This window comes from Neoarius graeffei, chromosome 10 (assembly GCF_027579695.1).
Source record: "Neoarius graeffei isolate fNeoGra1 chromosome 10, fNeoGra1.pri, whole genome shotgun sequence".
NCBI classification, from domain to species: Eukaryota; Metazoa; Chordata; class Actinopteri; order Siluriformes; family Ariidae; genus Neoarius; species Neoarius graeffei.
Window position 1 is genome coordinate 87,605,654 of NC_083578.1, and position 57,198 is coordinate 87,662,851.

General features: G+C 41.9%; 1 protein-coding gene across 1 annotated transcript; it reads left to right on the forward strand.

Annotated features, from left to right (window-relative positions):
* Nucleotides 1-13,369: 13,369 nt before the first annotated feature.
* On the forward strand, nucleotides 13,370-45,955 carry lpxn (leupaxin). Its single transcript, XM_060930932.1, has 9 exons — nucleotides 13,370-13,422; nucleotides 26,118-26,197; nucleotides 26,356-26,408; nucleotides 39,893-39,992; nucleotides 40,160-40,405; nucleotides 42,937-43,110; nucleotides 43,323-43,404; nucleotides 43,509-43,657; nucleotides 45,032-45,955. The coding sequence occupies exons 1-9, from the start codon at nucleotides 13,371-13,373 to the stop codon at nucleotides 45,296-45,298; spliced, it is 1,203 nt and encodes a 400-aa protein (XP_060786915.1). The 5' UTR covers nucleotide 13,370; the 3' UTR covers nucleotides 45,299-45,955.
* Nucleotides 45,956-57,198: the final 11,243 nt, after the last annotated feature.

Sequence of the window (57,198 nt, forward strand, 5' to 3'; positions counted from 1 at the left end):
GCACTATAGCATGAACTTAAAAAGTAGATATGTGACCTCAGCATAGCCTCGGTCAGAATCAACCTTACTAACCATTCCCCACAACTGAATGAATAAAGCAAGAAGATGTGGACAAAAGTGAACACTTTAATGGAAGCTGCAACAAGCTGTTCAACACAGCAATATGGCCAAACTGTCAGAATGGTACAGTATGTTAAACAGAAACAAAAAAGAGACAAGTGATTTGAGAATATATACTACGGAAGCCGAGAGAGGCCCTTCATATAATCCTTTTTTTTATTCACCTTGTTATCCCGAGATAACGACATAATTAATTCAGGATCTCAAGAAAACAACACAAGTAATTCGAGATCTCGAGAAAACAAAACCGTTATTCCGAGATCTCGAGAAAACAAAACAATTATTTCATGATCTCGAGTAAACAGCTGAGAAATGGTTCATTCAGGTACGCCAAGAGACTTGTGATATGCTGACTTTGGGGCTGTTTCTCATTCTGTATAGACGCAACTTTGGTCATTAGAATGTCTGGAATAATCAATCACCTAATAAGGCAATATTTTGATCAGGGGTTGACACAGGGAGAGATTGCATTAAGCCTTTTAATAAGGGATAATTTCAAAATTAGTCCGCAGCACCTCCGCAGAAGACTGGCCCGGCTTCGTCTCTACCGACAGAGATACAGTGATCCAGCTGAGATCACGGAATAATTGTTTTGTTTTCTCGAGATCTCGGAATAACGGTTTTGTTTTCTCGAGATCTCGAATTAGTTGTATTGTTTTCTCGAGATCCTGAATTAATTATGTCATTATCTCGGGATAACAAGGTGAATAAAAAAAGATTATATGAAGGGCCTCTCGCGGCTTCCGTAAATATACACTCAAACAAAACAGCAGTAAAGGAGGAGAGGGGCGACAGCCCGAGGAAAGCCCCCACAGGAGCGCACATCATTTGCAACATAGGCTACCCAACTCAGTACAAGAACAAAGCACTTACAGTGTGCGCAGTCAGCTTCGTGCGCATTGTTCTGCACAGGGCCGGCGACAGGGGGGGACAACCGGGTATTTTGTCCCGGGCCCAGGCATGAGGGGGGGCCCAGAACTGGTCCCTCATGAAGATGCCATTAATCATTCTGTTTCATTTCAAAATGTGTTGATTTGGGGGAGAAAAATGTGCTATATTTGCATTCAATGAATGATTTATGGTTCTTTTGCCTTTATTGTCTTCGAAAATAGATTCAAGAACCCACCTACCACCCCTAATGCAGAAATGGTTTGGTCTTTGATTAAGGCGCCAAATAACACGGCACTATTCCATCATAACGCTTCGACAATAAGCGTGCGAGCCCGTTTGCCAACATGCACAAGTCAGGAGCAAAGAAAAGAAAAGAGAAAAAGAGATGAAGAAGCCAAGAGCCTCAGGGGCTCACTGCATAGATATTTTAGAAAAGATTCAGATGATGCAGCAGGTGGTGAAGGCAGTGGGGCAGCTGAGCCAGGTAAGACACAGATAACTTTTTTCCAGCCCCGTAATGTAACCCCAGCACGCGCGACGCGCCATTCATAATTATAAAGTAGGGGATAGCAGGGTACACTGAGTGAACACTGAAATGCACAGGGCATTGAATTATTTCATAAACATATCGGTTTAATAACACTGTGTTGCATATATCTCAATGAAGCAAAGAATAGCACATTGGCCCGCAATCATATCCAAATGTTTTAGGCACGCTTGCTGAGCTGCGCTGAGCTGGACTCCGGTTAGCTGAAAGCCCGTGGAATGCTGCCTCTTGTTAATTAAACCTTACTTTGTTGGAAATCATCCCGTGTAGATACGATGGCATGTGAAATTGCCAGCTAGATAGAGTTTAATGTAACGAATGGGCTATAAATGGGGTGTTTTGAGGCTAGTCTGTTGCAAAACATTAAACTTTCGCTTAGACTGGATACTCTTCAAACAATTCCCTTGCTCAAGTGAAAAATGATAGGCCTGTATGAAAAATGCAATTAATGAAAGTAGCCTAATAAGCCCTAAATGAATAAAACAACCTCTGTTTTATTGTTGTTGCTTACACGTTAAGATTTTGAAATCTTCTCGGTCCAGTTCTATATCCAGGGAACGTTGTAATCCTTTTGCTTTATCCGTAATAAACGTGTCAGCCCCCAGGTCAGATAGGCTAATGTTACGTGGTTGGGAGGGTGTCAATTTTTTTTGTAACATTCTAAATCGAGTACGGAAAGGACGTTTATGAAAAACAAGACAAAAAAATACACTGAAAAACTCACTGTACACATCACTAGTGGTGATGCTTCTATGTTCAGATTTTGGGAAAGCCATAACTCCGTTCTCATTGAGGCCCAGTTCCATCCCGTAAACAATCATTTTGGTTTATCAACTACCTGCGCTCAAACATGTCACAGGAGAGGCTCAATGGGCTGGCTATGCTCTCTATAGAGCGCGAACTTGCAAAGAAGCTGGACTTCAATGACCTTATTGACGACTTTGCCACAGCAAAAGTCCGGCGCATTGCATTTCGCACCTGAATAGTTGCAGACTAAGGAAATGTTCAAACTGTAAATATGTTGAAATGTTGAAATAAAATGGTTGACTGTTATAATGGGCTTGGACCTGTTATTTAAGGGTTGGAGTGAATGGAGACTGTGAAAAGAGGGGTTGGGTGTGGGTGGTTGCTGTGTGACGATGTGCGTGCGCGTGTGTGTGTGTGTAGGGGGGGGGGCACTCAGATTATTTTGTCCCGGGCCCAGCCAAAGCTGTCAACAGCCCTGGTTCTGCACCTCTCGGAGGAAGGGGTAGGTGCCCTGTAAATCTTTAGAAAAGGTACATTTTCTTTTCGGCATAATTTGCGGCATTACTGCTGCTAGCTGCTAGACAAAGAACATTCGCGCCAGTTAATGTTTATTTTATTGTTGCATGGCAACACGTTCTGTTGTCTAGAATAATGTGGCTAAATAAACACCCATGCCACAGGGCCAGGGGGCAGTAACCAGGAAAGTTTGTGATTCCTGTCAATTCATCAAAATAATAAATGCAGACATTTCTCCGCTAATGATTCCCACGCTGCTCAGTCGCAAGCATCTCGAGTGGCGAAAACCGGGACATATCCATGTCCCGACAGACTTTTGTCAGGACTCGGGATACACAACCCCAAATCGGGACTGTCCCGGTAAAACCGGGACGTCTGGTCACCCTACCACATTAGCAATGTATAGAGTGTATTTCTGATTAGTTTAAAGTGATCTTCATTGAAAAGAACAGTGCTTTTCTTTCAAAAATAAGGACATTTCAAAGTGACCCCAAACTTTTGAACGGTAGTGTATTCAAATACCCAGATTACTCTCTCTCTCACACACAGAAACCTAAGTTCGTTATTGTACCTTTAGAGGTAGAAGAAGAAGAAACCTTTATTTGTCACATGCACACTTCAAGCACAGTGAAATTCATCCTCTGCATTTAACCCATCTGAAGCAGTGAACACACACACACACACACACACCCAGAGCAGTGGGCAGCCACACCAGAGCGCCCAGGGAGCAGTCAGGGGTTCGGTACCTCGCTCAAGGGCACTTCAGCCCAAGGCCGCCCCACGTTAACCTAACTGCATGTCTTTGGACTGTGGGGGAAACCGGAGCACCCGGAGGAAACCCATGCAGACACGGAGAGAACATGCAAACTCCGCACAGAAAGGCCCTCTGTTAGGGTTTTGCTGGGATTCGAACCTGGTTCGTTGGTGTGATGATCCAGCAAACCCCCACTAGGCCACCAGGGGAATGACTCAAATGCAGAGGCGTGAGGCGGAAGTAGAAAAAGTAACGAAAGGTTTATTTATACTATGTACACTATATACAATCCAGGGCAAAACAAAAAAAAACAAAAACAGAGTATAATTCAAAAAGAAAAAGGCAAAAATGCAAAAGCTCAGAAGATCCACAAAACACAGTACAAAGGAAACTGGAGATAAACATAACAGCACAAAGACTCTGTGACAAGAGGACTGAACTAAGGGGGTATAAATACACAAACTAATTAAGGACACAGGTGAAGATAATTAGGACTAACAGGCAATTAACAAAAAAAAAAACACAAAACACAGGAACAGTGGCGGCCTCTAGAGGCCAAAATAAATATGACACGAAAAGGAAATAACAGCGGCCTCTAGAGGCCAAAACAGTCCAAGTCCTAACACCCTCGCCGGCTACTGGGCTTGAACCTGGAACCTTCTTGCTGTGAGGCGACCGTGCTAACCACTACACCACCGTGCCGCCCAGTACAATGGCATGTTACTGGGTCAGTACCCTCTGTGAGGGAATTTTAATGGATGAACATTATTATTCTCTGTGTTTCTGTATGTTGCACTAAAGTGGCTTAGTTACTGAGAAGAGATGTTTTTCCACATGCTGTAATCACTTTTCTGTGGCCTTGGTGGTAATGAGCAGGGTGCTTGAGTTCGTCCTAACTACGCATCTTCTCATGATGTAACCACCTTTCCTGACCTCAGTGGTGATAAGCAGGGAGCTTGAGCTCTCCCTAACTTGCATCTGCCTGCACATACCAGAGCACGCCAGGTGCACGCTTTAACAAAGCTTCATAGAAAATCTTGAGCCAATCACGTGAAGACACAAGCAGTGAGCGAATGCTTTCAGAGTATAATGGATAACAGCCACTAAAAACACAACTCAGAGTGCGCGTACTCTCGGCATCATCAGAAGTGGTGTCTTCTTCTATTCTTCTCTTTCCTTTCCTATTTTATATATCTTTTATATGATCTACTATAATAAATGACTGAAAAGACAACTGTTAGCGTTCTGAAGTGTTTATTAGAAATTTCCATTACACCTCTAAGGTACTTAACACTATGTTCACACTGCAAGGCTTAATGCTCAATTCCAATTTTTTTGTGAAATCCGATTTTTTTGTGAGGTCGTTCACATTAACAAATATATGCGACTTGTATGTGATCCTCAGTATGAACGAAAAGCGACCTTGAAAAGTGTTCCGCATGCGCATTGCAGGATACGACGATGCCACACGCAGTGAGCATGGCCAGTGTTTACGGAAGTAACCTAAAGTTTCCTGTGTATGACAGTAGCCAGCATGGAGTACCTGGCGATGATGCAGTTGTTGTTGCGACGGAGCCAGAACATGCACAATAGCCTGATATTAAGGAGGAGGTTGAGAAGGAAGAGGGCAAGGGTTTTGGCTCAGGCGTTCTGCGGGGTACTGACTGCAACCTCTGTTCAAAGGAACATCAAAGCCATGTTGTTGTAACTTTTTTTGAGAGACCCGCCGCCTACTTCAGCGCAGAATAGTGACGTTTGTGGCTTGTTGATGACGTGTAAGTCGGATGAATGCGACCTGGCGGTTCAGACTGAAGTCGCATATGAAAAGATCGGATAGGAATCGGAATTAGGACCACATATCCAAACGGCCTGGGTCGGATTTGAAAAAAATCGGATCTGTGTCGTTCATATTGTCAATAAAAGATCGAATACAGGTCACATATGGGCGAAAAAATCGGATTTGAGTCACTTCAGCCTGCAGTGTGAACGTAGTGTTAGTACCATTTATATACTGCTTGGGAGCACATGTGTAACTTTTTGACCCTAAAAAGGTACACATATTTACCTTAAAGTCCAATCATGAGCCCCAGTGTAGAGTGTGCCATGAAACACAGAAATGAACTCCTTCTCTACCCCTATTTCTGCCAGCGCACACACCGGCTGAACATGCACAGATCACATTTGTTAATTGTGAACACATCAGTACAACATCGTTTAGGTTTACTGTTAATGCCTTGATAGGTTTCAATCTGTCTGTACCGAAGGAGGTTGAATTGACAAAGTATGATCTAGGAATGTAGACCTCTTCTGCCTAAGAGATTCTGTCTCACGGAGCGATCCAGGAGCAAAGAGTCACTGACACAGACGCAGCTGCTCAGAGATGTTTCTTATTTTATTGCAGGACAAACATGAGTATATATTCACATTCCAGAGTGTGTTGTAGCTCTGTGATTGGATGATGATGATGATGATGATGATGATGTGATTGATGAAGCTAAGTTATCTATGTATAACGTAAATGGGTGATGAAGCATTACATCACTGGTTTAGACTACTACTGTATGAAAGAAGAGAGACATTATGTACCATTACATCACCCATCAGGATCATGGTGTTATGAAAAGAAAAAAAACATTACTGGTCAACATAACCTTCATTAAGCAGAGAGCAGAATGTGCAAGCGAAGATAAATCTCAAGGATTTAACTAACCAAAACAAGTAGCAATCAGACCAGCCTGGACCAGTTCAAGCATGCCAAACATATATTTCTATCACGCATCAGTGGTCGAAATACTTTTTTCCAGTGTTCTGCAATATTGCAGAATGTCAAAATTTTGTTCTGCAATTTGGAAATATTTTCTGCAAATACACAAGCCTCCATACTACACCCTTCTCAACCTAATAATGCCTATATTTACATCATATCTAGCTTTACAACTCATAGCATTACTGTAATTCTTTATTCTCTCACTCTATTTTTAATTTCAGTCTTCACAGATCCTTCTCTGCAGCAAAGTTATCATTCCATGATACCTCCACAGGTCTTTCATCCCCCTCGCCCTGACACTGCGGGCTACTACAACTTGAAGTATACCAACTAATTCATAAATGTACTAGTTATCACACCCACACATTATCCTTCCACACAACATACTAATAAAGGTATCACCACAATAAAAAATAGAACACAACTGTTCTTCAAGAAACAAAACATTCATTTTCATGTTACACGTCATGTTACATTTTGTCAAGATTAAGTTTCTAGCTTGAACAATAGATTGTTACCCAAAATGTACTTCATTCACAGTGTTTGCATCTGCAACCTGTAGTTTTAAATTGAAAGCAAGGTTTCAATTCTACACTCTGTTACATCTTACGATGATGCAAAGAATTGATGCCATTGAGGAATAAAACCCAACTGGCAAATGGAAAGATGTTTGGGTTCGTTGTGTTTGCCTGGCTTCTAAAGTGCAAGGTCATGAATTGAACTCATCTCATCTCATTATCTCTAGCCGCTTTATCCTTCTACAGGGTCACAGGCGAGCTGGAGCCTATCCCAGCTGACTACGGGTGAAAGGCGGGGTACACCCTGGACAAGTCGCCAGGTCATCACAGGGCTGACACATAGACACAGACAACCATTCAGACTCACATTCACACCTACGGTCAATTTAGAGTCACCAGTTAACCTAACCTGCATGTCTTTGGACTGTGGGGGAAACCGGAGCACCTGGAGGAAACCCACGCGGACACGGGGAGGACATGCAAACTCCACACAGAAAGGCCCTCGCCGGCCACGGGGCTCGAACCCGGACCTTCTTGCTGTGAGGCGACAGCACTAACCACTACACCACCGTGCCGCATGAACTGAACTGAGAACTACAAACTGATCATGGCAGAACTGAGAGCTACAGAACTACTGAGAGCTACAGAACTGAACCTATGAGCTTTGTCTTACAGGGCAACTGTTTTACTTTGTGCTACACTGCAAAAAATAGCCTTTCAAAAATAAGAAATAGAAGATTAAAACAAAGCATATTTGCTTGAAATCAGGTGAAAAAAATCTGCCAATGGAACTAGTCAAATTTGACTTGGTAAGATTTCTTAAAGTAAGATGAAAAATCTAACCTGTTTTTAGATGAAATAATTCCAAAATAAGATTGGGGAACTTATTATGCGAGATCTTCCTCCAGGCGCAGAGCGCGGAAGCGCTGTCGTTGTTGCTCCGGGGTGCGCCCCACACGCTGGAGGACGGCCTGGCGGAGGTCAGTAGGCCAGCCGGCTGTCGGCGGGGAGCTGTAGCGCGGCCAGCTGTGCCTCGCCCTTTAGCAGGGGGAGGAGATGCGCCGCGCGCTGTTCCACTGGCCAGCCCCAGGCCTCTGCTGCCTGCTCAAAGAGCGCGAGGAAGGCCTCAGGGTCGTCGTGTGGGCCCATCTTCTTTAGGGTGAGGTGGGGAGGCCCCGCGGCGGTGGAGGTGGTGGATCCCGCCGATGCGAGTAGGTGCCGGAACGCTTGGCGATCTTCCTGCTGTGCCAGCACCAGGGCCTCAAACCTTTGCTCCTGCTCCTTCCGGAGGGCGACCAGCGCCTGGTGCTGGCTCTGTTGGGCCGTGGTGAGGGCATGGATCAAGTCCTGGAAGGGGGAGGACTCCATGGGGCTATTCTCCTCCGTGCTCCGAGTCCCGGGTTTCAGCACCACTGTAGAGTTCAGAGCGGGTGGGTGGAGCACAGAAGTAAGGCAGGCCAGAACTGAGTTCCAAAAACTCTTTTTATTTTCAGCTTTTCAGCTTCAAACACTCTCCCAGCCATACACGCACACACACACACAAGTCTTCTGGTTGGGGAGAGAGCGCCCTTCCTCTGCTCTCTCTCTCCTTTTATAGGGCGCGGTCACTGGGGAAGACACACAAACACAGGTTAACTAACATCAGGTGCGGTGATTCTGCCACTTACCTTCCCTGACTCCACCCTCCATTCACAGACCGACGCTTGACCATGCCCCTGCTGCCACAGCCACCTAGCGCTATATTTGTTTGAATTGTCCTATATCGCCACGGTAAGTGGATTTATTATTTGAGTTTCATACTGTGTTTTGGTGTGCACCTGCTATTGTGTTGTGCCTTTTTTGTTGTTGTTGTTCACTGGGGTAGCCTGCTAGGTGCGTTTGCATGCTGTGCAGGCCTCGGCAGTGTTCCCGTGCCACACCCTATACCCCTGTCTGCAGCTGGTGGGGCTAGTGTGCGCCCACTAAGTACATTCATGCGCTGGTGCAGGCCATCATAATACTGTGTGCTGTGTTTTTCCTGTTTCCATCAGGTGCATCCAGGTGCAGGCCGTGACAGTGCTCCCCAGCGACGCCCTTCTCTGCCATGCCCTATACCCCTGTTCGCAGCTGGTGGGGCTAGTGTGCGCCCACTAAGTACATTCATGCGCTGGTGCAGGCCATCATAATACTATGGGCTGTGCTTTTCCTATTTTCATCAGGTGCATTCAGGTGCAGGCTGCAACAGTGCTCCTCTGCAATGCCCTCCTCTGCCACACCCTATACCCCTGTTCGCAGCTGGTGGGGCTAGTGTGCGCCTGCTAAGTGCATTCGTGCGCTGGTGCGGGCCACCATCGTGATCCTGTGGCATACCCTATACCACTGTTCACAGCCGGTGGGGCTAGTGTGCGCCTGCTAAGTGCGTTCGCGCGCTAGTGCGGGCTACCATAATACCTTGGTGGACTACTCGAGGAGGACTCCAGACTTCAGACTGCCTAGGCCTCTGTGTGGCTACAATGGCTTCCCACTACTGCAGGATTTGCAGGGCCTCAATGAGTTCCAGAGATGGGCACAGGGAGTGTCCAATGTGCCTTGGAGCTGGCCACGTGCTGAAGGATGTGGACAACCCCTGCAGCGCGGCCTGTGACCTCTCCAGGGGGGAAAGACAGCGCCGGGCCAGCCAGGTGGGCGGCCATGTGCGCGAGAGCCAGAGAGAGAGGCTACACTCCCCCGACCAGCTGTCCCTCTCCAGTAAGCACAAATGCAAGCATTCAAGTGACCGGCAGCGGGAGTCCCCCCACAGGCCTGCCCGAGGAGAGGCGCCCAGACCTGCTAAGCGCCCTGCCTCAGCTACGGTGACGGAGAGTGGTAATGCGGAGTCGCTCCAGATCCTCTTGGTTCTCCAGGCTCTGTCACAGAGGATGGACAGGCTGGAAGGTCACCAGGGCTTGTCATCTACTCCCCTGACCCCGGGCCAGGGGGTACCCTCTCATCCAGGCCTGAGAGCTATGGTGAGGAGGATGGGTGGGGCGATGTGGATGTGCTAGCCCTCTACGCTCCCCACACAGCGATGGACAACACAACAGGTAGGGATGGCCTCGGGGGAGACCTGCATTCTGGCTCTGCAGAGCCGGCTGACGGCTCCACAGGGATGGAAGAGGCTCCTGTCAGCTCCCTGGTTTCACGGGTGCTGAGCGCTGCCAAGGTCCTGGGCCTTCAGGCGCCTGCACCTGCCCCGGCTCCTTTGGGAGGAGTTTGGGAGGGCGTCTCTTGCGCTACCCCACCACCTCCTATACCTGTGGCGGATGATTACGCAGCAATGCTCAAGTCAACATGGGGTAAGTCGTCGCAACACCCCCGGTTTCATGAAGACTGCCGCCAGCTGGCAACAGCTGGTTACCCGGTTGAGACTGGACTGGGGGACATGCCACCAGTTGAGCCATCAGTGGCCACATTAACATCCCTGGGCCTTGCCCGTGTATCCCCCAATTCACTTTGCCCTCGTAAGGAGTGCGCCAAGACGGACCGCCTGGCCACTCGGTCTTTTAATGCATCGGCACGAGTGGCCTGAATGGGTAACACTCTAGCCATCACCCTGGCAGCTCTACGGAAGACACTGAACCCAGATGATCAGGATGCCAGGGCTCTGGTGGACGCAGCTCTTTCTTCTCACTCCCAGCTGACACAAGATGTGGGGGGCGCTATGGCCTCTGCGGTGCTGTGCCGCAGACAGGTTTGGCTGGCGCAAACCTCCCTGCCGGAAGCCATCAAGCAGGAGCTGCTGAGCCTCCCCGTGGCACCTGGGCATCCCACGATCCCAGGAGGTGCTTGATCGCGCTGAGTGCACTGCGGTATCTAGGGAAGCTGTCCAGCGTGTGTGCTGTTAGTCGGCTTCAACTGCCAGACGGGCGCCTATGGATAGGTATAGGCTGCGGCAGCCCACCCGACCTCCGCCGACAGGCAACGACCTGGTGGCCCCATGGGACTGGCGATTTCGTGCACCCAACTGAAGTACGGCCCCAAATCCCCGATCCAGGGGAAGAAGAGGACTGCAGCGGGGCACAGGCAGGGGTGCAGGCCGTGGCGGCGGTCCTGCATAGGAGTCTTGGGTCGCTCGTCGATTGTCCTTCCCAGCTGTCACGGACCTCCTGGAAGGGGATTGCACCAGACCATTGGGTCATGACTACGGTGGCTCGAGGCTACCGATTGCAATTTCAATGGTGACCCCCCCCCTACATTTTCAGGGGGCAGGGCAACATCATGGCTTTGATGTCTGTACTCATTAAGGAGGTTCAAGAGTTACTTCTAAAAGGGGCCATCTCAGAAGTACCGCCGAGCGTACAGCTCACTGGGTTCTACTCCAAGTAGTTTATTGTTCCCAAAAAAGACGGCGGTCATCGGCCTGTTCTTGACCTCAGGCCCTTGAACCGATATCTCAAGGTGCTGCCTTTCAAGATGGTCCACACAAGAGTGGTGATGCAGTCCATCCGGCAGGGGGAGTGGTTCACATCTCTGGACCTAAAGGATGCATATTTCCATGTCACAATCTGCCCAGAACACAGGCCCTTCCTGCGCTTTGCCTTCCAGGGTAGGGTGTTCCAGTTCCTTCCTTTTGGCCTTTCCCTGGCCCCAAGGGTTTTTTACTCCCATGGTGTCAGCCACGCTGTTCCCCCTCCAGGCTCGAGGTCTGAAAATCTTACCCTACCTGGACGATTGGCTCATCTGCGCCCCCTCCCGAGAGCAGGTAGTGCGCGACACAGACACAGTTCTGGCCCACATCCAATCCTTGGGCTTCACTGTCAACCACAAGAAGAGCAACCTGCAACCCCGCCAACAGGTGGAATTCCTTGGCATCTTCCTCGACTCAGTCGGCATGATGGTGTCTCTCACTCCACGGAGAGTGGACAGCTTGACCGAAATGCTGAAGTATTTCCGCTTGGGCTCTTGGCCTGCTGAGGGCATGCCTCCTGCAGTGCTGGTTCAACACTTTCCATCTCCATCCGAAGGACGGCAGGCAGGTGAGGCTGCATGTGTCTCGGGCTTGCATCCAAGCTCTACGTCCTTGGAGGGACCAGGAGTTCCTGCTCCGAGGTGTCCCACTGGGGGGCCTTCCCCACAGGAGACAGGAGTCCCTTAGGACTGCTTTTCTCTTGGTACTCTGTTCAGCAAAGTGAGTCGGAGAGCTCTGTGCTCTCTCCATTAGCAACGACTGTCTAAGGTGGCAGGCAAGAGGCACTGGCGTGTCGCTTTGGCCAAATCCAGCTTTTCTGCCAAAGGTTCTTAATCAGCAGTCCATCAACCAGGTTCTGGAGGTGTCCCAATTCCAGCCTTCCTCTGCTTCGCAGGCAGAGCAGGACAAGTTGCTCACTTTGTGCCCAGTCAGGGCCTTGAGGGCTTATCTGGCCCATACACAGTCCTTGAGGAGAACGCGCTCTCAACTTTTTGTCTGTTATGGGGCGGCGAAGCGTGGGCTGCTGCTTTCCAAACAGAGGCTGTCTCATTGGCTGGTGGAGGTTATTTCCCATGCTCACAGGGCTCAGGGGATACCGGTCTCTTCGGGTACGAGGGCTCACTCTACCAGAAGTGTAGCTACATCTTGGGCTGCCCTTAGGGGTGTAGCAGCAGGTGATATCTGTGCAGCGGCTTCATGAGCTACGCCATGCACTTTTACCAGATTTTACAGGGTGGACATAACTAGCCCAGCTCTGGTCAGCGACGACGCCCTCATGTCCGTGACTGAACGAGGTTCTAATGATTAATTCTGGGTTCCTCACGACTCTTTTGGTATGTGTCATCCCTTTTTTAGACTGTAGTGACGGTCAGAGCGAGGTCGAAACAGATCGTAAGTTATGAAGGTAACTATGGACCTGTGAGACAGAGGGATGACCGTCACTATCCTTGTCACTCAGACCATCCTGAGGCACTCAAGGTAGGAGACTGAACCGGGAGCAATCTTTGCTATTTATAATGCGAGTCGTTCTGCTTCCGGAGGTCATGGACATGACTTTGTTGACATATGGTCTTGGTGATAGGCAGAACGAAGGTGATCATTCCTTTTTTAGACCGTAGTGACGGTCATCCCTCGGTCTCACAGATCCATAGTTACCTTCGTAACTTACGATAACCAGAGAACCTGGTGGAAGCCAGAGAACCCAGAGGCTACCAGACAATCTGGAGGAAACCAGAGAACCCAGAAGAAACTAAAGAACCCAGAGGAAACCTATGCAGCCATGAGTAGGAGAACAGGCATAGAAAGTTTACACAGATAGAAACCCAAAAAATGCTGCCTGTAAGTTTTGTTCTTGTTATGACCCGTTGAACAAAATCATGCTGAATGTTATGATATATTGTATCACTGATTATCACACATGCCTCGTAGTAAAAGATCAGTAAATGAAATGATATTACAGATATAACACACCTTGATATGAATAGAAATTATACAAAATGTGGGAACAGGAAGTTGTGTGAACTGCAAGGTTTGCAAAGTTGTAAGAATCTGACAGGAAGAGGAAGTTACAGTTTCAGTGGTTCATGCTTTATGGAGTGAAGTCAAATCACACTCGCGTTGTCATGGATGAGCTTGGTAAGTAACTTGTCTTTTTATTTCTTTTTTTTTCCTTTTCAATGTTAATTTCTCATTTTAGATTTAGATAATGGAATTCTTTATGAGCTTGAGTCTTTATCATCACAATCACGATGTGTATAATTACTTGTGTTCACGTGAAGTGTGTTGAACAAATATTGTCATGTCTCGTTGTTTGCATTTCTACTGTATGTTGTGCCAAAATAAGTGTTATTGGAAATTTTTGAATAAGAATTTGAGCAGCATTTGGATTGAGTCTTCATACTTTCGCGTCGCTAAGTCTGTAAATGTTTGGAAGTTTACAGAGATGCCGTATACACTCAGGCAAAGGGGCTGTTGGAAGAGTTTGAGTTTTATTAGGTGGTCTTAGAGCTGAAAGAATATAGAGACAAGAACAAAAAAACCAAATATAAAAACCCCACACACGATGGCAAATAAATGAGGAAAATTACAACACCAGAGATCTAAATCTTTCTCCATAGCAGGTCAAATGATGCATTTGGAGGTGAACTCAGATCAGTTAATCAGTTCGAGAAATGATTCATGAAACGCTAATATGATGTCAGTGAAGTGAAAAACTCACAATATGTTTCAATTCACTTTTCAAACTTCCCTAACATATTAATATTTTAATAACAAACCCATGACCTTTGATGTTTTCTGCTGCACTTGCAGTGGTTGAAGGTTTTATGATTCAGTGTCAGCCAGTGTGGATGGTGTCTAGTCCTAGTGTTGTTGCTGTCTCTTTATAGTCTCCTGCTCTAATGTTTAGTGTTTTTTTTTTAATTTATTTAAAACTTGCCTGCGACCCTGTAGAACAGGATAAAGCGGCTAGAGATAATGAGATGAGATGAGATGAGATTTCCAATTTGGCTTCAAAGAACAACTGATCAATTGATAAATGGTTCTCAAAACATCTTGCCGAAGGACTATAGTTGAAAATTAGCCTGCTGGCTAACACTGGCACATTTACAGAAATGTTGATTAATTTGTGCTGTCCTTAGAAATAAATAAATGAAATGAAATGAAATGAAATAACTTGAACGTTAACCAACATATGGTGTGTAAATTTCCGTTCTTTTCTCAGTGGTTGAGTCGTAGAGATGGTAGGATGCCACTTTTACCTTTGTGATACTGATACTCACACGCTAAGCATCAGCCGATGCTGATATCCATCTGAAAGATTTTTTCTTTCAAAACTGTAAAAAAAAAAATTATTTAAAATTTTTTTAAACTGAAGCACGGGGGAAAATAGCTATAAACATGACTTACACAAACCAGCAGCTATGATACAAAAATCACACATTTACATGAAAATATGAATAAATATATAGAAATATACAGCCATGGGAAGCCTTCAAGAAGCAGCCTTGGGCCCAAAGGGTCGCTGGTTCGATTCCCAGGCTTTGCAGGAAAAATCTGAGGGGAGTTGAGTGAATGATTAATGAACATTGCAAATATATATACTGTAGTATGTGTGATTTATACTGTATCTAACATTTATTCCATGAAATCGAGTCGTACATGAGCTGATAGCCGACGAGGCGCAGAGCACCGAGTTGTCTATAATCCATGTATGACGAGATTGAGTGGAATAACTGTTTTATTCTCTCCACATTCACTGGATTTTGAGAAACAGAGCATTTTTATTTTTATTTTTTGCAAATTCGATAAATAAAAACTTTATACAAAACGTCCGACAAAATCATTTCTGCTTAGAATGTAAACAAACCGATGAAATGACAGGGGCAATGTGTGAAAAATGCGTTAAGAATAATAATTCTTGAAAAATAAAAAAAGACATGTTCTTACCATCAAATACTTTCATTCCATTTATTATTTTGTTGCTTTTTGTTTGTATTTTTGGGGGTTTTGTTTTCGAGTAGAGTTTTTATTTCATCCTCGGTTGCTTCAGCAACATGCTCTGCCATTTTGTTTTTCTCTACTCACAGTATATGAGCTGATAGCCGAGTAGTAGAGTAGCTACTCAGAGCACGCGATTGCTCATATCCAGTGAATGTGGATGGAATAAATACTGTACAAAATATAAGGCCATGGGCAGCCATGGCCTGAAGGTTTGAGAAGCAGTCTTGGGCCCAAATGGTTGCTGGTTCGATTCCCAGGACTTGCAGGAAGAATGTGAGGGGAGTTGAGTGAATGATTAATGAATAGCACTTTCCCCTCCCTCTGTATCAGGGCTGAAGTCAAGTCAAGTTTATTTATATAGCACTTTTAACAATAAACATTGTCGAAAAGCAGCTCCACAGAATTCGACCGACCCAAAACATGAGCCAACTCTATCCCCAATCTATCCCCAACGAGCACGCCCGCGGCGACGGCGGCAAGGAAAACCCCCCTCAGATGACACGAGGAAGAAACCTCGAGAGGAACCAGACCCAAAAGGGAACCCATCCTCATCTGGGCAACAACAGACAACATGACCACAACACCAACAGTCCCAACAAAGTCAGCTTCGTTGATGCAACAAACCCCCCACCAACGGAAACCCGAGTCCAAAACCGTTCACGACAACCACAGTCCTAAAGTCAGCAAGTCAACTGCAGTCCCCAGCCACAAAAACACCACTGCAAGAGTCTGAAGTGCCCTTGACCAAGACACCTAACCCTCAACTGCTCCCCGGGTGCTGTAGCATACTGTAGCTACCCACTGCTCTGGGTTTGTGTGTGTGTTCATTGCTTCAGATGGGTTAAATCCAGAGGATGAATTTCGCTGTGCTTGAGTGTGCATGTACATACGACAGAATAAAGTCTTCTCAGTAGAATAAACTATACATATAATAAAATTCAATCCTAAACAAAATACAATTCAAATATTTACAATTCTAAACCCAGATCTTTCTTGTCTTTTCCTTTCCAAGATTTCTCCAATGTCCAAACCACGATTATTTTTTTTGTACTGGTGCTATCTTTACTCAGTATTGCACTTGAAATTATGCTCCAGGAAGCTTTGAGCTTCTATTTGAGAGATGAATATTACAAAATCTGAGATTGTGTAAAAATTAGCAGCTCTCAAAAGATTTACACGAGGCTTTACAGATCAGATTTGGAGCAATGAATCGGCTTTTATTTTAATTTTATTTGCTCGAAGCCATCGAACTATGAACAAAGTCGTCTCTGCGCTTCGGATGTCCACGTACACTTGAAGTTGTGCAGTATCACTTCTTCTCATTTGATGTCTTGCTGCACTGATTGTGCAACATCTTCTTGTGATGTTTCATGCACTTCCTGTTTGTATCATCGATGGAACATGTGTGACCTTTGCTTCAGTGATGATTTTCTGTATCGTGGTTAGTGTTGCAGAAAGTGGTAGAATTTTTGTACGTGGTGAATATAAGGCTTTAGCTGTCGTTATAATCACCCGCATAACCTATTGGTCAGTTTTACCTGCTTACTTTTTCTTCTGATAAACTCCCAGGACAACATCAGTGATGCAAACCGTGCAACTTGATGTAACTGGTTTGGCTTTCAAGGCTAACGTTAAATTCACACATTACTCAAGAATGATCACACCCACACACACGCGCACACGCCACATATAAATGTAGACTCTGAAAAGTGAATATGGCCTTATGTAGCATTTCTGTGTTGGTCCATGTTACTACAATATGTTTGTGAATGTACTGTAGGTATTTCTATTTAATGAGTTTAACATAAAGCTATAATTATTGACCTGATTAGTTGTTATTGTTGTTGAACTTACATATTTCACTTCAGTGGAAATTCTGCCGTTAATTTAAAAAAGTTGATGTAAGAATCTTTTTATTATTATTATTATTATTATTATTATTATTATTATTATTATTTTAGCTCCAAACCTCCAAAAACATAAATACTTGACAACCAGAGGTGGACAAACTACCCAAGTTCGTTACTTAAGTCAAAGTACAGATCCCGCTGGTCAAATGTGACTCTGATACAAGTGAAAGTTCTCCAGTCAAATTTTTTACTTAAGTTAAAGTACTGAAGTACTCGCTTTTAAAAATACTTAAGTATTAAAAGTACATTTTCTGTCAACGCATGGTTGTATTATTGCCACAGCGCTTACAAAACCTAACGCCGTTACCAAAGACAGAAATGTGAATTCACAAAATGAACACATGCTGTGCATCATGGTGGTTTAACGTTAAGCTAGCTAGTCAGTGAAACTCCACCTGACGCTAGCAAACTCTTTTCAAACTCGAAATCATATTGGGTAGCTAACGTTACTAGAAAAGAAAGATTTCTACATTTTGTTTATTTGGCAAGATTATGCTAAAGCATATTTCTCAAAGGACTTCAGATAAGTTAACATTATTCATGTTAGCGTAACTCCATTTTTACATGCTAACTAACAGCATCCAAGTTAACTAGCTATGTGTTAATGTTGGTCGTGGACAAGGCGATGGCAACTTGGCGGGCAAATCCATAGAAAATCATTTGACTAACCAGACTGCATAACGATTGCAATGTTATCGCTAGCTCTAAAAGCACAGACAACTTCGTTGCAAGCTTTCTCTTGGAATGAAACATTTACAGACCTCAATATGCTTCCGCAGGTTGGATGTTAAGTTTTTGTAGGCCGTGATGTGGTTCGTTTTCGGCAAACAAAGCAAACATTTAAAGCGAAATGAATCTTTAATCCTTTCAGAAAACTAAAATATGGGTTCTAGCTATAGAACCGTGGGTGCGTGCATTCTCCAGAAGAACCGCCTCCTTCCATTCTGCCATCAACTGATCGTGTTAAATAACGCTGCTGAGAAATCATTGAACTTGATTTTATCCAGTCTATAGACGTGACGTGACCCTAGTGATTACTGATCGGCTGTCTCAGTGTCACCTGCGAAAAAACCAATCACGTTTTAGAAAAGAAAAAAACATCCACTTTCAAAGCTGCTTCATAGTAACGAGTAACGAGGACCTTGATAGAAATGTAGTGGAGTGAAAAGTACAATATTTGTCTTTCAAATGTAGTGAAGTTAAAGTCATAAGTTTCCCAAAAAAATACTCAAGTAAAGTACAGATACTCAAAAAGTGTACTTAAGTACAGAACTCAAGTAAACGTACTTCGTTACTGTCCACCCCTGTTGACAACATAATGACTCTAAAAGTGTCGTCCTATTCTCACGCTGTCACTCACCATAAAAATAACAAGTAATAACATATTGTAACTATAACATATAGGCCCTAGTAATTAATTTGCACTAGCATTAATTTGCGCTAGCGGCGCTGGCACAAATTGTTTCACTCAGGATCTTTCTAATTTATTCTCCTTAGTATTATTATTATTCTCCTAATGTTTTTAGGACGTTATTTCTCCCTCAGCTTTCAACCAATCATCACCAAATTTCACATAAAGTTACACATACCTCTGGGCTGAATTACGTCGCCATGACTTTTGGTGCTGATCTGGATCACTGATCCGGAATGATCCATGAAAAACAGACTTTTTTCAATCACTTATAACTGTCAATTTTCATGATTTTTTCAAACATTTTTTTTTAAAAATCTTGTTCAGGGCAGCAGGGTACAACTTTTCCTTGACCTTCAACTGACAAAGGTCAGCTAGCGCAAATTACTGTGACTTTAGTCCCAGTAATGTGATCTAGTTGCATTTCTTAGTTGAATTACATTTTAAATATAGTATAATTATACATGTAATACATAACCGAAAACTAATATATCGTTCAGATTGAACAGATAATGCGTCCTAAACAAGTACGAATAGAGAACTGAAAAACAGGCGGAGTTTTATATACATATATACATTCACCACTCAAAGATAAACTTCACATCTTCACACCACCATGTAATATCTTACATATATTACACAGACCCGAGTGTTTTACTGGGAAATACACCACTCGTGTTTTTCATACGAGCTCCATCCGAGACATGGAGAACCAAAACCGGGACATAAATCTCTATCTGTTACTTGTGAGGAAATCGATGATAAATTTTGTTTTGATAAATTTGGGGACTTTTTGTTTGTGAATGTATTGATATAATACAAAAAAAATCACACGCTGGCTTGAAGATATGAAGTTTATCTTCTCGTGCTGAAAAACTCATGGTTCTGAGTGACATACAGTACTGTGCAAAAGTCTTAGCCCCCCTATTGTTTTTTCATCCAAACTTTGCTATAGATTTCTATTTTATGACTTCTACATTATCGAGTCACAACATTACAAAAACATTTTAGAGTTCCAAACATTCGTTCATTTTCCAGCACAAAATTAAATGTTACAGAAAAAAAAGTTTGTAATATGTCTGAGCAGCATATTCCATAAGAGAGCACATTTTTCACAGATTAAAAAAGAAAACATAATGAAGGCTACTGGTGCAAAAGTTTTGGTGCAAAATGAAGAAGTGAGTGTGACAAAGTGTCCAGAAGAACTGTGGCTGGTTCTCAAAGATTCTCAGTAAGACCTACAGCTCATTTCCACATAAAACTGCACTCACTGGACTTCAGACTACTAATTTTTTTTTTTTAAAGCAAAGGGTCATTTCACACCAAATACTGACTTTGTTTCATTTATTATGGCTCACTGATTATTCGTTATAGTATTTTTTAAATGTTGAAATATTCATTTCATTGTTTTTAAGCCTTTTTGGTCTCCAGCATTGCTTTACATGTGCCTAAGACTTCTGCACAGGACTGTATTTCACTAGACGCATGTTGTCAAAATGGTGAACCGGTTCAAAATTAAAATTCTTTAGATTAACTTGCATATTTTTATTTTTTTTGGATGTGTCCAAGTAATATAAAAAACATTACATGGTGGCACAAAGATATGAAGTTGATCTTCGTGTGTTGAAAATATTTACATTCATTTGGTTCACTCACTTGTGAATATTTGCATTCACTATTTGAAGATAAACTTCATATCTTCACACAACCATCTAGGGTAAGTCAAAAAGTTCTAAGACAGATGTTATAATTTCAAAAGGTGTTTAAGACGTCCCACAGAATTCTACAAAGAAGGAATTCTCCAATGGAAGCATCACTTGCAGAAGTGTTTACGGTAGACTTAAATGAAGGATATGTAGAGAAATAGCTTTGTTATTTTCATAAATAAAGATTTTTTTCAATTTGTCTTAGAATTTTTTGACTTACCCTCATATATATATATATATATATATATATATATATATATATATATATATATATATATATATATATATATATATACTACCGTTCAAAAGTTTGGGGTCACCCAGACAATTTTGTGTTTTCCATGAAAAGTCACACTTTTATTTACCACCATAAGTTGTAAAATGAATAGAAAATATAGTCAAGACATTTTTCTGGCCATTTTGAGCATTTAATCGACCCCACAAATGTGATGCTCCAGAAACTCAATCTGCTCAAAGGAAGGTCAGTTTTATAGCTTCTCTAAAGAGCTCAACTGTTTTCAGCTGTGCTAACATGATTGTACAAGGGTTTTCTAATCATCCATTAGCCTTCTGAGGCAATGAGCAAACACATTGTACCATTAGAACACTGGAGTGATACACTGTAAAAAAAAGGTGACCATCTCAACTTAAATTTTCTAGGCAACATGATGCAAGAGAATTTTGTGCTGAGATGGTCAACAACAAAAGGTAAGTTGGTTGAACTCAAATTTAAACACGAAAATCCTTCTTAAGTCAACAAAGATCCTTGTTAAGTCAACAAGGATTTCTGAGTTGAAATTTGAGTTCAACCAACGTACTATTTGTTGTTTACAATCTCAACTCAAAATTCTCTTGCATCATGTTGCCTAGAAAATTCTAGTTTACTCAACCTGGTGCAACACTCGCAGTCTCAGTGCACAGCCCATGTTTAGCAGCTAGCAATTTTGCATTGAAATATGGAATTGTCACCAGAGCGCAATGTGGGAAACGATGAGTACTAATCCCATCAAGATTGGTGTTGCTACACTCTCCTACGATACATCTGTTAACCATTTTAATAATTATGTGATAACGTTGAAGAAATTTGCAGAAAACCACCAGGTCGTTTTCTCATAAACAAACCAGCGCTGACGTAGGATTCAGAGGGAGGCGTCCCGCAAATGACGTCACGAAAATCAATGTTTGCCAAGAAATCCAAATGGCAAGTTTTTTCAGAGGCGAACCAATTCGCCTCAAATGGCTTGATTTCAACTGAATCTTTCTGGTATTATCTTGCATGTGACGTCACAGCCGATCCAGATTGTAACAGACGCCATCTTGTCGGTCAAACGCCATACAGCACGTGTATATATGCGTCATTGGTTCTACCAACAAGGATACCAACATGCAGCGTTGCAACAGGTTGCAGCTAGTTCTATCAACAAGGATATCTTTGATATTTGGATGTTAAAATTCTTGATAGCTCAACATGATATCACAATGGGAGAAAGTGTATTAGGCCGACCTGGTTTAGTTGGTTGTAAGTGAAAATGACATTTCTGAGTCAAATGATATGTAAAATCTATGTTCAATCAACACCCGCCCGTAACATTTTTTACAGTGTAGTTGCTGGAAATGGGCCTCTATACACCTATGGAGATATTGCACCAAAAAAACAGACATTTGCAGCTAGAATAGTCATTTAGCACATTAGCAATGTATAGAGTGGATTTCTGATTAGTTTAAAGTGATCTTCATTGAAAAGAACAGTGCTTTTCTTTCAAAAATAAGGACATTTCAAAGTGACCCCAAACTTTTGAACGGTAGTGTATATATATATATATATATATATATATATATATATATATATATATATATATATATATATATATATATACACACACACACACACACACACACACACACACACACACCTTTTAGCCACTTTTTAATAACCAAAACTCATCAGTACACATGCAGTGAAGCATGAAAACGTGTGCATTTGGGTGAAGTGATTATATTTTACCAGGTCAGTGATTAGTTGACGTTTGAGTGAGCAACTGAAGAAAGTAAGCATGTTTAGTTTTGCATCACATTAGTGAAACATGCTTATTTCTGTTTTAGACTTCTCTTTTTCTCCTGGCACTATGAGGAAGTGAGCACTCGTAGTGTAAATTCCTCACAGGGCAACCACATTCAATGATACATTAAGTGAAACTGAGACTGTTTGGTTAGTTTCACATCTGTTGCTATGGGAACAGCATAAAAGCCTCCATCACTTCCTCTGGAAACAGCAACGATTACAATCATGACAACTGGACGTCTCCTGGAGAGTGTGTGTGTGTGTGTGTGTGTGTGTGTGTGTGTGTGTGTGTGTGTTAGTTATTGTTATCATTTCTATAGTAACAGCTTTTTCACGGGGATTTCTATGACAGACGAGCTACTGGATCCAAACCTAATGATAAACAGATAAAAAATGTGATATGGTGAGGTTTTTCTTTCTTTTTTGTAAGGAGATGTTTATGTCACATTTTAGTAAGGAGTCTCCACTCCAGTGTCACAGGTATAACAGTCAAAGATAAAGTCCTCATGTTAAAGTTTCTCATTAACATGACAAGATGTAGCTGATTAACTTCAAGACAGGAAACAGAAAGTCTTTAAGGGAATGACTGTTTATAGCTTCAATAATGAAACTGATTAAAGGAACTAACTTTGTTTCGTGGATAACATTTCCACAATAGAAAACGTAACGATAAACAGATAAAAGTGCTTCTTTAATTTAAAAAAAAAGGGAATAGTTGCCAAATTGCTGTGGTGTAAAGGTGATGATGCACGCAACGGGCAACCAGGTGAGACACGGGGCAACTAATTAGGGCAACAGACAATTGGCAACAACCAATCAGATAAGAGCAAATCTGTTGCCAGGGAGACAGACACCGCAAAGATGGAGACTGAAATATTTGCAGCTGTCGCTTCTTTTGTCTCGGCTTCAGCCTTTATTTATTTCACTCAAGTAAGTATCACTTCTGGAACAAAACTGAATAGATCCTTTAGTTGAAAGATAATTCGCCATTATTTTAACACTTATAAGTCACATTATTCTGTTAATAATAACACTTTTTAAATCTCTTTTTTTTAAATGTTGCTCGCTTCAATCACATATGCTATAACTAATAACTGACACATACATAAAAACATCGTTTAATTCTCATCTCAGCAAAAAGGAAAAAAAGACGTAGAGCAGGAGATGGCGGCTGCTGAGGAGGAAAAGGGCGTGGCAGAGCTCCTGAAAGGCTTTCTTTCTTTTTTACATTCCGAAGTTTGTACTGTTTCACCCTCAGGTTCCACAAGTAGTCGTGCATATTATCTGTATGTGAATTAGATCAGATGATAAGTTCGACAATCTTTATTACAACTCACAAAAAGAAAAAATCATCAGCTGCCCATCACTTTTAACTCGATGCAAGAGAGCTAATGTTATCGTGACATAGCTAGCGATAACTTTCAGCTAACTATGTTAGCAAAAACCACTGCTAATTCGCTAAATCACATTCAATCTCTATGGAGCGGTGGTTCGCTAACGGCATTTTGCTGAAAAAAAACCCCATTGATGTCTTAATTCCAACCTGAGCACAAAAAAATAGATGTCTGTTGGTTCAGCGTTTGATGAGGCAAATTCACCACTCTGGGTTTACGCACACAGAACAACTTACCACCATAAAAAAATGTCATTTCTCTTTCTTTTCTTCGCTCCACTGCCGGAGACGTCGCCATCTTTGTTGAAAATTTCAGAAGCTCTCACTCAGGTGGTCATGTGATTCACGGCTAGCGCTCTGATCATAGGCGCCAACTTCATGTCAACATTGGGGGGGTCAGAATTATGTTCTTGCACCGTGACGTCATGACGTCGGCAGTGTATGTAGTTGAATATCAAAGACTCAGTTGTAAGTCATTTTCATTCATTACTATTCACCATTGCAAGTGGGAAGCGCCCATTTTAATGATAACTTATTATGATGCATTAAAAAAATCTCATGACTTTAAACATTGTATGAAACACAATTTATTCAATAAACAAATTTAGTTTCATGCAATTTTCTTTGAGATGAATTCGGCAGACAACTGTACATGAATGTAGTTTCTGTTAAGAGTTAATGGATATGACAAAGTTAATTTTAATCTTACTTACAAACTTTAACAACACATCTCTTTCATGGCGACGGAAATTAACAAGTAGGCAGTGAGAAAATCATATTCATGAACATGAGAAAATCATATAATAGCCTAATAGCCCATCAGCCCTAAAACTTTGCAAAAACATCACTCCTTCTGTCACAAGCGCTGAACTCATTGGTAATTTTTTTCAAATCAATGTGGTCTGTATGTTCCTTGTGTGTGTAAAGAACAGCCAAGTAATTCAGTCTCGGGGCAGTCATGGTGCTCCGCAGGTAGGTCTTAAGTCTGCGCAAAGCACTAAAGGACGTGTAAATTTTGCGTAGTGCAACCTGTCAATCACTCACTGCCAACCATTGGAATATTGCAAGTGGAAAAGGGGGCGGGTCATGTCCGATCATAACATTTTAGGTGACGTTTCTATAGATTACTTATTTTGCATTCAAAGCTAGGCTATTATTTGTTTAGGTGGTTTCAATCGTCAGTTAACATGAGTTCATCTGTACTGTTTACTACTTTTTTCATTATTGGGGTGTTTTTGCCCCCCCAACTTTATCTTTGGGGGGTCAAAAAGGTCCGTGCCCCCCGCAGATGGCGCCAGTGGCTCTGATTGGATGATCTTAATAATAAAAAGTTGCCCAAACGATCAAAATCGTTCAGATAGAAATGATGTTGCCTGATCTCAATGGGAAAGTTTCGAAGCGTGATTGTCCAGCAACATCATTCAAAAAGTTGCCCCGTGCATCATCACCTTAAGAAGAATAAAACACTTCAGGACATGTTGTTAAAATAAAATAATCAACCTAAAAGTGACAAGTCAGGGGTTTTTTTTGCCCAGAAATGAGAATGGAGTTTAATTTCAGTCAGTTTTTAGTTTATTTCCTTTGAGTTTTTTTTATTTCATTTTGCTATTTTATTGCATGTAGATTTCATTTACATTTTCATTATTGATAATAACCATGTGATGTGTATGAGTGTGTGTGTGTTTAATTGTGAAACTTTGACCTTATTACATCGTTCTCACACCTTTTTCTGATAAATTACCAGAATCATGCAGCATGTCTCTCACTTTGTCTTTTTTATGAGTGTAAAATAAATTATTCTCTCCACATTCACTGGATATGAGCAATCGCGCACTCTGATTGGCTACTCTATTACTAGGTTATCAGCTCATATACCGTGAGTAGAGAAAAACAAAATGGCGGCGTATGTTACCGAAGCAACCAAGGACGAAATAAAAACTCAAAAACAAAACCCCAAAAAATAAAAAAAGCAACAAAATATGGAATAAAGGTATTTGATGGTAAGAATGTATCTTTTTTGTTTTTCAATAATAATAATAATAATAATAATAATTATTATTATTATTATTATTAATGCGTTTTTCACAAATTGCTCCTGTCATTTCGTCGGTTTGTTTACATTCTAAGTGGAAATGATTTTGTCAGACGTTTTGTATAAAGTTTCTATTTATCAAATTTGCAAAAAAATTAAAATAAAAATGCTCCGTTTCTCAAAATTCAGTGAATGTGGAGAGAATAAAACAGTTATTCCACTCGGTGCTACGCGCCTCGTCAGCTCTCAGCTCATGTACGACTCGATTTCATGGAATAACTGTTAAATATAAATGATGTATCTTTATATAAACAGATCTGCTTTTGGAGGAGTTGGCTACAAACTCCACGAAAAGTGACTCGGATAGAAAGCTCACCCTGAATGTGTCCGGACAGGTGAGATCAAATACACCTTGACACACACCCAAACATCCAGCATGACAAGTCATGAATAGAATTTGTATGTTATTACAAGGTTATTATAATGCTATTATAAGCTTAGCAACTCGGCGTGAAGTAGCAGGACATCATTCTCGTCTTTAACTTTCGTTCAGCCCTCCGGAATCGGTGTGACATCAGGACAAAGCGCTGGCAAAAATGTATACAGGTAAGACATCTTTTTAAACGCTGCTATTCATGTAAGGAATAAAACACTCACTGTAAAAAAATCCATTGTTTTACAGAAAAACACTGGCAGCTGTGGTTGCCAGAATAATCCTGTTAAAAATACAGTGAAATGTAAACAACATTACAGAATAACTTGTACATTTCACTGGGATTCCATGTACAATTAATGATAACTAAATGTACATTTTACAGGTATTCAATGTAAAATAATCAATACATAACTGTTAATTTTACGGATATTCATTGTACAATAAACAATGATCTACTAGACAGATATTTTTTGGGGGGCTTTTTTCACCTTTATTGGATAGGACAGTGTAGAGACAGGAAATGAGCTGGAGAGAGATCCGGAAATGACCTTGGGTTGGAATCGAACCCAGGTCCCCAGATTCATGGCGCCTTAGTCGACTGAGCCGCGACGGTAGCCATTTTTAAAATTTTTTTAACAGGGCAATGATGTAATTTTAACTATCACATTCTGTTTTAGTATTACAGTTTGTCTGTGTTTAAACTACAACAATTTGTGAATTCTACAAAAAAATGATCAATTCAACATATTCTTACAGTTGAATTCTTACAGTTTAATTCCGAGTTTTACAGTATATTGATGTAAATTACACACTGCTTCATTGTTTTTGTATTTACAGTTTTTTTATGTCATGATTTTACATAAATTCACTGTTAATTCTACAGACATTTTTTTACAGTGTGTGTGCTTTAACAGTGTGCTGTTATAGGAAAATAATCAACAACAGGGTTCCAGCACTATCACAGCATCGAGTGCTTTATTCCTCTTATACTACAGCAAGTTGCAACAAATTACAATATTTTTTAATCGAAGACACTGGATGCTGGAAAAGCCTTTAACTGAGTGGCATTTTTGTTTTAGAAAAATTCAGTTTCAAGAAGAACTTTATCACGTGGGTCAAACTGCTTTATTCTTCTCTCACTGCTTTTAATAGAAGTAATAACACTTACACATAACTGTTCCTTTCACACTGCTCCACTCGGCAAGGCTGTGATTTAAGACCGTTACTATTTGCTCGAGCGACTGAGCCGAGTTCGAGTCCTCAGTTAACTGGAATAACTCGATATGGCATTGAACAAAAAGGATATTTTTCGGTAGATGATTTGCTCCGATGTGATTCTAATTGATCTGCGTCCATCCCAGCTTCGCATTTAGTCACATATCTGAGTACAAACATGGGGTGCCACGGTGGTGCAGTGGAGTCGTTAGTGCTGTTGCCTCACAGCAAGAAAGTTCTGGGTTCGAATCTCATGGCCTTTCTGTGTGGAGTTTGCATGTTCTTCCTGTGTCTGCATGGGTTTCCTCTGGGCTCTCTGATTTCCTCCTACAGTTCAAAGACATGCAAATTAGGTAAAAATACCCAGTCAGTGCATACTTAGTGCCAGTCCCAAGCCCGGATAGATTGGGGAGGGTTGCGTCAGGAAGGGTATCTGGTGTAAAACTTATACCAACTCAAATATGCAGATCTGGGTACAAATGTAATTTTAGGAAAAAGAAAATTCTCTGTTTAAATGCAGCTGCTTCAGTTATGTCTGTGAAGGTTCTCAGTCATCCATGTCATCGTGATAGCATCTGTAGGAGCTAAAGAAGGCAACTGGACTTGCTTGAAATCCTTGAAAACGTTTCACCTCTCATCCGAAAGCCTTCTTCAGTTCGAACAGGACAACGTAGTGTACGTGATTCAATGCAGTGAGGAATGCACAGATCTGTATATTGGGGAAATGAAACAACAGCTTCAACACAGGAGAGCCAGTCCCTCAGGCCAGGACTCTGCAGTCTATAATAATAATAATAATAATAATACATTTTATTTAAAGGCGCCTTTCTAGCACCCAAGGACACCGTACAAACCATACATTACAATTACAAAAAAAACCCATTAAACAAGTTACAATTCAAAATTAAAAATTAGACAGTGCAGTGATTAAATTTGAAAAGCAAGTTTGAACAGGTGTGTTTTGAGTGAGGATTTGAAATGTGGAAGGGAATTGATATTTCTAAGTTCGGGAGGTAATGAGTTCCAAAGCCGGGGAGCAGAGCGGCTGAAAGCTCTGCTCCCCATGGTGGTGAGACGGGCGGAGGGGACAGTCAAGTGGATAGAAGAAGAAGATCTGAGGGAACGAGAGGGAGTGGCAACATGGAGGAGATCGGACAGATATGGGGGAGCGAGGTTGTGGATGGCCTTGAAAGTTAACAGAAGGATTTTGAATTCAATTCGAAACTTGACTGGGAGCCAGTGGAGCTGCTGCAAGATGGGCATGATGTGGTGGATGGAGGGAGTTCTGGTGATGATATGGGCAGCTGAATTCTGGACCAGTTGGATCTTATGGACAGATTTGTGAGGGAGACCAGAGAGGAGGGAGTTGCAGTAATCCAGACGAGAAGTGACGAGGCTGTGGACAAGAATAGCAGTGGCATGGGGAGTAAGGGAGGGGCGGAGACGGTTGATATTGCGTAAATGGAAATACGCAGACCGGGTAATGTTATTGATGTGGGATTGGAAGGAAAGAGTGCTGTCGAGGATGACACCCAGACTCTTAACCTGTGGGGAAGGGGAGACAGAGCAATTGTCAATATAAAGAGAGAAACTGTCAATTTTGGATAGTGACGATTTGGTGCCAATGAGGAGAACCTCAGTTTTGTCACTGTTTAGTTTGAGGAAGTTGGAGGAGAACCAGGTTTTTATTTCTGCTCGGCAGTCAGTAAGGGAGGAGGGTGGAAGGCTGGAAGTGGGTTTACTGGAGAGGTAGAGCTGGGTGTCATCCGCATAGCAGTGGAAACTGATGTTATATTTACGGAAGATGTTGCCAAGGGGAAGGAGATAAATGATGAAAAGGAGCTTGTTAGTTCGCCAATGCTAGTTAAAATACTAATGGAGTCACTGGAGGCTGGGTGTGAATGGTGTTAGCAGCCTAGAGGGTTGTTAGGGTGATCTGTGGGTCGTTGACGCTTTCGCTCTCTGCCATCATGTGAGTCATTGAAGTCAGCTGAGTCTTGGGCCCTGTCCACATGGCAATGGATTCAGGTGACTCCGATACAATTGCTTATCGTTTAGGCCTGGCGTCCACACGGCACCGCCGTTTTGGGTGCCCAAAACGCAATCTTTTTGAGAACGGGTTCCAGAGTGGAAAGATCTGGCAATGTTGCCGTTGTGAAGTCGTCTGGATGAGTAGAACGGATTTGTTTACGATGACGTCACAACCACATGACTGAGTGCTTCACGCCGGGTAGAAGTGTAACGAACTCGATGCGAGTTGTCAACAAATCCTATAACTTGGTTCATGAAACACGCTTACAAAATATTTTCACTGTGAATATTTATTGTGTAATGGTGCAAAGTGAGAGAGAGAGAGACTCTGCCCTTAGGGCAGAGTCAATCCCGCCAGCAAAAATAGGGAAAAAAAAAGGAGCGATCTCACCTCTTCAGATGTGGGTTTAAGTCCTACAATACATTCCTCAAAAAGGGCATAGAAGAAATTAATCCATCAACGTGTATCATTCAATTTATTCCGGACCATTAAAGACGCCGCCTTCCGCGTAGAATCATATGTCATCCTCGTCGCCATATTGGATAGGTCAAAGCGGAGAATAAAGATTCATGTGCTGCGTTTAACTGTACCAACAGGTTTACCATCCAAACGAGATCATATGGGATTACCTTTCACAGGTGAGAAACAACAAATTAATCCATCAACGTGTATCATTCAATTTATTCCGGACCATTAAAGACGCCGCCTTCCGCGTAGAATCATACGTCATCCTCGCTGCCATTTTAGAGAGGTCAAAGCGGAGAATAAAGATTAGCTGCGTTTAACTGTACCAACAGGTTTGCCGTCCAAACGAGATCACATGGGATTACCTTTCACAGGTGAGACTGGAAAAATACTTTTCATTGTATTTGGTCATTATAATGTAATTTTACGGACAGATTTTCCTGACTTTGTGGCTAATATGAAGTCTCGCGCATAATAGTTCATGCGCATGCGTCCTTACTTCTTCTATTGTTCTGGTGTCTCTGAAGGGACCGTCTTACAGTGCCCCTAGAGGTGTGGCATGTGTATTGCTTCGTTTTCAGCAAGCGTTGCGTTGCCATATGGACCTGATATTTTACTGATTGTTGCCCATTTGGACGCGATATATTTTTAAATAACATCTCGTTGCCGTTGTCGTGTGGATGTAGCCTTGGTGTGGATGTGTATTCAGTTTTCTGGGAAGTGTGCCAAGGACTGCATTGCAGATGGCTGATAAGTAGTGTCTCAGACCCCGTCCACACGTAGCCGGGTATCTGCTAAATTGAAGATATTTTTCTACGTTTTGGCCTGTCATCCACATGAAAACACATCAAAAACGAATATTTAAAAAAACTCCGGGCAAAGTGAAGATTTTTGAAAACTCCGTGTATGCCTTTTCGTGTAGACAGAGATAACCGGAGTTTTGCGTTTTAGAACGTCACAGTCTGCGCCAAAAAAATGACAACAAATCTGCCCTGACGTCAAACGTGCGACCTTTGTTTACTGCAGAAGCCAGATTAAGCGGCGATCCACGCGGTACCGAACCGACCCATTTCAGAGCTGACTCCCGACAGGGCACGCACATATCCCCCGACTGTTGACGAGTGCAGTCGCGATTGAAGCGACACGTAACAACTTAATAGCTTTGTGATTGGCTATTGGATATAGTTACTGTTAAATCCAACACTTGAAGATGCTACAGGCTGAATTACAAATGACACAACATGGAATATGTAGCGCACTATCTAGGCTGCATGAGCTATTATTTCCAACCTTAAATAGTGCACTTATATAGGGGAGTTAAAGCGATTTGGAATTCAGCCACACAACTTGAGCAGAGTGGCTTTCCAGCCCACTGTGTCTATGGATAAAGCTTCAGTCTATGGAATTACAGTATATACCTGCATTAGGTGCTACCAACACGTATTTCACGCGCTAGAAATTGTGTTTAATGATGTCACGTGTTATATGCGAAAGATATGATTGGCTATTGCTAGCGACTCTCGCCGATCAGTCTGGCTCCCGATTAGTTTTTCGAATCGGCTGTGAGATGAGTCGGTACCATCGAAAACTAGTCTTTACGCCTGACTCGCGACTTCAGTTGGCTCGGTACGCTGAAAATCGGCGTAGTGTGCGGCTAGCTAAAGAGTAATGGATCGGAGTAGTGCCTTGAAAGCGTTAATTATTGTGCAGGTGCTATTTACATATTTAATTTTAGAAGCCCAACTACTGCTCCAAGAGCACAGGCGATGTGATTAGGTGGTAGGATTTGGGGAAATAGCCATCTACAGGTTTGGAATGCTTATGAATGTGATTGAAAACGCAGATGTTCGGTTATGTGTGGAAGGGATTTTTTTCGAAGACGAAGTGGTGTGGATAAAACATTTTTATAAACGGAGGGGGGGAAAATGTTCGGTTTTAAAAATACCCGGCTACGTGTGTACATGGCATAAGACCATCTCCTCTGTTCAGTGATGGTCGTTCAATAACAAAGGACGCTTGTTTCAGGACTGCAATGTATGCATGCATTCTAGCCAGAGAAGACCAGTGGTTTGAAAGAGGAGTAAAAGAAGCCATCTTCGTCAACCTGGAATGACCATCACTGAACAGAGGAGGTGGTCTGAGACACTACTTATCAGCCACCTACAATGCAGTCCTTGGCACACTTCCCAGAAAACTGAATACACATCCACACCAAGACTCAGCTGACTTCAATGACTCACTTGATGGCAGAGAGCGAAAGCGTCAACAACCCACAGATCACCCTAACGACCCTCTAGGCTGCTAACACCATTCACACCCAGCCTCTAGTGACTCCATTAGTATTTTAACTAGCATTGGCGAACTAACAAGCCTCACCTGCTCTTTAGATTAGATTCATTATTATCAGTAATGCAGCTAAAATAAAGATTGGTGTAACTCTGATGATGAGAAGGTTGTTTTCTGTGTAGCTTTTGGAGGCAGAACAAATTCAAGAGTATTTGAGATGTTTGTGCGACTTGATTGTATGAAGCTATAGTGAAACTGGGACATCACATCATGACAAGATATTATTTTAAGTCTGTGAAGGTTCTCAGTCATCCAGATTGTCATAAACCGTAGGTGCTAAAAAAGGCAACTGGACTTGCTTGAAATCCTTGAAGACATTTCACCTCTCATCCGAAAGGCTTCTTCAATCCTGTCCGACTATTGGGGAGTTCCAGGTATTTATCCTCTAGTGGACCAAAAGCAACCCTAAAGAGACTCATTGAGATCACGTGGGTCGTTGACCCTCTCAGTCATCCTGTAGGTGTTGGGGTCATTGGTGGCGCATTTCCCAGAAAACTGAATACACATCCACACCAAGGCTACATCCACACGACAACGGCAACGAGATGTTATTTAAAAATATATCGTGTCCAAATGGGCAACGATCAGTAAAATATCAGGTCCATATGGCAACGCAACGCTTGCTGAAAACGATGCAATACACATACCACACCTCTAGGGGCGCTGTAAGACGGTCCCTTCGGAGACACTAGAACAATAGAAGAAGTAAGGACGCATGCGCATAAACTATTATGCGCGAGACTTCATATTAGCCACAAAGTCAGGAAAATCTGTTCGTAAAATTACATTATAATGACCAAATACAATGAAAAGTATTTTTCCAGTCTCACCTGTGAAAGGTAATCCCATGTGATCTCGTTTGGACGGTAAACCTGTTGGTACAGTTAAACGCAGCACATGAATGAGGCATCTTTATTCTCCGCTTTGACCTATCCAATATGGCGGCGAGGATGACGTATGATTCTACGCGGAAGGCGGCGTCTTTAATGGTCCGGAATAAATTGAATGCTACACGTTGATGGATTAATTTGTTGTTCTACGCCCTTTTTGAGGAATGTATTGTAGGACTTAAACCAACATCTGAAGAGGTGAGATCGCTCCTTTTTTTCCCTATTTTTGCTGGCGGGATTGACTCTGCCCTAAGGGCTATTTTCTCTCTCTCTCTCTCTCTCTCTCTCACTTTGCACCATTACACAATAAATATTCACAGTGAAAATATTTTGTAAGCGCGTTTCATGAACCAAGTTATAGGATTTGTTGACAACTCGCATCGAGTTCGTTACACTTCTACCCGGTGTGAAGCACTGACAGTCATGTGGTTGTGACGTCATCGTAAACAAATCCGTTCTACTCATCCAGACGACTTCGCAACGGCAATGTTGCCAGATCTTTCCACTCTGGAACCAGTTCTCAAAAAGATTGCGTTTTGGGCACCCAAAACGCCGGTGCCGTGTGGACGCCAGGCCTAAACGATAAGCAATTGTATCGGAGTCACCTGAATCCGTTGCCGTGTGGACAGGGCCTCAGCTGACTTCAATGACTCACATGATGGCAGAAAGAGCTAACAACCCACAGATCACCCTAACGACCCCCTAGGCTTCTAATACCATTCACACCCAGCATCCAGTGACCCTAACAACCTACAGGATGACTGAGGCCCTGTCCACACGGCAACGGATTCAGGTGACTCCGATACAATTGCTTATCGTTTAGGCCTGGCGTCCACACGGCACCGGCGTTTTGGGTGCCCAAAACGCAATCTTTTTGAGAACGGGTTCCAGAGAGGAAAGATCTGGCAATGTTGCCATTGTGAAGTCGTCTGGATGAGTAGAACGGATTTGTTTACGATGACGTCACAACCACATGACTGTGAGTGCTTCACGCCGGGTAGAAGTGTAACGAATATCACCAGGATATCACCAGGAAAAAGCCTTACAGAGCACTAGTGAGAGTGAAACACGAGCTTGGATATTATTATTATTATTATTATTATGTTCAGTGCTAGTTCACAGTAGTAATGCGAGAAGCAGAATAGTGACAGTAATAGAGGAGCAAAAACATGCAATTGTACAAACACTGCAGCTCTACAGCAAAATATTCATTTATGCAATGGTCTGATTCTTAACACCAGTAGTGCCAATGATCTTCTCATTGCGATGCGATGCGAGTTGTCAACAAATCCTATAACTTGGTTCATGAAACGCGCTTACAAAATATTTTCACTGTGAATATTTATTGTGTAATGGTGCAAAGTGAGAGAGAGAGAGAGAGAGAGAGAGAGAGAGAGAGAGACTCTGCCCTTAGGGCAGAGTCAATCCCGCCAGCAAAAATAGGGAAAAAAAGGAGCGATCTCACCTCTTCAGATGTTGGTTTAAGTCCGACAATACATTCCTCAAAAAGATCGTAGAAGAGCAAATTAATCCATCAACGTGTATCATTCAATTTATTCCGGACCATTAAAGACGCCGCCTTCCGCATAGAATCATACGTCATCCTCGTCGCCATATTGGATAGGTCAAAGCGGAGAATAAAGATTCATGCGCTGCCTTTAACTGTACCAACAGGTTTACCGTCCAAACGAGATCACATGGGATTACCTTTCACAGGTGAGAAACAACAAATTAATCCATCAACGTGTAGCATTCAATTTATTCCGGACCATTAAAGACGCCGCCTTCCGTGTAGAATCATACGTCATCCTCGCTGCCATATTGGATAGGTCAAAGCGGAGAATAAAGATTAGCTGCGTTTAACTGTACCAACAGGTTTGCCGTCCAAACGAGATCACATGGGATTACCTTTCACAGGTGAGACTGGAAAAATACTTTTCATTGTATTTGGTCATTATAATGTAATTTTACGAACAGATTTTCCTGACTTTGTGGCTAATATGAAGTCTCGCGCATAATAGTTTATGCGCATGCGTCCTTACTTCTTCTATTGTTCTGGTGTCTCCGAAGGGACCGTCTTACAGCACCCCTAGAGGTGTGGCATGTGTATTGCATCATTTTCAGCAAGCGTTGCGTTGCCATATGGACCTGATATTTTACTGATCGTTGCCCATTTGGACGCGATATATTTTTAAATAACATCTCGTTGCCGTTGTCGTGTGGATGTAGCCTGAGAGGGTCAACGACCCATGTGACCTCAATGACTCTCCTTAGGGTTGCTTTTGGTCCACTAGAGGACAAGTACCTGGAACTCCCCGCTAGTCAGACAGAACTGAAGAAGCCTTATGAATGAGAGGTGAAACGTCTTCAAGGATTTCAAGCAAGTCCAGTTGCCTTCCTTTCTTTAGCACATACGCTTCAATTCTTAGCTGCTTCAATTCTTCCCTCAGACTGCCTAAAAGTCTAAAAACTTGTTCAAATTTAATTTAATTTTAGGTTGTTTTTTTCAGCTTTACTGGCCTTCAAACAACCAAACTACAAAGTTACATGACATGCAAATGAAACAAAAATAACAACTAAAAGCAAAAAAGGAAGGTTCAAGGTGCCTCCCTACTAAAACGTTAAAAATCTTGAAGGACTTAGGCAAAAGAAAAACACAAGTAAGATTTGTTGTTGCCAGTGGTAACCACAATTACGACAAAGGCTCCACGAGCAAGGCCTGTCAGTATCAAAAACATTAACTGTACAAATTCGTAACAAAAACCTTGAAATACTTAGGTGGAGCTTTGCATATGAAGTTCCAGACTTTTGCACCGCGATTGAAGAAAGAGGACTGAAAAATAGGTTTTTTTTTTTTTTACAAAAAGGTGTTTCTAAGTACTTAATTTCATTAGACTGGGATTGTCATGTGCAACCATGACTTACGTATTTTAAGAAACTAGGACATCTCCGTGTCAACATATCTGTATAAAGCCTTATAAAGTGGAACTAAATCCTTGATCTCACAGTCATGGGTAAGATCCATTGGTCAGATCCAAGTCTTTGGTGATCCAACTATGAACTGATCACTTCTGCCTTTATTTCTTGTGGGATGGATTAATATAATCAAAATTATCTCACTTCCTGAAGTTAGTTATCTTTTTCAAAACCAGTTTCAACCATAGACCTATTCTTTTGTAAAATAGACAAGATGGTGACAGACCTGAACAGTTGTTATGACAAAGATCAAAATCAGCAGGAGGTGATTCAGCACTAACACTTTTATTATTATTATTATTATTATTATTATTAATCTCATCCGGCCGATAGACGATGAGCTTATCCTATCATGTGTTGTCCGTTGTCCGTCCGGCGTCATCCACATTTCACTAAAATCACTTCTTCTCTCTCGATTCTTCACCAATTTTTATTCTTTTTGGCAGGAAGATAGGTCTGCCAAGGGTGCATATAGCTTCTACTCAGATTTGCATAATTGCAATTAATAATGAAGATATTGAGTAATTAATCAATCCCTAATGAGCAGTTTCCACACAAATTGCTTCTTCTCTCTCAGTTCTTCAGGAAGGTAGGGGTATCTAGGGTGCATATAACTTCTACCCAGACTTGCTTCATTACAATTATTAATGAAGTTATGGACTAATTAAGCCTTAATGAGCAGTTCAACAAAAAGGTCAATTCCTCACCGTTTTGGATTCTTTCTGGTAAATAGGTCGGTATTGCTAGGGTGGATATCGCTTCTATATATAGCTTGTATATAGTTTATATAGCTTCAGGGGCGTCAGAAGCATTTTTAATGTGGGGGTGACACACTGGTGGGGGGTCTGGGGGTTCTCCCCCAGAAAATTTGTAATTAATTAGATGCCATTTCCTGCATTCTGGTGTATTTTTAACAGGTTGTTAAACACCTAATTTTACCTACAAAAGTCACTTAATTCATTGACTATTTTAGAGACTCAACAATAAGTCCTCATTCAACTAGTCCATATATTCATCAGCCTGTTTTTAAACCCACCGCTACGCCTAAGATAATGAGATGAATGTGACACAATTTATCACCAACAATGACTTTATGGGTGCATTTTACTTTTTATTTTGTGTTTCCTTTTTTATTTAGTTTTAGATGTAACACAACATGCCACTGTGCCAAGCAATAGTGACACTCAACTGTATGTTTAAAAATAAGAATATTCATAATTTCACACAATGAACAGGCATGACATGGCATCATGCAAACTTCATAACACACAATCACACTGTGTCAAGCAACGGTGACACATAAAAAATAACTTCACACAATGAACAGGTGCAATTTTGTTAACCACCAACAGTGACTTTAGTGGGTGCATTTTACTTTTTTTCCGATTTAGTGATACTCATAACAAAAATGACATGGCATCATGCAGTCTTCACACTGTGTCAAGCAACGACACATAAAAGAGAACTTCACACAATGAACAAGTGCAGTTTTGTCAACCTACATGCAATGGTGGTACTACAGTCACATTTACAGATTACTATAACAAATAGATTTATAGATATAACTCCTTCCTACATTGGTGCCACCACAATTTCTACCACTTCATCACTTTTATCCCCCTTTCCTTCACAATCCACCTGGAATAACATCCATCTCTCTCCATCGCTTTCCTTTCTACTATTCCTTCCCCAGACACTGATTTCCCATCTTACTTTCCAGAAAACTGGCAAAGACCAGACAAAACAAGTTCTTCAGATCACAACAGGGAATCAATAAATATCATCAGAGCAGACTTGACCTCATTCTTGGCATTACAGTAAGGTCGGCCTACTGGGTTTGAATTAAATGATAGCTAACATTAAGCTAGCTGATACATCTCCTAACATTGACTAGCCAGCTAACTGCACTAACATTTCCATTGGGACAAAAAAACCCTGTCCTGTGGGGAAATTTTGACTGACTTTCCGCTTCTTTGTAAAGAATGTCCTTATGTCCATTGTGTCTGGGGAGGAGCAAATACTGCAAACAATTCATCATCAACCAAGAATACGCCATTCGGCTAAGCTTATTTCACTGTTTAGTTGAACATTAATTTAACGTGGCCTAGGGTTCATTTTGAGGGCAGATAACAAAAGAATAAGGTTTTAGCAAAAGCTAGACATTGTGAGGTGGCAATGGGGCTGACGTCACCTCCTCCACTTTCGAATACCAACATTTCTCTGCTCGCGCTGAGATTCACTTCACTCGCGTGCGGTGAGTTGTTGTAGGTAACGCCCAGAAAACCCGGAGTGGATTTTCAGTGATATGTGTATTCTCTTATCGATCAAGTGGAATGGATTCTTTCATGAAGCAATAGAAATGGAGCTGGGTGAACTAATATTTTATGTTAAATGTGTGTGTGTGTGGGGGGTCCAAACGAAGAATTATGAAATGTGAAGGGGACACGTCCCCTTCACATTCAATGGTGTCAACACCCACGTATAGCTTACAACATTTATTGCACAAGGTGGCCCAATTTAGATAATTTGTTCTGGACTAGACGGGGCCCGAGTGAGCTACACCGTTATTGACAGTCTCGTTATTATTATCCATCCATCCATTTCTCTAGCCGCTTTATCCTGTCCTACAGGGTCGCAGGCGAGCTGGAGCCTATCCCAGCTGACTACGGGCGAAAGGCGGGGTACACCCTGGACAAGTCGCCAGGTCATCACAGGGCTGACACATAGACACAGACAACCATTCACACTCACATTCACACCTACGCTCAATTTAGAGTCACCAGTTAACCTAACCTGCATGTCTTTGGACTGTGGGGGAAACCGGAGCACCCGGAGGAAACCCACACGGACACGGGGAGAACATGCAAACTCCGCACAGAAAGGCCCCCGTCGGCCACTGGGCTCAAATCCAGGACCTTCTTGTTGTGAGGCGACAGCGCTAACCACTACACCACCATGCCACCCCGTTATTATTATTATTATTAGGCCTCAAACATTAGAGTTGTAACAATAGAGTCGTTCTGAAACTTCACTTCCCCGTGTGTGTGTCTTGATTAGATTAAGAGGTTTTCATCAATCAAATCTGCTTCATTAACAGTCCCTATAAATTCTCCTTTGTTACCGTACCATAAAAATGTTTTTGTGAAGGATTTGCAAAAGATTTAGACCCCATTTTGGCTAAACAAACACTTCCATCTTGGCTCCAACAGTAGTTTCCATCCCTCCTTCATCAATGGACCGTGCATTTCTTTCTCTCAAGACATTTTTTTCCCTGATACTTACAGATTCGTAGCTTCATTCGTAATACAAGCTGTCAGCTTCCTGCTCTTCCAGGAGCGACACGTAGGCTAGACAATTTGAATAATTCTTGACATGTAAATTTTCTAAATAAAATTAAATCCATATGGGAGGAGGACTTCAGCGAGGAACTCTCAGATTCCCTGCATCCACAAAACAAGTTACTTCCTGTTCCCACTTTATTTATAACGTACAGTTTCCAACCCTAATATCAACAATTACTCATTACAGTACTTGTTAATACTTTAATGAGGTTTATACTCATTAACATAAACCTGTGATGTGCTCTGGTCTAAATCCTGATATTTATTTTTTCGTACCCACTCACACACAAACTCTTTCAGCTTTCAGGCTTCATTTCAATCAGGGTTTTCTAATTTCGCTGGACATTCTGGTTAAAATGATTTCTCGAATACTTTCTCTCCATTCTCAGTCAGCTGCCTGCTCCAGTCTCAGCTGAGGTGATGAGTCCAGGAACGGCCTCAAAAGAGCTGGACTCCATTATGAATGAGCTGCTGGGGCTGAACCTGGGGGTGAGTCTCAGCACTCACACTGAGTTTACTGCTAAAAGTCACAAGAGGGCAGTACAGGCTCACTAGCATTGTGCACTAAACGTGGCATTTGATTGAAAGTCAGGTTTCTGAATGATGTTATGATATATAATATTATATGAAAAACATGCCTTCATCCCGTGTCTAAGATCTCAGATCAGCCATCACTCGCTCCAAAGTCTGAAAAAGACAAAAAGACAGAAGATAAGAAAGAAACTGCAGGAAAAAGTGTGCAGAATAACCCAGCAGCCGAGAACGCATCCAAGAACCTGTCCAAGAATGTCGACGCCATTGACAACCTGCTGGGAACGCTGAGCTCAGATATGGAGAAGATGGGAGTGCGCACAACAGCAAAGGGACACTGCGCTGCCTGTGAGAAGAGCATCACCGGGAAGGTCAGTGACACAGACAGGCAGACAGACAGACAGAAAATTACACAGACAGACAGATAGAAAATTAGACAGACAGACAGACAGATAGGAAGTTACACAGACAGACAGACAGAAAATTACACAGACAGACAGAAAATTACACAGACAGAAAGACAGAATATTAGACAGACAGATAGGTAAGCAGACAGACAGAAAATCATGCAGACAGACAGAAAGACAGGCAGACAGATAGAAAATTACACAGACAGACAGACAGACAGACAGACAGACAGACAGACAGACAGACAGACAAAAAATTACACAGACAGAATATTAGACAGACAGATAGGTAGGCAGACAGACAGAAAATTGCACAGACAGACAGACAGATAGAAAATTTACACAGAAAGACAGACAGAAAATTAGACAGAAAGACAGACAGACAGAATATTAGACAGACAAACAGGTAAGCAGACAGACAGAAAATCACAGAGACATACATACAGGCAGACAGATAGAAAATTACACAGACAGACAGAAAATTACACAGACAGACAGACAAAAACTACACAGACAGACAGACAGACAGACAGAATATTAGACAGACAGACAGATAGGTAGGCAGACAGACAGAAAATTACACAGACAGAGAAACAGAAAATTACAAAGACAGAGACAGACAGAAAATTACACAGACAGACAGACAGACAGACAGACAATTACACAGACAGACAGAGAGACAGAAATTTATACAGACAGACAGACACGTCTGCAAACAGAAAATTACGCAGATAGACAGACAAACAGACATAAAAGTACACAGACAGACAGACAGATAGAAAATTACACAGACAGACAGAGAGATAGGTAGGCAGACAGACAAATAGATAGACAGTTAGACAGATGGGCTGACAGCCAGACAGAAAGGTACTGATGGAGACAGACAAGAAGACTTACATCTATCTATCTATCTATCTATCTATCTATCTATCTATCTATCTATCTATCTATCTATCTATCTATCTATCTACCGGTATGTCGTAAATGTACAGTGCATCTCAAACAGTTAGAATATCGTGAAAAAGTTTATTTTTTGTAATTTAATTCAGAAAGGTAAACTTTCTTATATTCTGTATTCATTACATGTAAAGTGAAATATTTCAAGCCTTTCTTCGTTTTCATTTTAATTTTGATGATTATGGCTTATAGCTCATGAAAATCAGAAATCCAGCATCTCAAATTATGAGAATATTTCCTAAGATCAATCAAAAAAGGATTTACAATACAGAAATGTCCAACTTCTGAAAAGTTTGTTCATTTATAAATGAATTACTGCATCAATGGGGCATGGCATGGAAGTGATCAGCCTGTGGCCCTGCTGAGGTGTTATTGAAGCCCAGGTTGCTTTCATAGTGACCTTCAACTTGTCTGTATTTTTGGGTCGGGTGTTTCTCATCTTCCTCTTGACAGTAGCCCATAGATTCTCTCTGGGGTTCAGGTCAGGCGAGTCGGCTGGCCAATCCAGCACAGTAAGATCATGGTCAGCAAACCATTTGGTAGTAGTTTTGGCACTGTGGGCAGGTGCTCAGTCTTGCTGGAAAAGGAAATCAGCATCTCCATAAAGCTTGTCAGTAGATGGAAGCATGAAGTGCTCTAAAATCTCCTGGTAGATGCTGTGTTGACTTTGGACTTGATAAAATACAGTGGACCAACACCAGCAGATGACATGGCACCCCAAATCATCACAGACTGCAGAAACTTCACACTGGGCTTCAAACACCTTGGATTCTGTGCCTCTCTACTCTTCCTCCAGACTCTTGGACCTTGATTTCCAAATGAAATGCAAAATTTACTTTTATCTGAAAAGAGGACTTTGGACCACTAAGCAACAGTCCAGTTCTTTCTCTCCTTAGCCCAGGTAAGACACTTCTGACGCAGTCTCTGGTTCAGGAAGGGCTTGATATTAGGAATGTGACAGTTATAGCCCATTTCCTGAAGACGTCTGTGCGTGGTGGCTCTTGATGCACTGACACCAGTCTCAGTCCACTCCTTGTGAAGTTCTCCCAAGTTCTTGAATCAACTTTTCTTGACAACCCTCTCAAGGCTGCACTCATTCCTGCTGCTTGTGCACCTTTTCCAGCCAACTTTTTCAGCAATGAACTTCTGTGGCTTACCCTCCTTGTGGAAGGTGTCAATGATCGTCTTCTCAACGACTGTCAAGTCAGCAGTCTTCCCTATGATTGTGGTTGCATGGACTGAACTAGGCCGAGAGATTCACGCTATTTATACTGTTTTACTCAAACTCGAAATGAAATATTCTCATATTTTGAGATTTTTTTTTTTTTTGCGCTGTAGGTCATAATTATTAAAGTTAAAATAGAAAAATGCTAGTATATTTATTAATTAATACCCTGTGGCTCTTGGTTAGCGGGGATAGGTTTAGATCTGGGTCAGGTGGGGTAGATGGGGCAGATGGGATAGTTATGGCACCCTGTACATGTTGTGTTCTGTATGTGTTTGTAATTGATTTTCACCGTGTCCTGTCCTGTGTGTAGATGATCAAGGCTCTGGGGCAGGTGTGGCACCCTGAGCACTTTGTCTGTGCGGCGTGTAAAGAAGAACTCGGCGATAAAAGGTTCTTCGAGCGGGATGGGCAGCCGTACTGCGAGGCCGATTACCAGAACCTGTACTCACCGCGCTGCGCGTACTGCCAGAGCCCGATTCTACAGGTAACACACGCCTGTACTCTGTACACCACACACCCCGACACCTTCCTTTAACACACTACACTGTGTGTGTTTTCTGATTTATTAATAAATAAACATGTTAAAATAGAGCTTGTTTCATTTTAATTGATGATGATGGAACTGAAATGAATTCAGATAATCAGTTATTCATCACAATTATCAGTTTGTTCTAATTATTATGTGTTTCTCAAAAGAAAATCCTGACGGCGATGGACCGCACATGGCATCCAGAACATTTCTTTTGCAGTCAGTGTGGAGAACGATTCGGAACTGAAGGTGAGGGCGACAACGCGACACGACAACACAACGAGGCACCTCGTGTTCAGTGTGTGTTCAGTGATGTTATTCTCCTATGTGTGTGTGTGTGTGTGTGTGTGCAGGTTTTATGGAGCGTGATGGGAAACCCTACTGTCCTAAAGACTTTTACTTGCTATTTGCTCCGAAGTGTTCGGGCTGTGGGGAGTCAGTCAGGGAGAATTACCTGTCAGCGGCAAACGGCACCTGGCACCCTGACTGCTTCGTCTGCGCTGTGAGACACACACACACACACACACACACACACACACACACACACACACACACACACACTAACCACAGAGGAGTGATGTCTTAAGGTTTGAACTGTATCATTGGGCCACACACACACACACACACACACACACACACACACACACACACACACTAACCACAGAGGAGTGATGTCTTAAGGTTTGAACTGTATCATTGGGCCTCACTGCACTTCATCTCTCTCTCTCTCTCTCTCTCTCTCTCTCTCTCTCTCTCTTTATTTCATTTTTTCTCTCTGCTCCCCATTCTTTCACATTCTCTCTATTTTTCTCTATCTGTATCCGTCCTCTTCCTGCATGAAGTTCTACATCTTTTGGTACATCAAATGTCTCTTTCTCTTTCCCTTCTTTTTTGAAATCTCTGTTCTTTCCTCCTTATTTCAAGTTCTCTCTCTCTCCATCACTATACTGCTCTCTCTCTCTCTCTCTCTCTCTCTCTCTCTCTCTCTCACCCTCCCCACTCTCTTTTTCTCTTTTACTTTTTATCTATTTTACTCTCCTTGTCTTTATTTATCCCCGTCTTATTTTCCACTTTCTCGCTTCCTCTTTCCCTTATTCATTCTCTACCTTCTTTCTCACGCTATTTCAATCATAATGTTTCTGTCTGTTGCTTAATCCCTCTCTCTCTCTGCCTCTACTGCTGACTCTCTCCATCCATTTCTCTCTCTCTCTCTCCATTTCTCTCCCTCTCTCTCCCTCTTTCTCTCTCTCCATCACCCTAATGCTGTCTCTCTCCATCCATTTCTCTCCCTCTTTCTCTCTCTCCATTTCTCTCTTTCTCTTTCTCCATCACTCTCCTGCTCTCTCTCCATCCATTTCTCTCCCTTTCTCTCTCTCCATCCATTTCTCTCCATCACCCTACTGCTGTCTCTGTCCATCCATTTATCTCCCTCTCCCCATTTCTCTCCCTTTTTCTCTCTCCATCACTCTACTGCTGTCTCGCCATCCATTTCTCTCTCTCTCCATCACCCTAATGCTGTCTCTCTCCATCCATTTCTCTCCCTCTTTCTCTCTCTCCATCTCTCTCTCTTTCTCCATCACCCTAATGCAGTCTCTCTCCATCCATTTCTCTCTCTCCTGCTGTCTCTCTCTTTCTGTCGGTCTCTCTGTCTACTGCCATTTCTCTCTCTCTCTCTCCCTCCCTCCCCCACTCTCTTTGGGTTTCCTCTTTTTTCTCTTTGACGCTTTTTATCTATTTCACACCATTTTCCTTCCTTTATTTATCTCTATCTTATTTTCCATTTTCTCTCTTCCTGTTTCACTTATTCATTCTTTACCTTCTTTCTCATGCTATTTCAGTCGTCATAATGTTTCGATCTGTATTTTAACCCCCCCAGGACTGCCTGAAGCCGTTCACAGACGGCTGTTTCCTGGAACTGGACGGTCGTCCCCTGTGTTCTCAGCACTACCACAACCGGATGGGGACGCTGTGTGCCACGTGTAACGCCCCCATCACAGGCCGCTGCATGACCGCTCTGGGACGCCGGTTTCACCCCGAGCACTTTGTGTGTGCTTTCTGTCTGCGTCAGCTCTCTCAGGGAGTGTTCAAGGAGCAGGCTGGGAAACCTTACTGCAACGCCTGTCACGCCAAACTCTTCCTATAAAATCAGTTATCCCTCATCACTCACGGTCCCGCTGGGCGTCAAAATAATTACAGGAAAAGAAAAAAAAGTTAAAAAAAAACAATAGAGCATGATATTGCAGGCTTATCAGATAGGACGTATTATAATCACTGCTCCACGCAGCCTAAAGCACCTTTGTTTGTCTATTATAAATAAATAAATAAATAAATCAGGATCCAAAAAAGTTCTCTAAAAAAGATATATACTGGTTTATTCTCTCACAGACAGAGTTACAGCATCAGGTCTGATCTCATCTTCTCCGACACAAGGTTTAACATTTTGAAATGCTTTTCAGCTCAACACAGATGTAAAGAGTGGTTGTTTGGTTATTTAAGTTCCCGTCGCCTTCCTGTCACCTCGTAAAAGTCCAGCCCTTCTCTTCTGTCCTTTCTCATCAGCAAGGCGTCTCTGCTTCCACAGAACTGTCACACATTAGTTTAATTAGATTAACTTTTTTTAATTTTTCGCACCACTCTGTGAGATAGAAAATTCCAGGAGCTTTCTGAAAGACTCAAACTAGAATCTGCAACCATACCACTGAGATCACTGCGATTTCTTCCCCCATTTTCTCATCTCATCTCATTATCTCTAGCCGCTTTATCCTTCTACAGGGTCGCAGGCAAGCTGGATCCTATCCCAGCTGACTACGGGCGAAAGGCGGGGTACACCCTGGACAAGTCGCCAGGTCATCACAGGGCTGACACATACACACAGACAACCATTCACACTCACATTCACACCTACGCTCAATTTAGAGTCACCAGTTAACCTAACCTGCATGTCTTTGGACTGTGGGGGAAACCGGAGCACCCGGAGGAAACCCACGTGGACACGGGGAGAACATGCAAACTCCGCACAGAAAGGCCCTCGCCGGCCCCGGGGCTCGAACCCAGGACCTTCTTGCTGTGAGGCGACAGCGCTAACCACTACACCACCGTGTACAAAACTCAGTACAAAACTGAGGCTCTTGACATGTATCTGTATGATCTGATGCTTTACGCTGCTGTGACATGATCAGATATTCATGGGATATTTATGTTAATGAGAAGGTGTCCAAAACCCAAGTTATTATCATGCTTTACCATAGATTCTTTTCCATAAGTATTCACACCCTATATGCCATATTTTTAGTTGGAATTAAATATTAGTGCATTTTATCAGTACTGAGTTTACAGTGGGCGGCACGGTGGTGTAGTGGTTAGCGCTGTCGGCTCACAGCAAGAAGGTTCTGGGTTCGAGCCCCGTGGCCGGCGAGGGCCTTTCTGTGTGGAGTTTGCATGTTCTCCCCGTGTCCGCGTGGGTTTCCTCCGGGTGCTCCGGTTTCCCCCACAGTCCAAAGACATGCAGGTTAGGTTAACTGGTGACTCTAAATTGAGCGTAGGTGTGAATGTGAGTGTGAATGGTTGTCTGTGTCTATGTGTCAGCCCTGTGATGACCTGGCGACTTGTCCAGGGTATACCCCGCCTTTCGCCCGTAGTCAGCTGGGATAGGCTCCAACTTGCCTGCGACCCTGTAGGACAGGATAAAGCGGCTACAGATAATGAGATGAGATGAACATTTATTTCATGAAATCGAGTTGTACATGAGCTGATAGCCGACGGGGCGCGTAGCACCAAGTTGTCTATAATCCATGTACGACGAGATTGAGTGGAATAACTGTTTTATTCTCTCCACATTCACTGGATTTTGAGAAATGGAGCATTTTTATTTTTTGCATATTCAATAAATAAAAACTTTATACAAAACATCTGACAAAATAATTTCCGCTTAGAATGTAAACAAACCGATGAAATGACAGGGGCAATTTGTGAAAAATGCGATAATAATAATAATAATGATAATAATAATTTTTGAAAAATAAAAAAAGATACGTTATGACCATCAAATACTTTCATTTCATTTATTATTTTGTTGCTTTTTGTTTGTAATTTTTGCGGTTTTGTTTTTGAGTAGAGTTTTTATTTCGTCCTTGGTTGGTTCAGCAACACGCTCTGCCATTTTGTTTTTCTCTACTCACAATATATGAGCTGATATCCTAGTAGTAGACCCTAGCAGTAGCCAATCAGAGTGCACGATTGCTCATCACCATAATACATTTCTTTCAAGCTTGATATAACTTCATATATGCATGGATGTAAGTTTGTTTTGCAAAGTGCTGATAAATCTGAAAAAATAAAAAAAGTGTCTGTTTTAACTGACAGCTTTTTAAATCTCTACATTTTCAACAAGCGGCCCCTGTATCTCCAGCATAGGTTGTGTATTCATAACAGTATAAATTCTTCTCTATTACTGTTTCTCTCTCTCTCTCACACACACACACACACACACACACACACACACACACACACACACACACACACACACGCACTTTCCTCATGCAGAGAAACCCTGCCAAATAAAGTCTAGAGTTATGAAATGAAGAAGTGGTTGCACAAGAGATTTAGATGACTCCGGTCACTGTCCTGTTTTTCTTCTCCGTCTGAATATTAACCAACTTTTTGCTTGTTCATTTTCAAAGAATCAGACACTGATGTTTCGTAAAACCACGGAGGGAGGAAGGGTCAAGATGTGTATAACACCACGAAGAGTCATGAACTATACAAAATCCTCCCACAGTGACTGCACACACACACACACACACACACACACACACACACACACACACACACACACACACACACACGTTCACAGCCATATGACCTACAACCAGCCTCGAGTCTTCAGTTTCCTTCTGCAATGAAAAGATGATAATGATGAGAAAGAGAGAGAGAAACAGATAGATAGATACAGTTAGGTCCATAAATATTTGGACAGAGGCAACATTTTTCTAATTTTGGTTCTGTACATTACCACAGTGAATTGTGAACAAAACAATTCAGATGCAGTTGAAGTTCAGACTTTCAGCTTTAATTCAGTGGGTTGAACAAAATGATTGCATAAAAATGTGAGGAACTAAAGCATTTTTTAAACACAATCCCTTCATTTCAGGGGCTCAAAAGTAATTGGACAAATTAAATAATTGTAAATAAAATGTTCATTTCTAATACTTGGTTCAGTTTCAGTTTATTTTATAAGGGACCATGTACAATTAAAACATAAATGTTGCCATTTCATGCATCGTACCAGAGTTAGCCTCAGGCTAATTTACATCTACAATCTAGCCTTTTTATTCTTGAGGCTTATGAGTGGCTTGCACCGTGCAGTGAACCCTCTGTATTTACTTTCATGCAGTCTTCTCTTTATGGTAGATTTGGATATTGATACGCCTACCTCCTGGAGAGTGTTATTCACTTGGTTGGCTGTTGTGAAGGGGTTTCTCTTCACCATGGAAATTATTCTGCGATCATCCACCACTGTTGTCTTCTGTGGGCGTCCAGGTCTTTTTGCATTGATGAGTTCACCAGTTCTTTCGTTCTTTCTCAGGATGTACCAAACTGTAGATTTTGCCACTCCTAATATTGTAGCAAATTCTCAGATGGGTTTTTTCTATTTTTGCAGCTTAAGGATGGCTTGTTTCACCTGAGTGGAGAGCTCCTTTGACCGCATGTTTTCTTCACAGCAAAATCTTCCAAATGCAAGCACCACACCTCAAATCAACTCCAGGCCTTTTATCTGCTTAATTGAGAATGACATAATGAAGGAATTGCCCACACCTGCCCATGAAATAGCCTTTGAGTCAATTGTCCAATTACTTTTGGTCCCTTTAAAAACAGGGTGACACATGTTAAGGAGCTGAAACTCCTAAACCCTTCATTCAATTTTAATGTGGATACCCTCAAATGAAAGCTGAAAGTCTGGACTTTATGTCCATGTCCATTTTATAACTATAACTTGAATATGTTTCAGTAAACAGGTAAAAAAGAAAATTTGTGTCAGTGTCCAAATATATATAGACTTAACTGTAGATAGATAGATAGATAGATAGATAGATAGATAGATAGATAGATAGATAGATAGATAGATAGATATTCACCTGAGTACAAAGGTATACATATACCCATCCTAAAGAGCCAATCCCAACCAATTTCTAATGTTCTGGTTGATGTTGAGGTGTTCCTTAAGTATTCATGATGCTTTCTATTTCCTGACATGAACCACTTCCTTTTCCATAAAACACCCACACAACATGATGCTCCCACCCCCGTGCTTCACAGGTATCCATAGAGATACTGTGCTTCTGGTGTACACCCACAGCTGCACGCCCAATTAACTCATAATTACAACAACAGACCGTTTAATGAGAAAGTCAATATTTTGACCCACTGGAATCGATTGTATCACAGATTCCCAGAGACAGACAAAGTACCCAACTTCATTACTGAAGTGAAAGTATAGATCCCGCTGGTTAAATGTGACTCTGATACAACTGAAAGTTGTTCAGTCAAATTTTTACTTAAGTTAAAGTACTGAAGTACTTGGTTTTAAAAATACTTAAGTATTAAAAGTACATTTTCTATCAACGCATTGTTGTATTATTGCCACAACGCTTACAAAACCTAATGCCTCTGAAGCAACCGACTGGATTTACTGACGAGCTTGTAGAACTTGAAGCTCCACCCAACATGCTAGCAAACTCTTTTCAAATTCGAAATCATATTAGGTTACTAGAAAAGAAAGATTTCTACATTCTGTTTATTTGGCAAGATTATTATTATTTTTTTCTTCCCCCTAATTGTAAAGTGACCTTGGGTATGAGAAAGGTGCTATACAAGTTGAACTGATTATTATTATTATTATTATTATTATTATTATGCTAAAGGATATTTCTGAAAGGACTTCAGATAAGTTAACGTTATTCATGTTAGCATAACTCTGTTTTTACATGCTAACGGTGTCCATGTTAGCTGTGGACAAGGCTATGACAACTTGGCGGGCAAATCCACAGAAAGTCATTTGACTAACCAGACTACGTAGCTATTACAACATTATTGCTAGCTCTAAAAGCACAGACAACTTCACTACAAGCTTTCTCTTGGAATAAAATGTTTACAGACCTCAATATGCTTCCGCAGGTTGAACAGCAAGTTTTTGAAGGCCGTGATGTGGTTCGTTTTTGGCAAACAAAGCAAACGTTTAAAACGAAACGAATCTTTAATCCTTTCAGAAAACTGAAACATGGGTTCGAGGTAAAGCCATGAGTGCGTGCGTTCTCCAGAAGAACCGCCTCCTTCTATTCTGCCATCAACTGATCGTGTTAAATAACGCTGCTGAGAAATCACTGAACTTGATTTTATCCAGTCTATGGACGTGACGTGACCCTAGTGATTACTGATCGGCTCTCAGTGTCACCTGCGAAAAACCAATCACGTTTTAGAAAAGAAAAAACATCCACTTTCAAAGCTGCTTCATAGTAACGAGTAACGAGGACCTTGATAGAAATGTAGTGGAGTGAAAAGTACGATATTTGCCTTTCAAATGTAGTGAAGTTAAAGTCATAGGTTTCCAAAAAAATAATACTCAAGTAAAGTACAGATACTCAAAAAGTGTACTTAAGGACAGAACTCAAGTAAACGTACCTTGTTACTATCCACCTCTGCTGATTCCATCTCATTTGAACAATATACTGACTATGAATTGACTCACCAAAAGAAATATATGTAATATATACAGTATATATGTGTAAACTTTTGGCCTCAACTAAGATTGTCGTCTCAGAGCTCCAGGGTCCTGAGATCAGGTGACTGTCTGTATGGGTTTCCTCCAGGTTCTCTGGTTTCCTTCCACTTCCCAAAAACATGCTGCTGGGTGGACGGGCGATGATGAAGTGCATCTAGGTATGAATAAGTGTGTGTGAGAGTGTGCGTGTGTCTAAGAGATAGAGTGAGAGAGAGACCTGGAGGCACAGCAGCTTCCGTATCCATCACCAAAGCACCCAGCACCGAGTCGGCTGTCAGAATCCGTATCACTTCTTCTGCAGTGTGCTGAAACTGAAGAAACGTGCAGAGAGGCCATAAAAACACAATCCTGCAGCTGAGCTCGTAAACCTGAGCTTAACAAGTGAAAATATGTTCAGCACAGGTGATAAAAAGCGAGTCTTTCTCTCTGCGAGTATCGTTTTTTAGTCCCGTGCAGATTGTGATTATTTAGCATGTGTCTGGAAAAAATTTCAAGGAATCTGATCGCTCATAAAATAATCCTTTCCCATTAGCAGATTTTTTTTCTTCGACTTATTGGTTAAAGCCAAAAGCAGGACATATAACGTGCATTCTCTCTCTTTTTAACTACATTAATACTGTAAATGTCTGCAATTAACACTGATAATCTTTACTAAAGTGAAATCTCTTAACTGTGTGGTTTGTACCCTAGCAATTAAAAAAAAAAAAGCCCAAATAGAAATTAAATAAATAATTCGCAAAACTATGATAAATAAATAATAAATCTATTATATTATAAATAAAAATAAGGCAAAAAACCCTTTCATTAACTACAAGTAATACATTCATATAAATGGCAAGTAACAAACTAATAATTGTGTTTGATCGTTAATAAATATAATTTTAACCTCCTAAGGCCCAAGCTGTTTTTTTACATGCATTTTTTTTATTTCTCTTTGCTATTTGGGCTTATTAGAACCTGATTAGAATAAAAACTAAGCATCATCTTTTGATAAGATGTACTTTTAGAGAAAAAGTATGTCCACATATGTGGATTCTTGTTCCGAATTTCCATAAAGTGCTGTCCACGCATGTGACCGCTAAGCCCTAGGAGGTTAAATTATTAATTTCTTTTTCTTTTTTCAGTTTCTTATTTCTGGGCGGCATGGTGGTGTAGTGGTTAGCGCTGTCGCCTCACAGCAAGAAGGTCCTGGGTTCGAGCCCCGGGGCCGGCGAGGGCCTTTCTGTGTGGAGTTTGCATGTTCTCCCCGTGTCCGCGTGGGTTTCCTCCGGGTGCTCCGGTTTCCCCCACAGTCCAAAGACATGCAGGTTAGGTTAACTGGTGACTCTAAATTGAGCGTAGGTGTGAATGTGAGTGTGAATGGTTGTCTGTGTCTATGTGTCAGCCCTGTGATGACCTGGCGACTTGTCCAGGGTGTACCCCGCCTTTCACCCGTTGTCAGCTGGGATAGGCTCCAGCTTGCCTGCGACCCTGTAGAAGGATAAAGCGGCTAGAGATAATGAGATGAGATGAGTTTCTTATTTCTATGTTTGTCATTTTTTTGTTTAAAATTATGAAGTAAATAAGTTTTTAAAAATCACAAGCAAAAGATAAGGCAAAATTGACATAAATAAAATAAAAAAATAAAGTAAGTAAAAAAATGAAAGAAAAGTAAAAAAAAAAATAGGAAAGGGGAAATATTTTTGTCCTAATCACCACTGATCGAATTAAAAAAAAAATTAATTTAATAAAATACAGTTTCATTTATTTTTGAACTTCTTCTCTTCTTCATTTTATACTTTTAAAAATTCTCATTGTTTTACTAATTGCTTTCTCTATTTCACAGCACTGCCATCTTCCTCCTCTTCCTCCTCATCTTCCTCCTCATACTCTTCCTCCTCCTTCTCCTCATCTTCCTCCTCCTCATACTCTTCCTCATCTTCCTCCTCATCATCTTCCTCCTCTTCCTCCTCCTCCTCCTCCTCCTCTCTAGTTTGCAGAATCATGTTTGCAGTGAATAAACTCATGTCAGGGGAAAATGGCCATAAAACATGTAGGAGTCATTTGCATAGAGACAGAATGAACACTGGGTGAGAAGAGGGCGCCCAGTGTACATGAGCAAAGAGAGAGAGAGCGGGGTGAAAGGCAAGGACTCGCACCGTAAAACCGGCTGGTGTTAGAAGGCTTTCTGAAGTTCACTGCAGTCCAAGTTACACATTTATAATGATGACAGGGTTAAAATGTTTGAGATGTCCATCCATTCCTTGCTCCTGAAACCTGACCCCTGGCCTGGTGGTCACCCATTTAAGGGTCAAAACACCAGAAATCATCCAACCTGGCAACCCTGGGTTAATAAACAATAAAAGCAATAAAAGTCATGAGCACATGGGAATGTGTAGTACGCTGAACCCACCAGCAAGAAAAAAGTGGACGCGAGAGTCTCATAAAGGATGAGAGAGGACGAGGGCTGGCAGGATGATGTAGTAGGCATAATATAGGATTTAAAAAAAACACAATGAACACAAATGAAATCTTAATCTGTTTTTGGGGAAAGCGAGACGCTGTAGCTGGACACAACTGATTTATTAGGCCCTGGGTTCATCACTGACCTCAGAAGTTAATCACAGCCAGTAAATACGCACATATGAAATGTATATGATGACTGGTGATATATTTTTTGGGGCAGCCACATAACACACACACATAAAGGGCCTTTCTGTGTGGAGTTTGCATGTTCTCCCCGTGTCTGCGTGGGTTTCCTCAGGGTGCTCTGGTTTCCCTCACAGTCCAAAGACATGCAGATTAGGTTGACGTGGGGTGGCCTTGGGCTGAGGTGCCCTTGAGTGAGGTATCGAACCCCTGACTGCTCCCCGGGCACTCTGGTGTGGCTGCCCACTGCTCTGAGTGTGTGCGTGTGTTCACTGCTTCAGATGGGTTAAATGCAGAGGATGAATTTCACTGTGCTTGAAGTGTGCATGTGACGAATAAAGGTTTCTTTCTTTACACACGTTTATTATACAAATGAATTGAGTGGCTGGTCGCTTTCTGTCCCACGGTGCCCTCAAGCCTGTGTGACCTTCTGACTCACTGTTTTAGTTTTGCCGTTGTAGCCATCGCCAGAGTCGCGGCTGCACTCGGCACACAATATAAATATAAAAACTCAAATAAAAACAACAGTGAAAGCAAAATGATTCATACTCAAGATTCCTCTCAAAGTTTCTTCCTCATATTATCTCAGGGAGTTTTTTTTTGTCATTTCTGGTTGTTGAGAACAGGTGTGATCAGTGATTGGTGGTTGGGATCCGTTGTGATCAATGATTAGTCATTGGTTACAGTGGTGATCAGTGATTGTAGATTGGGAACAGTGTAGTGATTGTTGGAGAAGTTGGGATCAGTGATTTGTGGTTGGGAATAGTTATGATCAGTGATGGTTGAGAACAGTTATGATCAGTGATTGGTTGTTGGGCGGTTAGTCATTGGTTACAGTTGCGATCAGTGATTGGTGATTAGTAATCGTTGATTAGTGTGATTAGTAATTGGTGGTTAGGAACATTTGTGATCAGTGATTGGTGGTTGGTAACAGTTGTGATCAGTGACTGTTGAGATCATTTGTGATCATGTGTGATCCATACCTGTCAACCCTCCCGTTTTTCCCGGGAAATCCCTTATTTTGACTTATTTCCCGCTGTCTTCCCGTTTTTTTATTTTCCCGAAAATATCCCGTATTTTGACATTATATAAAAGTCCCGTATTTTCACAATATAAAAAGGTCGGTAGGTCCAGAATTCATGACGCGCCTCTGACAGGAGTTTACAGCAGGAAGTCGGGCCATGAATTCACGTCCCCGCCCTCTCAGGCATCAGTAATTACATAACTACGTCCGGAGGCGAGGCTGAACAAGTGATTAGGTCCAGTGTTGCCAGATTGGGCGGTTTCAAGTGCATTTTGGCGGGTTTTGAACATATTTTGGGCTGGAAAACGTCAGCAGTATCTGGCAACACTGATTAGGTCTGAGGTGAAGATGGCGATGCTAATAGCTAAGAAAAACATTAGCCTCTCTTTCTTTGATGATTTCAACAAGTGCGTGGCTGGAATGTTCCCAGACTCTTCCATCGCAAAGAAATTTTCCATGGGGAAAACGAAAGCCTCCCAAATAATCAAAGGTAAGCTACACATGTTTACATTAAGTATGTCCTGGCTAAGACCTCATAAATAGCCTAGTGTAAACTAATTGGTGTATTAACTGTTTTATCCACTCATTGTCTATTTTATTTTCTATCTGAAACTTACCCATTTTAAATCACTCTTGGTTTAATATCTTATATTACTCTTTATCTCTTTATTACTCTATCTATCTATCTATCTATCTATCTATCTATCTATCTATCTATCTATCTATCTATCTATCTATCTATCTATCTATCTATCTATCTAGTGTTTCGAGGCCATGACTATGGTAAAACCATAATAGATTGCAATGGAATTGAATTTATTGACTGGTTATATAATGACCTTTCTTATTTTAACATAAGATACGTATTTTAGCCCTTAATTTGGGAAATAACTGGTACCACTGAAAGCAAATAAAAATAAATGTATAGTTTATTCACAAATGCACTCTATAAACCATAAGCATATTGAGTTTGGGTCTTGGCTATCACCAACATGCACCAGAGTACAGGAAATCACAAATACTAGATAGAAAATTGCCCCCCATTCAACTACACACCCACTTTTGGTGAAGGGTATGACTTTCCGAAATTTTCCCTTATTTTGAGTTAAAAATCTGGGAAATATCCCTTTTTTTCAAACCTCAAAGTTGACAGGTATGGTGTGATCTGTGGCGGCTGGTAGTCTTTCAAACAGGGGAGGCTGGTCGGTTACGATATTTCCAGATTTTAAAAGAAAAAACATCAATTTTGCCCATACTCTTGCCTCTGATCTGGCTGATTGTTGGCAGCGTCACAAATTGTGAAATAACAGGTTCTTTTGGCCCATTAGCCTACTGTCCAATATACATGATGGTGGTGTTGGGGGGGTATATTTTAACATTTTATATTTTAAAATTGTGGCATGTTGTTTAAAAATTGATCATTATTGAAAGCAGCTCTTTGTCAGGAACCTCAGCAGTAACAGCAGAGTGTTCTGGAATAGGCACAAGCACTGACCTTGGGGAGCCAAACATAGAGCTTGGTGCCACACATTTCATTCAATGACACTTTCCCGATATTTTACTTATTTTGACTGAGAAATGTTTTATTGACAATTTTGATAACCCTTCACTTTTAATCCAGGTCTGTAGTGTGAAATGTTCTCGGCTGTGTTTTTGTTTAAAAATGTTTTCCAAATTGTAGCTGTGTTTAATTCATATCCAGAAAAATATATATTCCAATATAATATCTCATCTCATTATCTCTAGCCGCTTTATCCTTCTACAGGGTCGCAGGCAAGCTGGAGCCTATCCCAGCTGACTACGGGCAAAAGGCGGGGTACACCCTGGACAAGTCACCAGGTCATCACAGGGCTGACACATAGACACAGACAACCATTCACACTCACATTCACACCTACGCTCAATTTAGAGTCACCAGTTAACCTAACCTGCATGTCTTTGGACTGTGGGGGAAACCGGAGCACCCGGAGGAAACCCACGCGGACACGGGGAGAACATGCAAACTCCACACAGAAAGGCCCTCGCCGGCCCCGGGGCTCGAACCCAGGACCTTCTTGCTGTGAGGCGACAGCGCTAACCACTACACCACCGTGCCGCCCCCAATATAATATACTCAGCATAAACATTTTAAATAGATTCTATATTTTTGGTCCATCCATGACATATTACTGAAGTAGCCTATTTACTGTTGTTGATGTGGGTCACTTGCTGTTAGCCAATTCACTTTCTCGTACCAGGAGAGCTGAAAGGAACGAGTATTATTCCCTACCTTTTTCACCAAGTCAATTTGAGGCGTTGGTCTACCCTGCTCTTTAATTTTAATTTTTTCCTCAAAAGGAAGACTGGCAAATGGCTTCGCCAAAATTAAATCAGCAATGCTTGGCATCCGTGCGCAGCTTTCTTGCTAGCTGACTAGCCCCCTCAAGTTCAGTCACTCAAATAAACGAAATTTCTGGAACTAAGATAGCAAACTTGACAACACTATATTTACACTTTATTTACAATGAAAATATATACAAACTAAAAAAGCTGGTAGAAACCGTATGTAATGAATGAAATCGAAATGTAAGCTGATCTCTTACAATACACCACAGCACTAGCGAATCCGCATGGG

Excerpts from the sequence above, each read along its gene's own strand:
- lpxn (XM_060930932.1), top strand. The coding sequence starts at position 13,371 with ATGCTTTATGGAGTGAAGTCAAATCACACTCGCGTTGTCATGGATGAG. Across the intron at positions 26,198-26,355 it reads CCCTGAATGTGTCCGGACAG|CCCTCCGGAATCGGTGTGAC; the intron begins GTGAGATCAAAT and ends ACTTTCGTTCAG. Across the intron at positions 43,111-43,322 it reads GCCAGAGCCCGATTCTACAG|AAAATCCTGACGGCGATGGA; the intron begins GTAACACACGCC and ends GTTTCTCAAAAG.